Source organism: Rhinolophus sinicus, linkage group LG06 (assembly GCF_036562045.2).
Source record: "Rhinolophus sinicus isolate RSC01 linkage group LG06, ASM3656204v1, whole genome shotgun sequence".
NCBI classification, from domain to species: domain Eukaryota; kingdom Metazoa; phylum Chordata; class Mammalia; order Chiroptera; family Rhinolophidae; genus Rhinolophus; species Rhinolophus sinicus.
Window position 1 is genome coordinate 9,370,928 of NC_133756.1, and position 52,429 is coordinate 9,423,356.

The window sequence follows — 52,429 nt, forward strand, 5'->3', positions numbered from 1 at the left end:
ATGAGGGGAAGAGAGGCCTCACCACAGAATCACACCCCCCACACTCCCCATATATAGACACAGACACAAACATATTCCTGCCTCGGATCTGTCCTGGGCACAAAGCCTGCAGAGTTGCCCATTTCTGCTTCATCCACCACTCTAGCTGGTGGTTCCAGCCTCCGGAAGGTTCTTAGCTTGTCAGATTCCCCCTTCCCCCAAATCCCCCATCCACCCAGGCTGAGATAACTCAGACCTGAGCTCTACATCTGCCATGTGCCTTCTCAAACCCCCTCAAGTCTCCATGTACATTCCATGGGTTAATGGTATCACTTTTATTGCCCCTTCTCCTCGATCTCAATATTTTTACCTTTATGTTCTCATCTTCCACTTCACTAGAAAGAAGCCTAAGAAAAATCTAGTTTCCTCTACCCTACCCTACATTTTCGTTGTTGAAGTTGCAGAAACTGAGATCAGAGAGAAAAAGGGACTTACCAGGATCACAGGTCAGTTGAAGTCAGGACTAAATTCTAGGCACCTGAGTCTCAGGCAACACAGACTAGGAATTCTGAGCAGAGAGGGGCTAGAGCTGGACTACCCCAGCTCTGCCACTTGACTAGCTGCTTGATCTTGAGTAAGTCAGTTCACCTCTTTGCCTCATTTTCTTCACCTGAGAATGGGGGTGATCAGGGCATCTATCTCATAGGGCTGTTGAGAGGGTTAAATAACGCAATATTCACCAAGTACTTAGCACAGAGTCTGGCACACTCCGTAGTGTTTGCTGTGACTATTTCTACTATGCCATGGTCTGATCATCTTCTGACATTTTTAAACACCTTCCTTCTGCTTTCTTAATCTCATTCCCCTTAGCATGCTTCTCGTTTCCCTTTCTTTAACCCCTGTCGCTCTTTCTTAGGAGGGGAGGGTTGGGTTTGGGGAAAAAGAAAGACGAAGTGACTGCAGAGACTGGAACATGCTTGAGAGCCCGCCAGCCAGTGCCTGCCACGGAACATACAGCCTGTACGTGTTAGTGTCGCGATAACATAAGGTCCACACAGTGTCAGTTACACGCAGATGCACTCAACAGGCCCACACTCAATCAACCTGTGGCTTCAGAAACATCTTGAGCCCTTCTCAGGTGGAACTCATGCCTAACCTCATCCCAGGCAACTCTCTCTAGCCAGACTGTGTGTCCAACTTCCTCAGACCCCAGTTTGGCACTGGGAGTTACCAGCCTGGAGAAGCCTGAGTTAAGTGGGCACCCTCAGAGGTTCTTAGATCCAGAAACATTAAGAGAGATTGGGATGGCCCCTTACACACACACACACACACACACACACACACTGAGAAGTGTGCACATGAGCCAGGTGGCTTGAGTCTACAGCTCACAAACTTCTGCATCCATACTCCGTGAAGTGGTTAGAGAACGGACTAATATCCGTTTTACAGACAAGGAGCTGAGGCCAGGAAAGAGAGGTACTTTGCTCAAAGGCAAAGAAGCAATAGAGCCCAGACGCAAACCTAGGGCCCCTATGTCCCAGCCTCCAATCCTTTTCCGTTTCACCGCAGCTGGGATTCTTCGAGCCTAGAAGGCGGCTGAGACCTTCAGGAGTTGGATTCCCGCCCCCCACGCTGTTACACGCCCCCACCACCACCACAACCCACCCCATGGGGTCGCGCCAAAGCCACGCCTTTCCTTGAGCAGTCGCTGGGGAGAAGGGAGAAAGCAGCCACTGCGTGTCTCTTTAATGCGCGCCCGCGGAGGCCTGGCGCGCCCCCGCCACTATAACTGGAGTGCATGGAGCAGGCTGCGCTCAGAGGAAGAAGGGCGGGCGCTGGGTACCCGTTGACCGACTTTTCCAAGTGCGATCAGCGCCCATCCAGCCCACGTCCGGCCCCCATGGACTCTCCCGGGGGCGCCCACAGTTGAGGACCCGACGTCCACTGGGCTCCAGGCTGGGCTGAAGCCCGTCGCGGCCAAGTAACGCCCCTGCGGGCTGGGAAAGGTCCCGCGCCTCTTCCCGCAGCGCTGGCCGTCGGGCAAGGGCTCCGCTGTCGCCACGCCTCGCGTCCCGCGCTACACGCCCCATGCTGGTGCACACTTACTCCCCCATGGTGAGTAGTCCCGGGTCCGGGGACGCGGGGACATCAGGAATCCTGAGTGCTGGACCTTTTGAACCTCCTCCTCCAACGAAATCTCGGAGGGAGGGGGCCACAGGGACTCCGCCAGCTTAAAATTGTGTGCGCAGGAGACGGCTGTCCTCAGCCTGATGCTCAGGCGCCCGCGGGTCACTCCGAATTGACCTCGAGTCCCGGGAAGCGGGTAGGATGCCAGCTGAACCCTCGCGAGTTGTCCAAGAGGAATGTCCTTTCGGGCCGGGCTCTTTCAGCTGTCAGTGGGTCGCCTAACGCGTCCTTCTCCTTTCCCAGGAGCGCCCCGACGGGCTGGGCGCAGCGGCTGGTGGGGCCCGCCTGTCGTCTCTGCCCCAGGCGGCCTACGGACCGGCGCCGCCACTCTGCCACACGCCCGCCGCCGCGGCTGCCGCCGCCGACTTCCAGCCGCCCTACTTCCCGCCACCCTACCCGCAGCCGCCACTGCCCTACGGCCAGGCGCCCGACGCCACCGCCGCCTTTCCCCACCTGGCCGGCGACCCGTACGGCGGCCTGGCGCCTCTGGCACAACCGCAGCCTCCACAGGCTGCCTGGGCCGCGCCCCGCGCTGCCGCCCGCACCCACGATGAGCCGCCCGGCCTACTGGCACCGCCCGCCCGCGCTCTGGGCCTAGACCCGCGCCGCGACTACGCCGCCGCTGTGCCCAGGCTCCTGCACAGCCTGGCTGACGGCGCGCACGGCCTAGCCGACGCGCCCCTCGGCCTCCCGGGGTTGGCGGCACCGCCCGGCCTGGAGGACTTGCAGGTGAGGCCCCAATGATCCGGGATGGGCCAGACCAGCCACGGTGATTTAGGACTTTGGTTGGAGGCAGAACGACGAATGCGGGAACCTGACTTTTCTCCCAGCCTGTCACTTCTCACTCGTGACCCCGTGACCCCGAGGATGTGTCCCACGTCCTAGGTTAGACACTGTCTGGCTCTTAAGGCGGTCTGGCACTGAGTCCATGCGCGGTGCCTGGATGGCCGCAATCCTCAGTGGAGTAAATGAGCAGGTGCTGGTTCACGTAGGGCATCTATGCCCACTCCCGGTCTGCTGGTGCAGCCTGTGCCTAGAGCGAAGAGAGGCAGAGGAGTTGCTTGTCTAAGGTTCAAAATTCTCTTACGGCACGGTGAGGTACCCAGGGCCCGGATCAGCCACACAGATGGTGCAGAGCCTCGGTGAATCCTGGTCCCGCCCGCCGCCTCAGGCGACAGTGGTGCGCATTGGGGAGCAGACAGGACAGGGATAGCAGGGACTTGGGAAGCGACAGGAGCCTATGTCCACAGGCGCCCTTACCACCACCTCTCCTATTTGCAGGCCATGGATGAGCCAGGAATGAGCCTCCTGGACCAGTCAGTGATCAAGAAAGGTAAGGAATGGCGTGCATCTGCCAGGGCAGAAGCGGGCAAGATGGTGTAGGCCCTGGGCACACAGACCCTTTTTCTTCCCCTGGAAGCGTATCTCCTGCGCGTAACCAGGTTCGGTGACCCCGGGCACTCTCCCAATAGAGGGGCAGTGGAGGCTGGGGGGCCTGGCCCGAGCTTGGGCAGCTGCTCTGGTTGGTGAGTTGGCTCCAGAGGCTGCGCCCTGGGGTGTGCCCGAGTCCATCAGCGCTCTCTGGGCTGCCCAGGCCAGCCAGGCAACTCGGGGACCTGGCCTCTCCCTGTTAAGGGGAGGGCGCTCTTATGGATCTGGAGTTAATTTGCAGAACTAGTTAAACCACTTCCCTGTTACTAAGAGGTGGGAATGGGGGTGCTGTTCCCACGGATTTTGTTAAATAATTTCCACATTACAGAGTCTTACCATTTCCTAGCCTAGCAAGGACTTTCTGCCCCTTCCCTCCCAGAAAGGGGGGGGTGGTGGTTTGTGTTTCCCTGGGGAATTTTCTCTCCAAGCGGGGGGCTTCTTACCGCATTTAGGATTAGGGGAGCTGGTGTGTGAAGATCTTGTTAGGCTGTGTGCAGCAGTCAAGGCCCATTTGCTCCTGGGTGTCTATGTGAGTTTAGGGTCCTGTACATGTCTGTATGTTTCTTTCCTAGGTGTCTTTCTGGTATTTCTTGGTGTATGTGTTTCTGTTGCTGTGTGTGTTTCGTTTCTATTATGTCGGAGTACATTTCTGTGTGTTTGGGGGGGGGTCTGTGTGTGTCAGGGACTTTCTTGTGTTCTGGAACTTGTCCTTTGGTACTGAGCAGGCTCTCTAAGCATGTGAGGGTGGCACCCTGTGTTTTTTTGGGTATTTATGTCTCTGCACTAGTAAAAGCCAGGGATTTGAGACCTGCCCTCGAGTGGATTTTCCAGTCTGAGGACCGAGTTCTGGTCGTGCCAGGAAAAGGTGAGAATGACAGAGACTCTGAGGGGTCCAGGCGTTGGGCAACCTCTTAGATTTGGGGCGGGTGCCAGGGAGGAATTCGGAGGAGCAGACAAGCCCGCGGTGCCTGGGGCAGCCGCCGCTCCCTAGGGATTTGTCTCGAGTTGTTTTTCAATAGTGAATTCAAGCCGGGGCTCTGTTTGTGTTCCCGGTGTTCCCAGGAGAGGTTGTGGTGGGGGTGGGGGGATGGGGCTGGACTTCCAAGAGCTGGGGCTTCCTTACCAGCTGCTGAAAGTTAGCTGGACCGCCTGGAGTGTGTGGGGGGAAGGTGAGGGTACAAGCCTCCCGGAACTTGGGGGAAGAGGGCTCCAGGTATTAGGACTGTGTCATCTGAAACTGAGGTGTGGGAGGACTCTGGGAACCCAGTTGCCTGGAGTCGCCGCAGAGGTGTGCGCTCAGGCCCAGCTTTTTGGGGCCGGCGCTGCTTTGGCTTAGTGAACTTTTTTCAACCTGTGGGAAGGAAGAGCTCGGTCTGCAGTTAGTTGTCAAGTGCCTGCCGCGGGGCTGGGTCCACCTGGAGATACGATCATGGTCACGGCCCCCAGTTCCTGTCTGCTGCCCCGGCTGGAGAGTCTGGGGGGCTTAGGCTCACCAACTCCGTGACTCCTTGCGGCAAGCCAGCCCACTGCATTTTGGAAAGGGGTTTGGGGACCCCTGTCCTGGAAAGTGTAGAAAGATCAGCGGGAGCTCTGAATACCTTAAGCTCCAATCCTCAGCCAGAGCCAGGACGAGACTGGCTGCGAGCAGGGGCTGTAATGGCCCCGGAGTTGGCTTCTCTCAAGGGGACATCAGCTTCCATAAATCCCGGGTCCTAGGTGTGTGCTGGAATCTCCAGAGGAGGTCCCAAGAACACAACGAGTGCGGCGGGGACTGCCCAGAGTGCTGCACTCCGGCTCCTGCGGGCATCTGTGGGCAAGGGGGCGGTGCGTCGCTGGCGCGGGCTCGCACACCGGCTGGACCACAGTGTTAGTCTTTCGGTGGCCCAGTGCAACGAGGTGGAGCTCCGGCGACATGAGCTGGGGATTGTGCCCTGGGCACCACACCGTGGACGTCAACTAACCACAGCCCAGAGAGCTGTGGAAAAGGTGGGGGGTGAGAACCGGGGGCTCCCTCCCGAAGGAAGCGCCTGGTTCCCGAGCCACAAGCTTGGCCTTCTGCTGGCGCTGCAGACCTTTGGGGAGGAGAGAGGGGTAGTGCCGGCGCTTTCAAACTTTGCTAACACGGCAGAACTGGTCCCCCGAGGTTCCGACGTAGGGGATGTGTAGAAAGCGATCCAGCAGGGCCGCTGTAGCTAAGCAGGTGGAGGAACCCTGCGCGCGGAGGGCGGTTTTCGCTTGGGCTCTCTGCTGTCACTGCGGGACTCCGGCCGCGCCACCAGCCCCTTGAGGGCCGTGGATTAGCTCCCTTCTTCGTCCCCACGCCTTTCTGACAGCATCAGGAGCCTCTGTCGAGTCCTGAAGTCCTCTGGCACCGCCGGGGGCTGTAGGGCATCCCACTCCGGCCCGAGTCCTGGAATTATGGAAAGTCATTTTTGGCTATCTGGAGCATCCGATTCCTCCAGCTCCTCCTGGCCCTGGAAGGAGGAGCGGCTGTGTCGCGGGCGGTTGGAGTCCTGGGTGCGAAAGGGAAGCAGCCCCAGCCCTACCCCAGAAGCGGCTTTCCTACAGCGGAGTGCCGCCGGGGAAGGGAGACCGGAAGCTCTCGGGGCCCAGACCTTGGTTGTAAAATCTTTTCTACTCCAGGCACTTGTCCTGGAGGGGAGGGCATGTGAGGCACCTGCCCCACGGCGCTCTTCCAGGTCGGCCGCCCCTTGCAGCCTTGTGTGGGTCAGGGGACGGCAGATGGGGCCCATGCCAACCAGAGGGGAAGCGGGGGCCCTCCATTTTTTGCTCACATTTTTCACCTCCAGTTTTGCGACCTGTCCTAGGTGCATAGAAAGCAGGCGGAACGGGCAGGGGAGACAGACCTGGACAGGAATATTTGCCAGAGGAGAAAGGCAGTGAGTGGGTCTGTACACGTCTTGTGGGAGCTCAGTAGAGGAGAGGTGAGTGCTGAGGTTGGGAAGCTTCCGGGAGGAGAGAAATTAGGACGCAACTTCCTAGGTGCTCAAGGGGTGTTTGCTGAATGAATGATTGATGGTTTTTGAAGTCTGAGTGCATTGGGAGAGGGGGTGTAAAAAGGGCCCAGCTGCTTTCACCGCACTAGGTGCAGCATGTACAAATGCCCTCACGTGTGGAAAAGACCGAGCGGTTAAAAATGTCCCTGGGTTTCAGGTTAAACAATCATATCTGGAAGGAAGTGGTTTGGGGATGAGAACTGAGGTGTTCCTGGTCTCTGAGGAGAGTAGGTTGCCTGGGTGGGAGTAGGAAGTCCTTCTCTGCCGGGCTCTGTTGTCCAATCTCAGGGCTTCACCAGCGCAGGGGCTGATATAAATCGTCAGCTTCTCTGCTCTCTTTGTTGCTGGGGAGAAAAAAGGTAGATGGGGAAGGTCTGGGCTTCCAAGTGAATCTCCAAGCCGAGCCAGGCTTAGGGTGAGGTACTCACCTCTGAGGCAAGATTTGGATACATAATATATCTTAATGTGATATTTTAAAATGAAAAATAATGCAAAAAATCCATGATAAACAAAATATCAAAAATGTACATATAGACAGAATCTGGCCCTGCATCTCCGCAACCCTGCCTCATTTGCCTCCCAGGCAGGTCACTGTCTGCCCCAGGAGGAGACTGAAAGTGCCCATGCAGATAAGAGTTTGGAGGGTACCTGAGGGCAGTGGAGAGCAGGGGAGTAAAGGGTAGGAGCTATATGTAAAACAAACCTGCTGGTAGTTGGTGAGAAGGAAAGGTAACCAGCAGGGCCTGGGGGAGGTGAGGATACTCAAGTGAGCTGGGAGAAGGGTCCCTACCCCTCAGGTCTGCCTTCCTCCTGCTGCTTCCCCCACCCCCACCGCTTTGGACCAGTGCTAAGCTAAGTGTGGCCTAAGGAACCCTGTGCATCAGAAGCTGTTGGGGGTACCTGTTTAAAACTGCAGATTTCCCAGGTATCACCCCACACCTACTGAATGAGAATCCCTGGAACGCCCTGAAACTTGCATTTTTTACCAGATTTATTGAGGTAACATTTGCCTAAAATCTACCCAGTGTAAGACTATAATTTGATTTTTGGTAAATTTATAGTTAATCATAGCCACAATGAATTTTAAGACATTTCCGTCACCCCCCAAAACGTCTTCATTCCCATTTGTAGTTAACCCCCTTCCCACCCCAAACCTTAGGCAACCACTGATTTGCTTTCTGTCTATAAATTTGCCTGTTCTGGATATGTTATATCAATGGAATATATAAATATGTAGGATTTTGTATCTAGCTTTTTTTACGTAGCATGTTTTGAGGTTCCTCCGTGTTGTAGCATGTATCAGTAGTTTGTTTTTCTTATTCTGAGTAGTACTCCATTGTATGGATGTAACACATTTTGTTTATTCATTCATCAATTGATGGACACTTGGGTTGTTTCCACTTTTGGGCTTTTATAAATAATGCTGCTATGATCATTCACGTACATGTCTTTGTGTAGACACATGTTTTCATTGCTCTTAGGTAAATTCCTAGGAGTTTCATTTTTTAAGAAAATGCCGAGCTGTTTTCTAAAGTGCCTGTTGTACTTTACATCCCCACTGGCAATGTGTTGAGGGTTCCAGTTTCTCCACATTCTCACTTATACTTGATATTGGCTATCATTTTTGTTACAGCCATCCTAGCCATATCTCTGTACAGTTTTAATTTGCATTTCCCTAATGACGTTGAGCACTTCATCCTGTGCTTATTAGCTGTTCATATGTCATTTCTGGTGAAATGTCTATTAACATATTTTGACCATTTTCTAATTGGTTTACCTTATTATTGAGTTATGTGTTCTTTATATAGTCTGCATACACATCCTTGATCACATATGATTTGCCAATATTTTCTTCAATTTGTAGTTTGTCTTTTTATTTTCTTATAGTGTCTTTTGGAGTGCAAAAGTTTTTAATTTTGATGCAGTTCAATGTATCTTTATTTTCTTTTATGGATCATACTTTTGGTGTTGTATCTAGGAACTCTTTGCTCAAGCCAAGGTCACAAAGATTTTCCTCCCATGTTTTCCTCTTGAAGGAATTGCAATTTCACCAGCTTTCTGGGAGAGTCTGTTACATATTCCCCAGATTCAGCTTGTCAGACCATATATCTATCACCTGCTAATAGAGTATGTACACATGTATAAGAATCTTGCCTGTCAGGTTGAATAACTAGAAGCTTTTGTGTCTGTAGGAGTATGTAGTATATGAGGTCTGACAATTAAGTTCGCGAACTTGTTACAACAATGTTGCTAATCTTTTTCTATATCAGAGGGATTATTCATTATAAATTTGTATTTGTATCAACTGGACAGTTAACCAAGTTTACTATTTGGAAGAAGTGCTGAAAAGGCTGCATGAAAAAGTTAAACCTGAACTTTTTGCCAACAATTCATGGCTCTTGCATCACGACAATGCACCAGCTCACACAACACTGTCTGTGAGGGAGTTTTTAGCAGTAAACAAATAACTGTATTGGAACACCCTCCCTACTCACCTGATCTGGCCCCCAATGACTTCTTTCTTTACCCAAAGATAAAGGAAATATTGAAAGGAAGACATTTTGATGATATTCAGGACATCAAGAGTAATACAGTGACAGCTCTGATGGCCATTCCAGAAAGAGTTCCAAAATTGCTTTGAAGGGTGGACTAGGCGCTGGCGTCGGTGCATAGCTTGCCAAGGGGAGTACTTCGAAGGTGACTGTAGTGATATTCAGCACTTTTTCTAGGATAAGTTCACGAACTTAATTGTCCTACGTCGCATGTGAATAATTTCTTCCTGTGTGACCAGGGGGACACCATGAGTAGACCACTTCAGCTTCAGGAGTCACCGTGGTGGGGGAGACAAATACTAGTGTTCCTGCTTTGCAATCTAAGCTAGGTTAATTCCCACTTCCATGACTGTCCCTTCCCCAGGCTACCTGCTTCCCTCACCTTAGGTTCCATCCCTCTTGCCAATTTTGTTGTTGTTGTTGTTGTTGATTTGAGGGGGAAGAGGCTCTAAGGAAAAGGGGAAGGACACGTGGGGGAAGCAGCAAAGTCTCTCATTCATATACACAAGCACATGTCCACCTGTCACGCACCTACACTCAGCTGCACCTATGTTTGCATAAACCTGGGATACCCTATGCTTCAATATACCAACAGGAGCAAAAGCACTCGCAGATATCCATATGCATGCTGTCACATTCCTGCAACACTCAGAGCAGGGCAGAGACTGTCTGTGTGTACAGCTGGGGCTCAGTATTTGTTGAGTTAGTGGGCACATACACAATCTCCCCTTCATTGTTCTATGACAGGGCATATGATTTTTGTGTGTAATCATTTTTGTGACACACATATGCTCACCTTGTCCCTGTCTTCACCTTTAATTTTGCACCCAAGGTGATTGATTGCCTCACTTGCCTCACCCTAGTTTTGATCCTGTTCTGGGGACAGAGAAGTGGCCTAGGGTAGGGTGTGTGTGCTGCTCATTCTCTCTACATCCCCCACCTCACCACTTCTCTTATTCACCCCCATCCATGACCTTTTGGCTCCTCCTTGGTGCCTGAATGGGGACCCAGGGAGGAAGGGCAGGTTTACTATTAGGTGCTAACAAAGGAATGAGGCTCCCCCAGTGCGGCTACCCCCACCCCCAAATCTGGGTTGTGGGCCATCAGTCTTCCTAGTTCAGGTTTTTGTGTGTGTGTGTGTTTTTTTAAGGAAGGCGCAGCTCGGAGTGGCCCAGGTGGGGATCGAACCAGCTACCTTATTGTTAAGAGCACTGCTCTCTAACGGAGCTAACGGCCCACCCCTCTAGTTCAGGTTTTGCGGTCCCTTGTTTCATTCATTTATTCCACATTCACTGACACCCACTTGTGCCAAGACTCCACCCTCTAGGCCCTCCTAGGTGGTGGGGAAGATGGAGGTGGAAACAGATATGAAGTTTCAGTATGAAAGGACAGCAAGGGAGGGTGAGAGAGAACTGGGGTGGAACGCCCCGGAAGTTTTGCACTGGGGATGGTGCTTGAACTGAGGCTTGGGGAGGAGGGGCCCCTGCTCAGTAACATGGAGACGGTGCCTGAGACAGTGAGGAGTATTGTGGAACTTACAGAGCTTACACCCTGGTGGTCCCACGTCCCAAGTGGCACTTTACACATGTTCCATTTAGCCTGCACTGAATTTTTAAATGTTTGAATCAGTTGTCAATGTTTAAAAATGCAGAGATTTCACATAGAAATCCAAAACCCTGGTCTCACGAGAAAACAAACCAACAAACTAGGATTTCTGGCAATGTTGGTGTGTCCTGCATGGTAACACTCAGCGAGCAGCGTCTTTACACAGGGTAGCATCAGTGCCCGCTCTCCCACGTCTTCTTATACTGCCTGTGTGCTCTCCCCTCTTTGAAGTCTAGAGCCATGTTGTCCACTGTGGGAGCCACTAGCACACTTGGAATGTGGCTAGTCTGAATGAAGATGGGCTGTAAATGTAAAATACGCAATGAATTTTGAAGACTGAGTACAAGAAAAGAATGTAAAATAGCTCATTAGTAATTTTTAAAGTGTTGATTATGTTTCAGTGATATTTTTGATAATTGGGATAAATAAAATATATTAAAGTTGACCTTACATGTTTCTTTTTACTTTTTTTACATGGAACAATGAGAAAATGGAAATGTATATATGTGTCTCATGGTATATTTCTATTGGTCAGTGTGGGTCAAGGAGCGAAAGGATGAATGGGGAACCAGACAAGAGGCGTAGGCACAGCCAGACCACAAAGGAGGGTGAAGGAGGGCATAGTGATGGCTAAGGATGTGAACTTTGGAGTCCGTGGTCACACTTCAAGACCCTTTTCTGCTCCTTACTGCTGTGTCATCTTAACCTCTTTGAACTTTCAGTTTCTTAATTTAAAATGGGGATGGAGAATAGCACCCACTCCACAGAGCTGTTCATGTAAAGCACTTGGTGTAGAGTCGGCGCTCCCTGAAGGACAGGTGATACCATTTTGCCCAGCTAGGGAGCTGGGATGTGGTTCTCAGGCCACTGACCAGGCACTGACTGGGTTTAGGCTGGGGAGTGATGCATATTTCAGAAAGATCCCTCTGGAGCAGGGCAGGGAGACCAGAGCAGGGGCTGTGCTGAAATGCAGGCAGGAAGTGAGTGAGCATCTGTGTGTATGCAAGTGGAGAAATGGCTACATCCAGGGCACGTGGAGAAATGAAAGCCGTGGGACATGGTGATGGATGGGATGTGGTGGGAGAGGGCGGTGTGGAGGTTTCTGGCTGGGTGACTGGGTGGAGGGTGGGAATGCACATCCAGAGGGAAAAGCTGGGGGGCTCTGCTGGGCCAGGGAGCTGGTCGGCCTTGTCTGCCTCTGCATTCCCGAGGCCTAGCACAGCTCCTGGCACACTGGCACTCAGCAAATATTTGCCAAATGGCTGGAGGGCTACGAGTGCTGCCTTTGAGACCACAGTCCAGGGCTTGAGACTAGTTCTAAATGTATCAGCTGTACGTCAGGCACACTACTTCACCTCTCTGGGCTTCAGCTCCCTCATCTGTAAGATGGGAATGATAAACGAAGCCCCATCGTGGGTTGTCCTGAGGATTTAGTGAGGTTGTCTGTGTAAGCACATAGCAGAGTGAGTGCTCAGTAGCTGTTGGGCTCAGACTAGCCACTTGATCCCCTCCCAACCCCTCAACACATATACAAGGCCTGGCTTCTCTACCACTTCCTTGAAAGAAGAGAAGCCCTGGAGAAATGAGTCCCTCAATTATTCTCCCTTCCCCCTGAAGCTAAGCAGGAGGACGGAGGGTAGACTGCAGGAAGAACTTTTTACAGCCAAGAGCATCCAAATTGGTTTTAGAAAATCAACTTCTCAGATTCCCTTCCATGCCCTTCAAAGACATTAGTAGATAATTAGAGATGATTTGGGGTAGGGGGCTATCGGACATGCCTCCTTATTCCTGGTCTCCTTGAGCATCCCAGTGACTTGGAAGGAAGGGGCCAGGCTGGAGGCTCAGTGGGGTCATAACCTCCCTATCCCCAAGATGTGGGACTCCAAAGCCCCCAGGGCCCTCGCTGATCTGGGGGTGGGGAAAACGTGGGGATCACAAGTGGGCAGAGGGGAGTTGGGGAGCCCTTGTGATTGTGCAGATCTGGCTAAGCCCTGCGACCAGGACCGTGAGCCCTGTCTTCAGCTCAGACGCCATTTCCTCATTTCCAACTCCCTCTCTGATTCCACACGCCTACACTCCAAGACTGCGAAAGCAGTTTGAGTTTTAACAGGGAACCAGCCTGGCTCAGTGAAGGGAACATGGGTTCAAGAGCCAGACAGCTCTGGGTTCAATTTCTACCCTGGTAGCTGAGTGAACATGGGTGAGTCCTGTTAACCTCCACGTGCCTCTGTGTCTTCCTTTGTAAAGCAGGGCCAGCAGAACCTCTCTGTGAAAGGTGCTGGGACATTTAGATGCCGCTGTGTGTGTGCACAGCATGTAGCAGGGTGCCCAGCACACAGCTGGTGCTTCATCAACGCGCTCACTCCACTGCTGGCTAGTACCCTGTGGTCGCTGGCTCAGTGCTGTCTCTCTCTCCCCCGCTCTTGCTTCTGCTCCACAGTCCCCACCCCCTCCAAAGCCAGCAGCCTCTCAGCCCTCTCCCTGGCCACAGACAGCATGGTTGGCGGCATCACGAACCCCAGTGAGGTCTTCTGCTCCGTGCCAGGCCGGCTCTCACTGCTCAGCTCAACGTCCAAGTACAAGGTGACAGTGGGGGAGGTCCAGCGGCGCCTGTCACCCCCCGAGTGCCTCAACGCCTCACTTCTGGGTGGTGTCCTTCGCAGGTAGGGAGAAGGCCAGCCCGCAACGCCCTGCACAGTGCCGGGGCCAAACCCGTGGTCATTTCAGACCTTCTCAGGGGATCAGAGAGGGGCCAGCCTCACCCCAGGTCATAGGGCCAGCCACGCCTCAATTTCCCTGGGGGATTGTGCTGCTCTGGGGCAGGCCCAGGTCCCCAGCAGCAACCACAGGTCTGCGGGCTTGGGGGTGGGAGTGAAGGAAGAAGCCTGAGTACAAAGAAGGGTTGGAAGACTCACCCACATTGGCCGGACAGACAAGGCTGGGTCTGGGGAAGAGAGGGTGCCATCTTCATCTTCTCCCCCAGGACCCTGTGGAGCATAGGCCTCTCTGGTGTGTCTGTTTGGGGTCCATGGTGATCTTCACAGTTGTGTATTTGTCTCTCTTTGTGCATGTCCGTGTGCCTGGGGAGGGTATTTGTGCTTCAGGGCTGAGTTTTGATGTGTCTGAGGTGGTGCGTGCATGTGAATGCATGCATGCATGTTTGTGTGTGTGGTGTGGGGGACGGCCAGGAGGACGTTTCCATGAGTGAGTTTCGTGTTACTTTTGATGGGGTGTGTTGGCTAGAGTGTATCCTGCTCTGTGTGTACGTGTGATTGCATGTACATCTGGAGCTAGACATGTATGTTTACAAGTCGGTACCTGCGTGGGGGCTGCATTTGTGCAGGGGTGGGGGGTATATCTCCTTATTCCTGGCATCTTTGAGTGCCCCAGAGGGGCTTGCGTGAATCTGTAAGCGTCTATACATATGTCCCTGGGATCTTGACTTGATGTGAACATTTGTCTCTGTGTCCCTACGTGTCCCTGAGTATCTGAGTCTGCTTGTCTGGGCACGTCTGTCTCTGTTGGGGTGTGTTTGTTCTTGGCCCTCAGTGTGTGTTCGCATGTCTATGTGTACCTGTGTCTCCTGTGTGTGTCTGCCTGTCCCAGTGTATCACTGTATAAAGGTCTGTGTTTCCCTTGGTAACAGTGTATGGCCCAGCTGGTGTGCTAAGGTGGGGAAATGGCGCCAAGATGCGGCCTATCCTGCCCCATCCTGGACTGTCCCTGCTGTTGAGAGGATCAGGGAGAAACGAGGGGCCCCTGGAGCTGGATGCTAGGCCCCTGCCCCATCTTGGCTACAAAGCCAATAAAGTTAGGAAGAGGTTGGGAGCAGGCTGAAAGAGACCCCAGTATCCCCAGGGCCAGACCCAAGCCTCAGCAGGGGTTGGCAGAGGCAGCCAGGCCACTTTAGCCTACACGCTTCTCTCGTCTTCATAGTGTGTCTGTCTCTCTCTGTGCATGTGAAGGGCCAAATCCAAGAATGGAGGCCGGTGCCTGCGGGAACGGCTGGAGAAGATTGGGCTCAACCTTCCAGCTGGCCGTCGCAAGGCTGCCAACGTGACACTGCTGACTTCACTAGTGGAGGGTGAGTGAGGCCTGGGGGTGGGCATTAGCCTGAGCACCTGTGTCATCCAGTATGACTGTGCGTGACTGTCTCTGATGCAGGAGGGTGGGTTTAGTCACATGTGTATTCTCTGTGCATCATACGTAAGCATGTAGTGTGTGCGGTATGTGTGTATCATTTTATGTGCATACACATGTGTACATAGGCCCATATAGTAGAGAGGTGTGTGTGTGTGTGTGTGTGTGTGTGTGTGTGTGGCGGGGGGAGTGGCCAGTGTTTCGATGTGGTAAAGGGATGAGGGGGTGAGTCGCTTCCCTGAAGGTTGGTGACTCTGGGCTTGCTCATCTCAGGTCAGGCTCTGGGATACATGCGGGGGTTCAGCTCCCACCCCTGAGCTCAGAGCCCATCCTTGGTGCGCAGTGGGACTGGGGCTGGCGTGAGGCTGTGGAGGGAACTCAGAGGAAGGCATCTATGTAAGCCAGATGGGGGAGGATGGCTGCTGGCCTGGGGTCAGAAGTTCAAGGTGGGGCTCCAGGCTCAAAGGTACACCTAACCATAGCGACAGTTCATCTGGCTTCCTCTCCCCATGCCAGGGGAGGCCGTGCACCTGGCCCGAGACTTCGGCTATGTCTGTGAGACCGAGTTCCCAGCCAAGGCAGCTGCCGAGTACCTGTGCCGACAGCACGCTGACCCTGGGGAATTGCACAGCCGGAAGAACATGCTGCTGGCCGCCAAGTGAGTGAGCGTGCATGTGTGGGTGCTTTTGGACACCATGCTCAGGCTGTCATGGGTGCAATGCACTGACAGACACCAAACATGGGCACAAGCGGCACCACACATGGCGTATCTAGGCTCCATGCAGTGCATATCACAGGGCACACATGGACATGTGTGAACATATCTGGATTCTATGCATCAACAAAAACAGTGTCACAGACGGATTTACAGTCTGTGCCAGACCCCCATACACTGTCCCGTGGCAGCATCAGCCCTAGTTCCATCATGGGCCTGAGGTTCTATGATCTTTCTCCCCCTGCCTGAGCCTCACCCACCAGCCCTTCTGCTCTAGGGACTTCCATCAGGGCACCGACACCCACCCAAGCCCCAGACTGACCCTCTCGTGTCCTCACTTCACACGTAACCCCTCTGCCAAGTCCCACTGGTGCCTCCCTTCACTACCATTCACATGCTGCCACCTCAACTCTGGTCTCCTAATCGCACTCCTGGACCTTTACCCTCGTGCCCCACTGTTTCTCAGACTCCCTGCACATGCACTGCTCCGCTGCTCAAGAACCTTCAATGGCTCCCACTGCTACTGCATTGATTTTCAAACTGGATTCTGTGGGGATGCCTTGAGGTCTGTTTAATGAACTGGTATTTTATTAAAATTTCATTTTCAGAAAGGATCCCATTGCAAGAAGGGACAGAAAGGGACAGAGAAAGGGGAGAAGTTTAAAAACATTGAAAACCACTACATTTTAGCAATAGGGTAAAGTCCAGACTCCTTTGAGGTCTCCACAATCTGGCCTGTACAAACCCCACCCACTCCAACTGACCTACTCACTGTCTCCTGCACCCCCATCCTCGGGCTTACTCTTCTGCTTAGAATACTATCCAGTCCCCCATCTAATGCACATCACAATTCCACCTTCCCTCCTCTGAGGCTTCCTCAAGTCCCCTAGGCAGAAGTGGCAGCACAGACTCAAGGCACTTCAGGGGACCTTTGAGGCTGCTCAGATTCTAAGTGGAGAAACCTAGCTAGGGCACGGCTCATCTCATTAATCAGCTAACGCATCAAGTACTTCCTGGGTCCCAATCATGTCAAAGATGCTGACTGGGTTCCATGGGGGGACAAAGGTAAGACATGAGGGATGCTCCTGCTTGAGCCACACACAGGATGCACGAAGAAATGAGTGGCCGCAAACTGGAGCTGAATTCAAATCCCAGCTTAGCCGCTTGGGCAGGTCATCTAACCTATCTGAAACCAATTTCCTCATCATATGATGGGGATGATGATAACAGTATAGATTGGTTGTGAGGATTAAGTGAGACGATGCCTACAGTGTGCTTGGCACAGCATCTAGGCCTCAATTCATGTTTACTACTAGTTATTATTTCAGTTATTCAAGGCAGATGCTGGATTGTTCCCTAATAATTTTAAAGACAAAGCTCTGCGAGGCCCTGGGTGCTTGGGGTGGGAGTAGGAGTGGGAGAGGGGATCAAAGAAAGTTTCCTGGCTAATCAAGTAGAGCTGGTCTTTGAATGCAGGCAGGAAGGGAAATCATAGGGTATTGGCCTGTGCTGTTTACTAGCTGTGCGATATGGGGCAAATCAGTTAATGTCTCTGAACCTTAGTTTCCTTTTCTGTAAAATGGGTGTGATCATCATTTGCAGACTATTGGGCGGGGTCAGCAATGATAAATATAATACATACCAAGTGCCCAGCACATGGTGGGTCCTTCTCTGAGCTCATACCTTTGTCCTCTAACCTCTGACCCTCGTTCCCCCATCAGGCAGATCTGCAAGGAGTTTGCTGACTTGATGGCTCAGGACCGCTCACCACTGGGCAACAGTTGCCCCGCCCTCATCCTGGAGCCAGGAGTACAGAGTTGCCTGACACACTTCAGCCTCATCACCCATGGCTTTGGTGGGCCCGCCATCTGTGCTGCCCTCACTGCCTTCCAGAACTACTTGCTGGAGTCACTCAAGGGGCTGGACAAGATGTTCCTAAGCAGTGGGGGCAGTGGGCATGGTGATACCAAGGCTTCGGAGAAGGATGCCAAGCATCGGAAATAATCACTTCCCATACCCCATCCCTGAAGGGCTCCCAAGGCCTGAAATGCAGTCTTAGCTCCTGGGGTGGCCACGCCTGAGAGGATTAAAAGGTGGGGTTAGAGTCAGGCCAGAAAGAGAATATTAATCCAGAAACCCTGCAGTTAGGGGTCTGGGTTGGACAAGGCGGGTGGCCTCTCTGTGTGGTTTGTTGATAAGGGCCCAGTTGTCTGCCTCACATGTGCAATTTTCTGACCCTGGATTGCTAAGAAGTGCTCGACAGGAGATTGGCATGCAAGAGCCTAGTTCTTGGGGCTGCTCCCTGCCCACGAAGGTGCCTGGGCAGTGCTGGGTGCCCTAGCGTCCAAGGCCTTTCTGTTTTCACTGATGGCAGGAGGGAAACTGTTAACAAACAGAGGTTCTACTGAGAAGCTGGCACCCTTTATCCCAGAATCTCCTACCCCCAGAAGAAGGGTGTAGGTAGGAAACCAGAGTGGGCTCTTTGGGCCCCTCCCACTCTTGGAAAGACATGGGCGGGAGGCGCCCTCAAGGAACAAAGAAGACAAAGCACAAATGGTGGAACTTGAATCCAGACTGCACTGCACAGTCCTGTTACTGTCTGTCCTATTTATTTACGTGTTGTAATTAAATTTGAAAGTTTCAAAATGTCCAGTGCAACTTATTTATCCCAACGAGTGTTGGACTCTTATTTTGCTGTTTTCTGCTCATGCACCAGGCTATCTAGCTGGACCAGGATGGAGAGGGTGTTTTTGCTCACAAAGGGCTGTGGGGAAGGGCAGGGAGGCTGGGAGGGAAGAAAGACGTCAGGGACCCTGAAGTTGTCGCTGGGATTTCGTATGTGCTGTTTCTCTGGACCCTGCAGTTGACGTACCTCCCCAACTCTCAGACTGCTGTCTCATTCTCTTAATAAATCCTTTTCACTGGATGTGAAGCCCTCCTTGTCCTTTAGCCCAGGCCTGTATTTGCCTCCCAAGAGGCCCTGGGAATTAGGAAGCGGGGTTGGGAAGGGGCCTCCAAGGGTGAATCAGAGGAGGGGGCTGTGGGCACCTGTGTGAGAGAAGGTACAGATGGTAGGTCTATCTGGCTTGTCACTGTGGCTTTTAGTTGTGTGTGTGTGTGTGTGTGTGTGTAAGTGACCCCTGGGTCTGTCTGTATGTTGTTGTCACTTGGTGGGCCTGTGTGTGAATGTGTCAGTCTGGCTGTTAGGTCTATGTGATGTGTTACCATTGGTGATAGGTCTGTATGTGTGTCAGTATGAATGCTGTTGACTGTGTGTGTGTGTGTGTGTGTGTGTGTCTTAAGCCAACACTAATCCAGCACTCTTGTCTTCTTGAAGATTTCATTCTTCAGGTATCTTTTCTTTCCTGCATAATCAGTGTCTCTCTTACTGAATAGTCTACTAGATCATTCCCCAAAGCACACATTCTAGGATCTCTTACCTTAGAAAACTTAAGTCCTTTCCCCATTTATTTCCTTTGCAGTTCAAGTTTTTGAAAGATTGCTATACCCCTAACTCCACTTCCTCACACCTCAGTTCACTCTTCGACCCACTTCAATCTGGCTCCTATCCCCACCAGTCTATAGAGAGCCACTCGGCAAGGTCATCAGTGGCCACTAAGTCAAATCACAGGCCTTTCCTCTGAACTTAGCAGCATGTGACATACTTGACCACTTGCTCTTTCCTGAAACACTCTTCTCTGTGGTTCCCAACTTCTCCTGGTTTCCTGATCTCACTGGTTCCAACCCTGGCTCCTTCTCTACTTGGCCTCCAACAGTTGGCCTCCCTGAACTCCAGGTATAGATGTACAAGTGTCTGCCTGATGTCTCCACTGGATTGTCTAACAGGCATCTCAAACTTATGTCCAAAATGGAGCACTTGACTGAAGTACTCAACTTTTAATCTCCAATACATTTCCCCTCAATAAATGGCACCACCCTCTACCCAGCTGCTCAAGCCAAAAACTGGAGCTCTATTTGCTTCTTTCCCTACACCCAATCCATCAGAAAGCCTATCCTGTTCTATCCCTTCTGCCACCACCTTAGCCCTCCGGACCACTGCAAGGCCCTGCAGGGAGGTATCTGGACTTTGCCTACCTCTTCAACCTTATCTCAAGCTACTCTCTTCCTTTGCTCCAGTCATACTGGTTTCCTTTCTGTTCCTCAAATTACCATTTTTTTATGCCTCAGGGCCATTGCACTCACTGTTCTGTCTGCCTGGAAGGTTCTTTCCCTGGTTCTTTGCAGGTGTGCTGTCAGAGAGCGATGTTGAATGTTCTGCAGAAGTGAAAGGAACATGGGGTCTGGGCATCATCTCCCAGGTAAAGGTCTGAAGATGTGATTTCCTAAGAAGTTTCATTACCTCAACCCACCCTTATGAAAGGAGGAATGGAGGAAAGGCTGGAAGTATGCTGTGCTTTAACCAAAGCCCTGGGCCTGGCAAGAGGCATTCAACTACTAAAATTATCTTAAGACTATGGGAAGTTGAGGGGGATTAAATAACACTTAATGCCCACCACATGGTAACAAATCAGCGAAAGGTTGTAAGTACCTCTACAGTGAACAAGGAAGAAACTAGTTTACTACAAACTTTTTCAGTGCCTGACAACTTTCCCTAAGTTAACCAGGTCCTCAGCAAGTCCTATATTAGAGATAAGAAAATTACAGCTCAGAGTAACTTGCCCAGGTCAGGGTGAGTGGGACTCACAGATCTGTCCGATCCGCCCATCCCTTCATTTCCACTGCACCCCATGGCCCCCCGGAGAGGCTTGCAGGCCTGAGCTGAGCAAGGGGAAGCAGGTCCTCCCATCCCTTCAGGACCCAAGGCTCTGCTCCTCTAGCAGATCAAGATCATAACAGTGCAGAGGCAACAGTACAGTGTGGAGACTGCAAGTGGCATACGAAGCTTCTAAGGTCTCACTGTGATTCTTCCCAGTAAGGTTTCCTCCCCCGACAGCAAAATAGGGTTTTTGCCTCTATCTGGGTTTAGTCCTAACAAAAAGTCAATGACGATTAAAGAAAAAGTACACAGGAATGGTTTACATGGCTTCCTTCTTGCAAAGCAAGTAGCTGCAAGTTAAATGGGGAGTTGACTAGGTAAGCATCACAATTTCAGGTGTTTATATTCATTTATGGAAAAGACTTTCCTGTTTTCTTCTAAATGACCACAATGCTCCAGGAGGAATGAGGGCAGCCTTTGAAAATCTTCCTTCCCTCAAACCTCATCAACAGCCCTCTGGGAAACGTATGATTTGGACCATTTTACAGATGGGAAAATCACAAAGCAGGACTGCCTGTGCTTTAGTAGTGGCACTCAGCTGGGGCAGGTATCACAGTCACCTTTGGGGCTTTAAACAACAGGTGTCTTAGAAAGAGACTCGGGAATCTAGCCAAAAGCCCAAACCTACGCATACTGGCAGTGGCACTGGAGGTTGAGCCAGCCATATGCATCATCTTTCCCCCATTTATCCAATGAGTAACTTTCTTATGGTATAAAGCTTTTACCATTGGTGTGTTAAAAAGTGTATGACATTCAAATCTGATGTTAACGCAATACTGTTAATACTAATGTTCTGATCTGTAAGTAGTGTCTTAGATATTTCACTTCATATACACCAAAAACCTATCTTTATGTGGTAGTAAGAGTAGCACGAAATTGGATAAAGTAGGGCTAATCTTACTCGTACGACTGGAAATGTTAGAAATGCAAAATCTCAGGCCACACCCCAAACATGCAGAAACTACAGGGGTAGGACCCGGCACAGTTTCAATAAGCCCTGCAGGGGACTGGATGCAAGCTAAAATTTGAGGACCAGTGCTGCAAAGCAGCTTCAGTAAGGTGGTTCTATCATGACTGAAGAATTACTGGGAAGCTTTAAAAAATATTCCTATGTTCCAAACCTACTTAGTTGGAATCTGGGGGTGAGTGCAATCTTATTTTTAAAAGGGTACGTTTGTGTGTGTGTGTGTGTGTGTGTGTGTACACACAACTGCACGTTTTATACAGGAACAGTGAGTGCAATCTTATTTTTAAAAGGGTACGTGTGTGTGTGTGTGTGTGTGTGTGTACACACACTGCATGTTTTATACAGGAACAGTATACCTCCTAAAGGACAGATGAGAAATCAGTAGCTGAAGTTTCCTCGGGAAAGAAAAGCAGGTTATCAAATTATAGGGGCAGGAGAAACATTTCTTACTATGTCTTTGTACTGTTTGCATTTTTTAAAAGTGCATGTATGACCTATTCGTGTCAATTAATTAAAAATTTTTAAGCTTAGGGGCAAAAAGAACCAGTGCTTCAGAGGGAACAAGACATTAGCAAGCAAGCTGGGCAGTGAAATAGAATGTGGGGTTGTCAGCTGCCCAAGGGCAGTGAGAGTATGAAGGGAAAGGGACAGGAAGAAAGACAGTCCTGACAAAAAGTCCAATGCAAATAATCCTCCATCCATTTCCTTCCTGGGGTGATGTCAGGTGAACTGAGACTCAAACCAGAGAACTCAATTTATCCATACTTAGCTTTATTCTGAATTAGCCATATATCAAGAGTGCACATCCAAAGAGTAGAAAAAAATAAAGGAGCCCATCAAAAAAAGTTCCCTGGCATGTGGGACACAGGGCATGACGTTAGGAGCCCTGTTTAGGGAAGGAAATGTTGGCCAGGTCATGGATGCCATTTTTGTCAATGATTCGAACACTGAAGGCTGGCAGATTCAGGATGAAGCGTTTCTGGAGCTGCAGAGAGACATGAAGGAAATTAGTTAATAAATATTTATTGAGCACTAACTATGGGCCAGGCTCTGTTTGAGGCACTGGGCATACAGGCAAATAAGAATCCCTGCTTTTGTGGAGCTTACATTCTATTGGGGGCCATCGGTACCAGGACACTGAGGAAAGCCCCCACTGCAGTGGGAGGCTGGCAGGATGGTAGTAAGCAAGAACTGGGAGATGGAGCCAGGAGCTTGTCTCTGGTCAGTCAGCTGACGAAAGAATGAGACAATCCAATGCTCTATTCCCACACTCGGCTACCAATCAGCCTGGTAAACACAGACTTCTCTTTTAAAATGTCTCAAGGTAGTAAGCCAACAAAGGATGACTGCCCTAGGAACAAGCTTTGGACCAAAGCAAGGTATTCCTAGGTACCTCCCGTTTGTTCCAGTCACCCTCCCACACTGTAAGGACTGGGTGTGTGTACGTTTGCATGTGTAGCTGGAGGGGTGTTGGGAAGGATGTCAGCAGAACTGCTCTTGGAACAACCCCTGCTTCGGTCTTCTCCAGTACAAGCTGACCTGTCATTGAAGTAACATCTCTGCATTCTCGTAAGACTCAGCTTCAGCTTGAGGCTGTTCCAAAGGAACTCTGGTCTACATGCCTCGAAGCAGGCAGCCCCACTGACCTGGCTGGAGATTACCGAGGAACACCGCTGGAGGAAATCTCTGCTTCTGTGGCTACCCTTTCTGGATGCCTCACTTAGTCTCCAGAGAGAAGGCACAAAGATCTCTACCTGCTCCCTTAGGAGACTATTCCAGAAATGTCCACCTCCCCAGGCCTAAGCCCTCCCTTCCTTGATGTTTCCTAACTCCTTTACTGCTGAGGACTGGGCAGCAACAACCCACTCACTTCCAGAGTCCTCTCTGGCTGATGACGCCTAGGTCCAGAAACAAGCTCCAAGATCAAGAAAAGGTGACCATAAGGCAATATGGGTTTCTAAAATGATCGTCTTTAGGCTCTATGAGGAATAAAGTCTCAAAGCACTTGATATTCCTGGCTTCTTCCTGGCAGCCCCTTGCAACGCTTGGGACTGCCAGACTAATCGGGCCTTTCAGCTGAATGGTTAAGAAAAGCACATGAGTTTATTCTCAGCTTCTGCTTTGGAAAGGGGATTTACAAACGAGGAAGAAGTACTGTGGACAGGAAATGACGGACACGTGTAAGAGGCAAACTGACATTTCGTCCAAGGCTCCTCCTGCTCTCATCCTCTTACTCTCTCACCATGAATTCAAGTTAATCCTTAGGCCACAAGAAGAGTAGAAGAATGGAAAAGCCTAAGGGAGCTGCTTTCTTTTCCTCCTCACCCTCCATTCATACCCAAAAGCCTCTGACTCTCAGGAGTAGTACTAGAATGAGTGGGATCCATGTTTCTGGCCTCATAAACTAAAGGCTTCTCTCCTCTTCTGCCTGCAGCTTCCTAGTTGCTTTCCATGGTGTCCTGAATTCTCAGGGAAAGCTTTCTCTCCAGGACTCATGCACTGTTAAGGGAGCAGGTAGTATGGCAATTCCAGGTGGCACAAGAATTGAGCAGGTATAAAATCTAGGGCAGCCGTTCTTAAAATATGGCCCAGTTACCACCTGCAGCAAAATCACCTGGGACTGCTGGTTAAAATATTCTCAGGCTCTACACCAGGACAACTGAATCAGGAGGGGGTTGGGGGTGGGGTGGGGTGTTGAATCTGTTTTTTTTAAACAAGTTCCTCAGATGATTCTTATACATGCTAAAATTTGAGAACCACTAGTCTGGATGAACCAAAAAGAAAAGTAATTAAGCTGTAAAATTGACATTGATGAAGAGGTAACCCGTGAGAGGAAAAAATAAGCTTGTTATCCACCAAACTCTATCACTGGTAGCAACTTCACATCTGGTTAGTGGGTATTTATTACATCTCTGGCAAGGATCAGAAAAAATGCAAGTGAGGAGCTAGAACAATATTGGCAAACAGGGGAGACAAAACTTTTTCAGTCCTTTCAGGATCTCATGGGAGCTACTCACCTCCTCTAGACATTTCCTAAGAAGCTCCACTGCCTTCTCCCGTGAGATAGCTGAAAGAGAACACAGAGGCCAAGCATTCAAGGTGCTGCCATTAAATCCAACTCTCCACCGCAATTTGTGATTAGTTTCAAACTTCTTGCGTGTCACACAAACGGCAAAGACAAAATAAAATTTGAGAAATAAAATAAAAATGCCTAGCCTTCTAGCTTACAACAAACTTATTCCATATGCAGTTGAGGGTGCTCCCCCCAATGCTCTGGCAGCCACAGCCATTGCAAATTGATTTGCTACAGAGAAGGGTAAGCATGACGGAATTCTGCCTCCCATGGCCAGGGCCTGCCTCTAGAGAAGTCCAGAGGCCTGCCTCTTTTTTATAGCCCAACCCCCCACCTCACCTCCCCTACCCCCCTTTTAGACCAGGGCTTAAACCAGTTCCATCTGCCCTAGCCAGCTGCAAATCAGGGAAAGGGAGGACAGGGCCAGAGTTTCAGCCTCACTTTCCCAGCTGGGTCTCAGTTTAACAATGGAAAGAGAATTCATAGGATGGGGCAAAGACTCATAAAAGAGGAGCCAAAGGAACTGTCCATAGGCATGGCAAACTGGGATGACATATTATGTAGTTAGGCTTCAGGGGTGGTTGGTGGTTATTTTGGTGGGCAAATCAGCTGTATTACTGACAGATGCCAAATCAAGAAACAGTCACTGGGAGGCCATGCTAATTCTTTTCAGGATGTGGCTTGGGGCTCTGGCAAGGCTGAGGTTGAGAGAGAGGGCAGCACCAAAAAAAAAAAAGGAATAAACAAGCCAGATTTTTACTATACTGACAGGGAAGAATGGAATGTAAGAAGTGGTTATCTGTGCTGCATCGATATCCTGAAAAAGCTGACTCCCAAACCCCTATTGCTCACAGTGGCTAAAGTCGAGGGTGGGATTGGGGTCAGAAGATAGAACTTAGCATAAAAACATCCCTCTGTCGGAAGCTTTGCCAAGCTGACAGTTTACTGACAAGTAGAGGGCCACCTTTATCTTGCAGGAGCAGGGAGCCATTAGGTGTAAGAACCAAGGGCCCCGAATAGTGGCCTTCAAAAGCTCTGACATTTAAGCAAAGAAATCCTCAGTTGTCACACTGGGAACCTGTTCATCCTCACAAGCTCAAAACAAACACACCAACCACTTGGTTTACTTCTTCATTCTCAGCAGTTGAGATACTAATAAGCATCCAGGTAGGGCAAAATGAATGAAAAACAAAAACAAACAAAAAACCGAACTGAAGAATTATTTTTACTCACTACTCCAACCCCCTTTAAAACAAAACAAAACCCAGCTCTGGACCCATGCAGTATCTCATTTTGTTTGGCAAAAAAGGGACTTTTGCGAGCTTTTCAATAACCCTACTGACAGGAGAGGACACCAGCATGTGCTTCTTAGAATCCATCCTTTATTTAAGCCCTGGCCACCCAACTCCAAGGGGTGGTGCACAAACGGAAGCAGCAGAGGTGGGGTTCTCCTACCACTCCCCACTCAGACTGCGGGAACTTACTTGGTGTGTAGTATCGGTCCAGGATACTGAGAGTCAGGAAGGCACCATAGCCGTGGGCGGCAAAAGGGGCCTTGGCCAAGGCTGCCAGGTAGTCCATGTAGTAAAGCGCTGGACCCTCATGCTCGTCGTAGCCAGCCAGGAGCAGGTTGACATGATACGGGGTCTGCCAAAGAAAGACATGGCGGAGCGATCGTCAAAGTAGTATCACCAGCATCTCTTCCCACGGCAAATGGGAACATTCCAACTCTTAATGAATAAGAACATAGCAGCGCTAAGTAAATCATGATGAAAGTAAAAATTTAGAGAAACCTAAAGGACCTAGAGTGTGGTAAGAAGTAAAGGGAGGTCAGCTTGTTCTCTTTGAACAGAAGAGCACTTGGAGCACTTTAAGGTACATGAAAAAGCTTTCTTCTTAAAGCCTATGGAGCAGAACCTGTTACAAAAGCATTTCAAAGGCAAAGGATGGGCGCTCTTGTCTCTCCTAATTGCTGAAACCAACAAACAATTCTGACAGTGTCAAGCCACAGACTTAGAGAAAGCAGCAGCTCCCACCACATCCTCCAAAATAAACAGGCTCAGTCTGAGCACCTCCAGCAAAATCTTAAGCGGTTAGCTGTATGTCCCACTATTAAAGAAGTAACTCTTAGGGTGGTGAAGGATAGTAGGTCTCAAGCATTTAAGTCAAATCACTGAACTTTTAATGCAGACAATAATACTGGAAGTTCATGAATACAAAAAAACCCAGAACTATAGATTTAGGTGAAATGCTAACATTTTCCTAACATGACAAGGTTCCCCTAAAATAACTAAGAAGTAATTTTTATCAATGAAACAAATAAAAAGTAACTGTAACGTGGATTTATAGGTGTCTTTTCTTTGTTTTACCTGTAAGTCTGAGAACACGAGCTCCTACAGAGAACCCTGACTAAGCCTGCCTTGTTCTTCATCTCCAAATGGATGATTTTTTTTTTTTTTTTTAAACCAGCTGGGCCATTTTCCATGTTAAATTCAGTCTGTCTATGCCCCCAGGCATCAGCAGTGAGACTCCCATTTTGCATGGCTTCCTTTTTTTCTGCAAAACGTGGTTTTCCTCTTCCATTTGCCTCAGTGAGCAGGTAGTGAGCAGGCCTTGCCCAAGGTTATGTGTCCATCCCTAAACTTATGTATTCCATTGAGTGCACATTAAATGAAACTGAGTACCTTTATGCCCCCTATTATAAAGCATAGACTAATAACAGCTAATGGCCCTAAAAGTGACATCTTACATTCTTGGAACATTGATTAACATGGGCACTTGGCAGCCTGAAGAAATTCATGTTAGAAGAATACATGAAAATATTATATACTTACTTGGAATTCTAAGCCAGCTGTGCTAAAGATTACAGAGTAGCTCTAACCTGCAAACAAATTTCTGCCTTGGGGATAAGACGGTGGATAGTCTCAGAGGAGTAAGAACTGACCAGCAGTAGTCCAGTCTTCTGAGAAAATAATTACCTGCCTATCACATTTCCCAGTGGGTAGTGTGCTACACTCTGCCAGGCTCTGGAATTCACTGCTGCATCCTGTGACCTCAGGCAAGACACTTAACCCCTGTGAGCTTCTGTTTCCTTATGTGTAAAACTGGGTTAATTAATCCTTCCCCTTTCTATCTTCTAGGGAGTATAGTGAGAAAAAATAATAGAGGTAAGGCATCTCAAACTCTGGAAGAAAAGATGCTCCCTAAATTCCTAGAATATTAGCTACACTCCAGTCTCCTTTTGACAGCTTCCACTTTAAACAACAGTGAAACTGTTTAAATTTGCTAAAGATAAAAAAATATACAGCATAACTAATAACATTTTTTGAAGTGTGAAAACAGTACTGTAAAATCAGGCAAACATAAAATACCTTGTGTTCTTACAGCTAAAATTAGAATAGCAAAAGGGGTGAAGGTGGGGTGGGGGTGTGTGTGTGAGAGAGAGGATTCTAACTGGTTTCCCTCCCCAAGAGATTTAATAATATAGTCTCTTACCTATCACAAAAATAAGTTCATCTTTTTGCTAAGAAGATAACTGTACTTGTCTTCATTCACGAGCCAAACACCCACTATATATTTAAGCAAAACAATTTTATCAAGTTGCAATGGTATATTAAGAATCCACCCAGATATCCAAAGAGATCTACCCAGCAGAACACAGGTATATTCTGCTCCAATGAAGATCTTGCCCATAATATAAGATTACACTGTATTTAAAACAATTAATGTGATCTTAAAAGCCACCACCAAAAGATTTTACATGCAACTATGTCAACAGAATTCCAAAAGCAAAGTGTATTGCTTAATTGGTCTATATAATATCATTTATTTATGCTTAGGCATCTGACACACACACTTGTCAAAGTTGGTATTCAGAAGCTACAACACGTGGTATAGAAGATAACTCACAAATTATTGTGTGACTTCAAATTACCAACTTTTGCATGTGTGAGATGCTTAAGCATAAATAAATGGTGTTATCTAGACTAATTAAATCAATACATCTGTGTAACAACTTGTAGTTTCTGAAATTCTTCTGACAATGCTCCATCAAAGATCTCTGGCTCACACTAGTTCTTTAAAATTTTAAATAGTCTTGTGTACTGTCACTCTCATGCTCTTCTACAAATCATGGCATTCAAAGTGACAAAGCCATAGTTATAGGTTTCTTGACTGTTACATTTCTTCATTCTACATATTCTTGATTCATTAGTGTTTTCTTGGAATGAGACAAATCCCAAGCCATTCAATTCCGTGCTAATCTTACAGCATATACATGTGTGACTGCTTGTGGTGTAGTTAGGGAAATACTTGGAATGTGTAAGACACAACCCATCTATTCAAATATTTATACCAATTATAAGTTCCATGAAGGCAGGACTATGTCTGGGATATTTAATGATATACAAGCATATAGTATATGCTCAATAAAAATCTGTTGAATAATAATCACACTAGAATGCATTACATATGTTTTAATACATGTGGCTAATACCTAGTATCACAAGAAGAAAGATTCAGAAAATCACTAAACAAATGTCCTACTTTTGAGAACTGGCTCAAGTTCAAATCCACTGGAAGCCTCTGTCTGAATGCACACATGTTTTTTCCTAGACTCCTGGGTCCTTCTCTTTCTACCTTCCTTAAGACACTGGTTGCTAAGTAAGGAAAAAGTTAGGATACAGGTCAGGCGTTTAGAATTAAATAAAGGGGAGAACAAGAACATAAATAAACAAACATCTCAGGAAGAAACAGCTGGGTTACACTGCAGAGTTAGACCCGAGCTTGAAATTTGGCTCTATTACCAGATGTGTGGCTTTAGAAAAGTTAGTCACCTAACCTCTCTCAATTTCAGTGTTCTCATTGAAAACATGGAATAATACCTACTACAAAAGGGCTTCAGTGAAGATTCACAGAGATAATGCATATAAATAATAAGCAGGGTGCCTAAGACAGTAAAGTTTCAAAAAATACTAAAATTATTACTAGGAAAACACAATCATCTATGAAAGTCAGTGTCTATGAAGTAAACAGGGCAAGTACTCAAAAGAAGCCCATTTATTCCTGGCACTGAAATACAAGTGAAATTTTTCATATGTCTTCATAAAGGGACATAGAGAGATGTTTATAAAAAGTGCCCACCGTGCTGCCTGACACATGGTAAAATGCAGTAAACAAGTTTCCTCCTCTGTCCTTCCCACATTCTTTTCAGGGGCCCTAAGGTGACCATGTTTATTGTCAAAAACATTCACAAACATTAATACTTAGAGCATATCTGGTTTATAGTCAACCTACTTTAACCCATCTTGAGATTGACATAGGCATAGAGTCAGAGATTTCCAGAAGCCTGAAAAAACAAAATGAAAAACAAATCCTACATCCAGATTTGGAGAGCAAATGACCATTTATTAAGTACTTTCATGCTGTTTCCGCCCTTACAGATATGTCCATCCTGAGTGCTAAGCCTCACTTTCTAGCTACTTTTTCATTGGTTCCCTTCTTCCCCACGATCAGTATCACATGTGAGCATTTTCCAATTATTCTAATAGGAACACTAATCAATCGTGACTGAATTTCCAGGAATCCTCTAGCTTTTACAAAGTCATCCTTATTCTGTGCATGATGTAATTGATTCTTTGCCGGTGTCCACTATTCTAATTGTTTAGGTAGCAAATCTAGATAATAAAACAAAGTCATGAGGTCCCCATGGGGAGGAATTGTATCTTATATGCCTCAGTATCTTCTACAGCAGAGGCCAGGACTGAATATTATTTATCATTTTGAACGAACCTAAACATCCAAATAACCAGTAAATGAATGCAAACATTTAGTTGAGACACTCAGCCCAAATGGCCTTGAGGATCGCCATCAATGGTTTGCACTGCAAATACCAACATGCTTAGTTTTAAAGTTGTAGCTAAGTGATATACAAAGAAAAAAATTTAAAGGACCCATCCTGGAAACTCAAAAAGAATTTTAACTTCTAAAATAAGATACCATCAAAATTTTGCCTCTTTACAAGGGGAGGGGAACCTTAGACAAATGTATTATCTTTTCCTTCCTTAAAAAATGCATGACATAGGCTTCTTTTTAAAGTGGAGAGCTTTAAGTCATTTTGACATTTCCTTATCTATACAACAGAGATAATAACAGTGCACATCATTATAGGGTTGTGGCAAGGTTTAAATAAATAAATGTGAAGTCCTCGATGTAATTCCTGTTACACAGTAATAATACAGATTAGTTATTACCACCATCATTACCACCACCACCATCATTTTTAGGATCTTACATTATTTAACAGATCTGACTAGATAATAAGATGATCCAGAAGATGAACCACAGGCAGCCGATAAAATGATCCACCTTTTTGATTGCTAAAAGGGACAAGAGTTAAGCCAGGGGAATTAGCCAGTAAGCACATCTTTTACGTACTTCTCCCTGGGATTGAAATGGATTTCCTAAGTACCTCTGAGCCCTGCAGAACTGAACTCCGTTCTACTTTGTGCATTTGAGCTCAGTTCCCGTGTACGTTCGGGGGTGGGAGGTGTACATGGCACACAGATGCAAACTTCCCTTGAGTCAGATGGAATGGTTCCCTCCCCTCCAACTCTTTCGCTTACAACTCTTTGTATATTTCCTCTCATGAAAACGAAACACTGTAGTGATTAAGAAGAGTGCGAAATTCCATAAATTTTACAGCTAAAGAGAACAGTTGTGATAAATACATTGAAACAACAAAATCAGTGCCGAGTGTCTGGGCGGTGACAAGCAGCGGTGTGACATCTGGCGGAAGCCAAAGTCACAGCAAGGGGGAGAGAGGTGAGCGTGAGGAAGCATCCTGCAGAGCATGGACACAGAAAAAGAGGAATTGACAGTCTTCCTTTGGAGCCAGGCCAGCCTTTGCCACCTCTAATTGAATAGGACGATGTTGCTCTGAGAGAGAGGCCTTGGAGAACGGTGCAGTGTCTGTCGCGATGTGCTGCACCACAGAACATAAGCAGTGTGTGAAGCATACTTCTGTTCCTGGAGGGGTAGTCATTTGGAAGGAGATGCAGAACCACCAGTGGGACAAAGGAGTTTGTCTAGTGATGACAGCGTTTTAATAAACTTCTAATACACTAAACAGAGCCTGGGCTTTGAAGGGAACAGTGTTTGCTCTTTCTTTTAGTCCAGCCAATTGTAAAAGTTGCCTAAAATTCCATTTTTAGCATTGAGTATTTCAGAAAAATGCAATTTATAGAGTTAGGAGGGATCTAAAAGCTCAATTAATTTATCCAACATCCCTTTTCCAAATGTGGGGACTCAAGTTCAAAGAGGAGACAGTGAGTGATTTGCCCTAAACCACACAGTTAATTAGCATTTAGAGTCAGGACCAGAATCCAGGCTTCCTGATTCCAAGTCTTGTGTGCTTTTCTAAGAAACCATGCTGCCTCCACAAAATGGAAATTAGTGTGAAAATATGATTCAGTATGCAAATGTCAGTTTCACACTCAAATATTTCAGAATGTACTACTTTGCATACCAGCATCTATTGTTCTCTATTTCATGTATCACATCTTATATGACCAATAATATTTTAAGTTTTTAAAGGGCAGGTTTAACATCAGACCATCATGACTCCTCTAAAGGGTCTAAAACTATGTAAGATGTATAGTAGGTGCTCAATAAATACATATGATAAATTGATACCAACACCTTAATTACTTTGCCAATGCCCAACTTTTCAACTTTATTAACAAATAAAATGGGTCAAATATTACTTTCTTACACTGGTGCTCTGAACTTTGAATCAAGAGCTTGTTCACAGAAAATGAAATTCAGAAACCAAGTGGAAAACATTCACTAAAAAGAAAAAAAAAGAGCTTGCTTCCAATAACCAACAGACTTTACTAGCTATCTGCTTTGGGTGGGTTTGGTGTTCTAACTTGCAATGCTCACTATTTCAAACAAAAAATATCTCAAAGATTTCAGCAATTCATGATCTGAGTACGTTTCCCTGCTCTAAAAGATTATGGTTCTATGGATGGGGCGGGGGAAGAACTACCTATGCCTAATGCATAAGCAATATAAAATCATTTATATCCTGACTTTCTCTTTGACACAGTCCTTTTTAAGGAAATCCATCAATTGCTTTTTTTTTATTAACAATGGTGACTATGCCTTAAGTATAAATGTACAAAGTTTATAAAAGGTTTCAACTAAGTCCTATGAGAGTTCTCTGAGACTACAACACAGACAATTATGAAATGGGCAGATGCCCCAATCAATTTCACTTTTGCATGTAGAATGTGAATATATTATAAATTCAATAATTGTTACTTAGCATTTACTCTATGAAATGCATTATGTCAGGTAACGAAGATGGAAGCCTGAATTTGGAAGGCGCTCACAAAGTTGATGGGTAGGAAGGATTCTGGATAAAAGAAACAGCATATGTGAAGGCAAATAAACACAGAGAAACATAGAATGTCTGGGTACTGGTGATAACAGGATATGTACATCTCGTGAATAAGGTGATTTCAGCAGGAAGGAGAAAGGAGGAAGTGGGGTGATCGAAACTAGGACAATATTGTCATTGGCTTCCTCAAGAATATGAACTTCAGTATATAAATCACGGAGAAACCAGTGAAAACCACCCCCATTCTCCTGCCAATCCAAGCCGTTTTCATGTCTCAGAACATTGCAGAAGCAGTAGGAATAGAGGGGAAGATATGGAACAAGAGATGTATTTTGAAGGTCGAGCTGACAGGAATTAATAACTAGCAGACTAGAAGATGAGGGAGAAAGAGTTGTTAAGAGGAATCTCAATGAGGGGAAAGGTGGTAGAGCAAATGTAAAAGACTCAATGGGGACTCCATGAGCTTAAGTTAAGCTGTCCAGAGGCAACTGGAAAGAAAAAATGGTATACAACCGAGATCATGAATGAAGAGCCAGCCACTTAGGAGGCTTTATTTACACAAACACACATTCCTATGCTTACATGTGGAAGACAGTGAAGAAAATTCCAATGGGACACTATGGCAGAGGTATTACTGGGTTGCCATAAGAGCACAAAGAAGTTCAGGGTGACAGGGGTGGCCGGATGGCTCAATTGGTTAGAGCGCGAGCTCTCAACAAGGTTGCCGGTTCAATTCCCACATGGGATGGTGGGCTGAACCCCCTGCAACTAAAGATTGAAAACGGTGACTGGACTTGGAGCTGAGCTGCACCCTCCACAACTAGATTGAAAGACAACGACTTGACTTGGAGCTGATGGGTCCTGGAAGAACACACTGTTCCCCCATTCTAATAAAAAAAAGAGAGGAAAAGTAACCTACTCTAAGGCACAGAGCTAATAAATGGTGGAGGCATAATTAGATTGAAAGCACTACTAGATTGAAGGACAACTTGGAGCTGATGGGCGCTGGAGAAACACACTGTTCCCCAATATTCCCAATAAAATTTATGAAAAAAAAAAAGTTGAGGGTGACATATGTGTATGGGGAAGTAGAGAAAGTTTCCCTGAGAATGCTGAACTGAGTCTTAACTGGCAATTAAAAAGAGTTAGCTAATTGGAGACGTGGAAGTACATCAGGGGAGAATAAACAGCAAAGTGGTGGAGTGTGTACAGGCAGAGATACAAGAGAGAACCACAGCAAGTTAGGAAAAGTGCAGGTGATTTGGTATGAAGAGGAGAATGTGAGTGAGAAAAGGGTAAGAGACAGAGCAGGGGAAGAAGTGAAAGAAAAGAGATGAAGCAGAGAGTCTAATCTCTAAGGCTGTGAACTTAGAAGTTTAAGAGCAATTCTGGAGAGCTAAGAAAAAATGGACGTTTTTTTCTTTTGTGATCACAAGCAGGGACCAGTCCTGTTATCTACTGTTGCCATACAGACGGGAAAAGGAGCTGTGAAGTTGAAAGGTAAAGTTTCCTCTTAATCCTGTGACTAAAAAAAGTTTGAGTTTACACTAATCAGAATGAGAATACTACACTGAGCTTCACCGACAAGGAGGCTAAACTGACTGCCTGATTTTTCTTGGTCTCTCCTGTTTCAGACGCATTTATCTTTTGTGGTAATAAAAACCAAACTGACCCGCATTTATAAATTCTCGTACTAAACTAAGAAATAAGGAAACAAGTGTGGCTCAAATGAAGCAAACCTTTGATTTTCAGACGCCCAAGACAAAATAAAAGAAACATTACTCTGAAAATGAGACTGTCTAAACAAGATTTCCCTTTTCTTTTCTCTGTCTTAGGCCATTCTCTGAAAGTGTGTGTGGTATACCTGTTTGATGTTGGCGGACACAAAATCGTAATATAAAAATTGTCTTCATTTTTCTTTAATAATGATTAGCTCATGTCCAAATGTTTTTGCTTAACACACGGGTAAAAAGTCTTATAATGGCTGAGTTCTTGAACTTAAGCTCAGGAATGTTACTGCTAAATTTACAACCAACATTTTAAACTTTAAAATCAAAACACTTAAAAATTATTTGGGTAAAAAAGATAAAGGGATTAAGAAGTACAGCTTAGTAGTTACAGTTACAAAATTGTCACTGGGATGTACAGTATAGGGAATATAGTCAACAGTATTGTAATAAGCATGTATCGTGCCAGATGGGTACTAGATTTATGGGGAGGATCATGTCATAAATTATATAAATGTGTAACCACTACGCTGTACACCTGAAACTAATATAAAATAATACTGAATGTCAACTATAATTGAAAAGAAAATTATTTGAATAAACTGATTTTAAGTGCTGTAAGTCTTAAGACAGGCATGTGTTTTAGTGGAAAAAAGCAATAAAGACCTGTGATCAAGTGTGGCTTTATCACTTTATATTTGTTACCTGAGACAGTCACTTGGTCTTGGAGCCTCAAGTACCCCATTTGAATGTAAGGGACAGTACCGCTTGCCTGACAGCTGTGAGGAATGAAAAGTGCTCACTGTGTTCAAGTTCCTGGAAGAAGGCCTAGTAAGTAGTAGATGCCCAATAAATGTCAACTGAATCTGAATTTTAGGAGGAAACAATTTAAATATTATGTGTATTTCAATTTTTAGCAAAGCTAAATTTTAAAGTTCCCCTTCAGTAATCCCAAAATTTTTGTAAATTTTACTTCTCTAAAGTCATCACTAATCCCAAGTTTGAACAGTTCTCCTATTAAAGTTGTAATCTTATCGTAATTAGAAGTTTAGAAATTTAATGAGTTGAAATGCAACATGGCACAGATGCCTTATTATACCGACTAGTTAACACAGTATTTGTTTTCTACATTAATTTTACTTGCTAATCAAAAATACTGCTTTCTCTCAAATAACATCAAAATAAAATTGCTGATTGTGCAATGGTAAAACCAACAACACCATGTCTGCAACAAGGCCACTTGAATTCTTTTTTTAATTAGCTGGCAGTTTCTAGGGAAAATTTTAAGACTCCATGTACCTTTAAGTCAATTTTCAAAAACTCGAGTGCAGAAGCCATGCTCTGCACACAAGGCACATATGAAGTTGTACATCCTAAGCATGCCCATGAGTATCTATTAATGTTGAACACCATAGCTGATTCATCTCCCTGAGTTAATAAAGAAGGCTGCTGGAAAAGACTATTTAGGACCACATATGATTGTATATGTTTTCAGACGTCCATAGCAACTACAGAAACTGTACTAAGGAAACCCTGGGGAGACGACTATTTAGGAGCCCTTCTATTAGAACACAAGCTCCCGACTGGCAGCCTAGGTCCAACACAAGTTACTCCTAATTCTTCAATGGACACGGAAGCTCCTCATTGGTCTCCCTGCTCCTTTCCCCAAATGCTCCATCCATGAGCAGCCAATGGTCTGACCAAATCTCATCTAATCATTTATATCCCCTCTTAGCCAACAGGCAGCCAGAGAGCCCCAATGCTTTTAACACCAAGTTTTTTCATTAAAGTGTTCATAATGTGGACTACCTCTCTAGTTTCAATCTCTTACTATTCTTGTAAAAACCTCACCTGTATTTAACAAACTAGTTTAGATTGTGGGTTTTTTTACATGTAGTAAAAACTATATAAAGATATTTATATTTGTTTTTCAATCAATAGAGCCCTAATTTGTATACAGTACCCTGCTAGTTAAAACAGACAAAAAATCAGGAATAGGAGGCTCAGAGGACTATCTGTCCCTGCCCCGAACATCATTAGAAAACCACTGTGCCTAACCTAACATACTGTCTCACACACCTCCTTGGTCTGCACTTCCAGCTCTCCCTTTTGTTTCATCTTTGCCTTAATGGTCCTACAAGGCTCAGATTAGGCTCTGTTCCCAGAGCACCTACTACCTATCTGTATGACGACTGCAGCACTTGCCACTCTGCAGTGCATTTGACCGTTTACTTCTCTACTTCTCCATGTGAAGTCACACACTGAGCTTTGCACCTGTTTTCTCGGCCCCACGTACAATGCAGGTTGTAGATTTCCTGAATGAATATGAGCACCTCTGGAACATCTCAGCTACAGGAAACACACACATTAGGAGACATTAGAAAGGGAAATGTGGAATTCTGGTGGGTTATTTCAGTTTATAAAGATTCAGAGATTATTATTTCCTCTCCCTTCCTTTTTTCTTTCCAATCTAGTTAATCCTACTTGGTCTACTGTCTATACTCAAAAGTGATAGTAAATCTGAACTTATTTTTTTCATTTTTACCTTTTCAAAACAAACATGTTGTCTTTCCTGCCTTCTTACCCTTCCTTTTTATTTTCCTAATTTTTATGTGTGAAATTAACACATACATATAAAAGTGCATAAAATATACACATGTAGCTTAATGAATACACATGTAACTACTTCCCAGGTCAAGAAATAGAACAGTCAACTACTTCTCCACCTAATGTCCTCCATTTTAGATAACTGATTTTTAGGAGAGAATAAAGAACATCTCATGGAGGTTTTGGAATCAGCCCCTGGATTCATATTCCTGCACGATCCTGTGCCAGGGCAGACAGAGGGGCACCAAAATGCCAGGGTATAAGTGTATTTGTACCTGTGAGTGTGTGTGAGGGTATGCCCACACAGGCCAGGGCACTGGTTTAAAGCTATCGTAAAACCTGGGGCAAACTGGCACTTCTAATGGTAACATTTTCAAAATAAAAGCATGTTTTTACTGAGCAGACATAGAACTCTGCTGCTCCTGGCTTAAACTAAACCTTGATAGGAAACCACATTATTTTCAAGACAGAAGTTTCAAACGAATACAAATTTAGACCAATTACCTATATTGCTTCACCCGATTGTGGGTAGGAAAGACGCTTTAAGTGAAAAGTTGGCATTATGAGGTTGCACAGTCTCAGCCACCCAAGAGGCTCATTCCATTCAACCAGAACAGGGGTTCTCTCTGCTCGCAGCAGGCATCCAGCAGAGTAGCACATATATGCTCTCTGAGTGAGAAAGCAACACCTTCTCACATACAACCCCCTGGAGAGAGATGGGGAAGGGGAGGGGGGAGGACTTTACACCTGCAAACTCCTAACTCTATCAGCACTAGGGCTGGGAAAAACAGCACATATTTTTTAAAAAGAAGGAAATAAAAGGTTTCCTGATAAAGCCGGTAACTTTCAAAGAAGAATCTTCTTAAGCCATTTTTTCTTAGGAGACTAGTAAGTATAATGATTCAACATAGAAGTCTTTGTCTTCCTAATGGACTTAGTCAAGCTCTAATGACTGTATAAGCAAACTGGTTAAATAGGAAGCTGTCAGAATTCTTACTCTTCTGGGTAGAAAAACATTATAAGCACAAAGTATTGTCATATTAATTAAGGCATCTCAATTTCAAGGCACATCTGTCCCTGGGCCTTTGGATAATCAAAATCACCACTAAAAATAAAACAGCAGTATCTCCAGTGGGACAGACATGGCCCACCCCCAATCCTAAGAGACTCCTGTGAGATGTGACCTGGGATGCACAATGGTTTTGCAATACCATTGAATATCCATTTAAGTGTAGCCATGTGTTTTCAGTTTTCACTTTATGTCCTATTAAGGCTGGTAGACAAAAATAATTGACAGACATATTAACTCTTGGTCCATTGTGAAAATCCAGTTAGCTGACTAGCTAACTCGGGTCTGGTGGGAAAGAAAACTGTTCTCCAGGTCTAAAAGAACTGCTGCTTGACTAAGTTCCCTGAGTTTTATGATGAATATCTTGATTTTTTTTTTTTTTTTCCAATTTCCCCATTACCAAAGTAAGCCAGCTCTGTCAAGATGCCCAGGCTGTGTGGCAGCGGAGTCAAAGGCTGTCACTTGCTCCAAGGCATTGCCATCTGCGGCAGCATATTTTGTCTCCGGAAAATAAACACATCTGCCTTTGCCAGTGTCCTCCCACTGTGCCGCCCATCTGGAGCAGGTGAGCTGGAAGGCAAGCCTGGGCATGGGTGAGACAGGGGCGAGCAGGGGAGATGAGGCCTCAAGGGAGATGGCACATGGAGGAAGAAGGCAGTGCTGTGTCATGTCACATCCTGCTAACCACATTTGCCAAAAAGCATGTGAAATTACCCTTGTTAGTGATATTTTAATCACATGTAACAAATGGTTGGTTGTGTTTAGGGGACAAGACCTGCAAAGTCAAGGTTTCACCTGGGCCATCTGTTCATAAAGTCACATGACCTCATTAATACCAATAAACAGATGACGTCTTTGTGCCAGCCATCAAGGCAAGAGGACAGTAACTCTAGTGGTCAGAGTGGAAGGCTCAAAGTAACAGGATTCTTCCAGGACAGGCGCATACTATACGTGCTCAAACATGTGCTGGAACAGGTCCTGGTCACTTCTGGAAATTCTTTCATACATATTCCTTCCCTTTCACTGAAACAAATAAATTCAAGTCTGATTATGGTCTCGACATCAGATTTTTAAATCATACTCTTTGGGGAGGGGGAAGAAACCATAAAAAATTAGTCAAATTCTCTTTTTCTCCCAAGATTTCTCAACTAGCCCACAGGAGAGCTAGTGCTAACCTCCAGGAACAGGGCTTTTTCAACTACACCACTGATTTTCAAACTTGGGTAAAACAGGACAGTGAAGCCACTTTTTCAAATGAAATCGTACATGGAATCCCAATACATAAAGTAGATAAAAGCTGAGTTGATCTATATGAAGCAGATCTAAAGTTTTGCCACACTGCCCTTCCTCATTGAGTTTCCTGAGGCAGCTTTATGGACTAAAATTTGAAAACCACTATACCAGGCTGGATTATATTTTCCCAACTCATTATTTTTATTGTTTATTTGCTAAGCATTTACAAGTATAGCCCTATAGAAAAACTACCAAAGGCTCACCAAGCACTTCAGAAAAGGTTCTGTGAAAACACTTTGGCCAGTGTGGAGTAGTAGTTAAGCCCTGAAGGTTACACACCATGGAGGCCAGCCTTCTGCTCTAAGTCTTGCTACAAACTCCACACCCGCAAGGGTATCAGATTAGGCTCAGTCTCCACATATAGAAATAGAGATCTTGGCAGATAATAACAGAAAATTTAGGGCATTCAGATGAGATACACCAAATGTGCCACATAATTCATTTCAAGCAAGAAATAGCCCTCATTGTATATCGCTTTCCCTTCTATAGCCCAGTAATCAAATCATAAGGAGAATTTAAACAACCATCATGTAAACTATGCCTATAAGTCATCACAAAATTTTCAAAATAATCCTGTTAAAAATCCAAATAATAGTTCTTAAATGAGGGAGTCACTTATTAAATACATTTTCCAGGGAAGTATCATTCACTCATTTAAAATATATTTTATTAAACCAATGGTTAATTCTCAGTTCTCATAATTTGCCACATTTGATCACTGCTTCTCTCTTAACAGATGAAGAAATTGAGGCTCAGTAAACATAAGTAACTTATTCAAGATCATACAAACTAGTACATATCAGAGAAGAGATTGAAACTCTAGTATATTTGACTCCAAAACCCATGCTCAAAAAAGCCTCATAAATATTCAAAATTGCGGCGTCAAATTCATAGCAAAAGCCTAATAAGCCCCTTTTCTGCCTTGGGATCTAACCAGGAGCAGACCAACTTAAAGGTACACATGCATTTAAATAAAAACTCAAATGAAGGCTCTTGCTCCCCCACCCCCCCGTGTCTTTTTTCATCTCTTCCCGCTGATCTCATACATTTTTCACGTGGAGAAGTAACATTCATTAAGAATACTTTAATAAAATTTCCTTCTAGTGTATAAATGCACAATAACATTGTCAGTGGTCTATGTGGGCCTAACTGGATGACATTTATTCAGCAAATATTTATTGAACACTTACAATGGGTACATATACTTTATATAATCCTATGTGGATAGCTTAGCATTTTAATAGAACTGAACATTTCATGCTTTCCCAAATGCACAAACATATGTGTACATTAGTCCAGTAACTAATAAAGGAGAAAGTATGAAAGAGAATGGTTTTTGAAGTTAGAATCTTACCTCAGCCTTTTACAAGCTCTATGTGTGCTTTTGGAATACTTGGACAAGAGAAATACTTACGCTCTCTATTAACCAGCCTTTGTATCCTTGTAAGTAAAATGGGGATAACACTCATTTTACGGTGTCATAATAAGCATTATATGACACCGTATATCACTACCTAGCATAGCACTATCCAAGAGAGCTCTCTATGATGATAAAAATGTTCTGTATCTTCAATGTCCAATATGGTACCCATTAGCCACATGTGGCTATTAAGCACTTGAAAAGTGGCTAACGTAACTGAGGAACCAAAATGTTTTATAGAAACAAAAGTTTACTTCTCATTCAAAGTCCGGCAGACTTTCACCCAGGAACTGAATTTTAAATTTTATTTCATTTTAATTATTTTAAATTTAAATAGCCACATATGACTAGTGACTACTATACTAAACTGTGCTGATCTAGAACAAAGCCTAGCACATAACAGATGATTGATATTGGTTTACTTCTATTTTCCCTATCAATATCAGTAATTTTTTTATATCCCGTTCTTTACTAGCAGATTAAACTAAAATAGCACAACAAAGCATCTCCCATAGGAAACTAACTTACAGCTGTTAAACTGCTTCTTCATCCAAACAGCAATAGCAGCATAAAAACAAAAGTGATTTATTAATTAGTTGTATGTGCCATACACTGTGCTAACAGCTTTGCACGATTAGCTCATTTAATCTTTAGAGTAAGTCAGTGAAGTAGGTGCTATTACTTTATAAGTAGGGAAATTAAGCTTAGAATTTGTCCAAAGACACCCAGCTAGCAAGTCCGTGGGCAGATTTAAGTCCAGACAGTCTAATTCCAGAGACTGCTTAACCACCATGCTAAGTAAGCTGCCTGCATCTTAAAGAATCAGTTTACGCAGTAAGATTGTGTGCTCTATACTAAATGTCCTCCCAACCAAATACCACTGCCAAACACACACACACACACACACACACGCGCGCGCGCGCGCGCGCGCGGCCAGTTGGAAATCAAACTATTTGAGCTACACACACAACGTTATGCAAGCTAACCCCAAATAAGTCTCATGTCCTAACTGGTGTGACTGTGTAAGTGTACCAAATCTAGTGACTGCACCTATTAGGAAGACTGAAAAAACGATCACCTTTCTCCCCAGAATAAAAGGACTAAAATATAAACTAGTATTTTAGCACAAATAACCTGTTTTGATAAAAGGGCGGGGGAGCAGGGATTGGACCAGGCATCGGTGGTCAGTATTTATTGGAGCCCCATATCACTATCTATATGGGATATTTATTTGTTAAGACATCAAACATTTCTGCTAGAAGATTAACTGGATTCACTACATTTGCATGAAGCACGCTGTCACTCTTAATTCTAAAAGGAGCTTAATTCATTTAATGTGCAGCTTTTATGACAAAATGTTTGTTGTGCCCAAAGCTGAAATTCTTATTCCAGTTCTGCCTGACAAGTCCAGAGACACATTTTACACAGCAAGCTATAGCATACTCTTTTTTATTGAATTCGACAGGAACTTCTGGGTAGCAGGAAAGGTTACATCTGACCCATTTTCCTCTCTCCCAGAGAGAAAGGAAAGAAAAGGCCATTGACCTTTACCTGATCAAAACAAAGTATGTAAATTTGACTCCTCCCAATCCATCATGTCTCTGGCTTCTGTTCAAACTTCATGATCCTTCCTATTGCACAAGCCCCTTGGTCAAAGCCAGCTCTGAGAAAGAGAGTCTATTTATTAAGTTCTCAATCCAATATTATTAGGCACTAAAAAATAAACTGCTTTAAAGGTCTGTAACAAGTAACTTTTTAAAAACCACCTATACTTGTTTAAATTTCTGTCTTAACTCAGCTTAAGCAAGTGCAGATGAAGGTAAAATCATAATAAAAAATACAAACAGCACCAATATTCTAGAAGCACTACTGAAAAACCAAGGAGCTGATGTAAGGCAGAAGAGTCAAGTAATTATGGCACCATTAATGTAGCTTTGCCTGACCTGCTATGTGACCTGGGGTTAGTCTTTTTGTTACTTTATGCCAGTCATTCCATATCAGTGACATAGAATCAACTACTAGGTATCTCAGTGGAATAGTGAATAGATTAAATTATTAGGCTAAATGCTCTGGGCAAAAGTCATAAGAATGTTAAATATTATGATTTACAAGCATTCATTTTCCTAGCACTCCTGTGGGGTTAAGAAGTTATCCCGATTTCATAGATGAGTAAACAGGTTTAAGGTCACATGGTAAGGCTCCATTTACTTAGTCCCCATGGGAAGGGAATTAATACACAACTTTAGCAATCATATGAACTTTCTTGGCACATCCTACACAATCTTTACTACTCAATCCTTAACTTAATGTTGCAACTTTTAACATGCTATCAATAGAACAAAGAGAGCTCTAAAATAGCAACAAGTCCAGAAGAAGTGAGGGGGAACAATTCTGTACGCTTTGGCAAGAACAGTCATAGAAAGACACAGATAATCTCAAGATGAAATGTGCATTATTACTATTTTCAAGATTTTACCTCCAGTAACATGTAGCGACCTTCAACCACATGAATTAAGAAACATGGTTTGCTTTGAATATAATTTTAAAAGGCTGTCACTGGCCTTTATGATGGTGTACCCCAACCAAATTCTCTGGGAACGTATACTTGCCCTCTGGGCTTTAATTAGCAACTATGCAGAAAGAGAAAACAAATCCAAAGAAACTGAAGAATGTATGAGTAGCAAGAGGAAGGGCTCAGAAAGGCCACAAAAAGGGTAAAAATACTATTCATGTGTAAGGGAATATAAAAGAAGCATAGAAGATTTTTTTGCTCTTATCTAAGGCTGCCTGTTATATTGCTTACCCGGCTCCGAAGACAGTCAGCCAGGTTTCGGCGTGTGAAATTAGCTGCTGCTGTGGGAGACAATTCATAACCTGGCACAAGAGATGAACAGTCATACTTAAGTGAAGCAGAAGAAATAACAGTACCCCGAATCATTCCACTACTCCTGTTCGTACAGCATACCACCCTCTGTACACTCAGGAGTATTTAAAATACACAGAACAAGGAGTACAATCTTACTTCTTGTCCCTTTCCCCATATAACAGTTGTGAAATAGTTGGTTAGTACTGACAGTAATTCCTGGCCACAAAACAGAACCAAGGTGGATCTAACTATTTTTGTGGTGAGATTAAATTCACAGCCTTGCATAAGCCATTCATTCATCAACAGGCTGGTTTCCTCCATATAAGGAAAGGGGTACAAATACTCAGGTGTTGAAAAAAAAAGAAAGAGGTCTTGAAATGCCAATCTTTCAAGTTTATTCTAAAAGATACTGAGAAACGAGGCTGGCGGTTAGGATAGCCTCAGAGTTATACTGTATAAGGTTTTCTTTAAAAAAAAAAGAGAGACTTTATTAAGAAGCATAATTTTCAAAAGGACAAGCTACCAAAAAAATTGTTTCCATCACTATCTACATTTTTAAAAAGATTATTTCAAGCATAAAACCTCTAAAAAAGGTTGTAATGCCAGCAAAAGTACAGCCCAAAGGCATGGCATCAGGTGTGCATGTAACAGTGCACACACTTGGGAACATAACCCCAATAAAATGGTGGGAGACAGGACCAGGACCAAAAGACACAAGAATGACCCACAACTCAGCAGACCCACACAGAAAATGCCAGTATGGAAAGACAGCACGTGGTTAAGTTATTCCCTACAACATTTTAAACACCAGTGTGTATCAGACAAGATGTAGATTAAAATTCTAACAAATACTTACCAAACAGCTACTATGTTTCAGGGCCTATGCTACGTACTTTCATATATATTAATGAATTTCATCCCACAACAAGTCTACGAGCACATATTAAATCATAATGGAAGCAATTCTGGACAAGCAGGAATACTTTCCAATTCTCCACCTAAGCCCCCAAACACAATTAAGGATTTGAAGTTATCTTAAAAGCAGAAAAGTCTGATGCCATCGGCAAGTAGATTTTTCTTTCTTTCCCTTATTTTAGCTCAGTTCCTAAACTGTAACACGCATAAGAATTACTGTATAAGGTTACATACACAAAACTATACTTAACAAGTGATTTAAGGGGTTTTAAGGGCAATTTTAACCACACATGGTTTTTGTTTTATGCACGGACTTTAGACCCTAACACCCATGTAACAAGCAACTCTCTCCACTCTTAGTTACTCTTCCTCCCTCTCCCAGAACAAGACAGTGAAGTACTGCTGTACCTACTACTATACTGCAGAAGCATGACTGGTACCCTTCACCTGTCATGCAGGCAAAAAGAAGAACCACTCAAAAATAATTCTTGAAATATTCTAAGCTTGCTTAAACCTAAGTACATGTGCTTTAGGTTCCTGACTGGTGGCAACTGAGCTGTGTTCACCTTTGACCTCTCTATGGTATGAGGCAGAGTGCTTAACACAGAGGAAGCCCTCAAAAATATTTATGGAATTAAATGCATGATGCTAAAAAACTATACAAATGGATCATACCTAGTCATGTTTCATATATAATTATGTTCAAATTAGTTCCTTCACAGCTCCACATTATGCCAGTGCTATGCATAACAGTGTTATTAAACTGGAAGTAACTAAAAGTAAGATTCTTTCTGCTAGAGAATCACTATAAATGTTTCTGGATCAGAGGACTAGTGGCTACTATTATTTGATTGGGGGGGGGGCTTTCCCAGTGGATAAAAGTTCATTAGCCCCAGAGAGAACTCATAAAATACCTCACAAAAACATAATTATCTTCCTAGACAAAAGCCTACCAGAGAGGCATGGCAGAACCCTTTTATGATACAGTAAATCTCCTACAATTACACAGAGCTTTAAATTTACAAAGCAGTTTCATATATATTATTCGTTAATACTATTATAATTCCATTTTAGAGATAAGGAAAATAAAAGGCCCAGAGAGGATAAGTGACTTGTCAAATAAAAAGGAGTAAAACCAAGTTTAACTTCGGTCTTTTAGCTCCTAAATTCAGATACACTTTAGCTCAAATCACATCCTCTGAAATACCTGACACTTAAAAAGCCTGATACTACCATGCACATCTCGAAGATGGTGTTAGTTTCCCCCCCCAAGTATCCGTGTTATGATGGTTGTCTTTTCTGCTCTGGGATTTTTGTAAAAAATCTTTAGGATCAGAAGGGTCTAGATAAAGTTTCAAAAATAGGAAGACTCAAATAAAAAAATATGACCACACTGGCTTGTTCACGTGTAGAACTACTAAGTAGAGAATCTCTCCTTCAGTTCAAAGTTAAAGACAAACCAACCAAAGCTACTATATTCTAAGTATTACCCACCATTTCTCATCTTATAAAGTTGCACATTTTTCTGAATATATTCTGCAAACTGTACAGTGTCTCCAGCCTCTCCAACACACAGGAGTAAGATTTTTTCACTCATCTTGAACATCTTGTCATGATCTGCTCAAAGAAAAAAAGTGTTAGAAATTACCTTATCAGACATATCCTATAACATAGGCAACCATAAACAGATTTATCAATTACTACATTGAATAATTTGACAAATCACTGTTTTTAAAAGACTTTAATAGGCAACTGTATTAATTACTCTCTTTACTCTCCATGTTAAACCCATCAGCATATTTTATTAATGTCACCTTCAGCTGGAGAATAGATATGAAAGTTGACAATTGAAAATACAGCTAAAAACATTTAAAGGCATTTGAAACACAAAGAAGGAATCAAGCCAAGGGCCATTATCTTTAGGCTCACAATTACAAAGCCATGAAATGTCTCTACAAATACAAATATTAATAATTATTATATTTCTACACATACAAAAGGACTAGTGCTACAATTAGGAGCCATCTCAAGAAAGAAATCAACTGAGAATATAAATCACCTTTAAAAAATAAACTACCTCCATTTCCAGAGCAAAGAGAAAATTAAAGTAAATGCCAAAGCAAAAATTCTAACAAATATTTTAACACTAAGCTATTTAAAAACACCTCAAAAATCCTAATACTCTAATCTTATCTAGCTGAACCAGACTCATTCAGATTAGATAGATAAATAAATATTCAGATAGCAATTAGTGCCTAAGGAAGAAAACTCTACATTCAGGCTGTCTAACTTCAGAAAAAGCCTAAATCTTTCTCTTACTCTCACTTTCACTTTTCATTTTTCAAATAGTGCTGAATAATCTTCCCTGGGAGACATGTTTCCTGTTGGAAAGCTTCTGAAATATCAAAATCCCTTAATAGGATTTAAAGAACAAAATACTACAGTCAAATACTTTACAAATGTTTGAGAGTTGTAGATACCAGTAATATGGCTTACTTTGAAAACACACACACACACACAATGTGTATAGAATCAAATTGCCTTGAAACTCCTAAACAACTTTTATTTCTTAAAGACTAAAGGAGATTTAAAGACTGTTAGCTTGCAAATTTGTTTAAAAAAGAAACAAATTGACTTATGGCTATATTATCTATGCCAAGAAAAAGGACCAGAAGAGTATTAGATGCCACTGGCACCTGTATTCTTGCCAGTGGCAAGAGTAGAGGCAATTTTCTTTCCTTCTTTTTTCTTATCAGTAATTCCTAAAATATCTATAGTTAATATGCATCATTTTTTGTAAGAAAACATTACTTAATAAGTCTGCACTATTTTCATAATGAGAAAAAAGCTGTTGACCTTAATACAAGGCCAAAAGTGTTTTTAAAACATCTACTGCATATCCAGTGAGTAGTAAAGGGGGATATAAAAACCAAAAGTGATAGATGTTAACAACTCCCTGGGTTATGTAGGAAAGAGCCTATGTAGCTCTAGGGAATTTCTGATCCTGGCAAAGAACTTAAAAGATCCACGTACATGAAACAAATGGACAAGAAAATGAACATCAGTGTACCATTCTGTGGAGTCAACTGGGCTAGAACTCAAAAGACCTTAGTTATAATCTGTGCTCAGCACTGAATTTGGTTAAACTGTTTGCCCTCTCCAAGCCCCAGTGTAAAATGGTACTACTATGACTTACTGCTTCCTAATTCATAGGTGGGGAAAACTGTGCATGTACAATATCATTAGACTCAGTGTTAGACAATGTAGTTCAGACTATACATGCTACAGGAATTCAGGGGGAAAAAGCATTCTGCGTGGGTTGGAGTACTCTGAACAATTCTATGTAGGCCAGGAAACAAGAGATATGAAATGTGTCATATAACCAAATTGAAGAGTTGTGCCACTTTAATAAGCAAGCAATCTCTGGGAAATATCTTCTCTATAGTATTGAAATATCTTACAAAGTGACAAGCCAAAAACATTGATTGGAAGTATCATTCTCATTTTATACTTGGAGAAAATGAATCCCAAATAGTTACTCATTTTCAGCATCCTTGCCTACTCTACACAAGTTCCTTCACGAAATGACAGGTAGGAAAAAGTTCTCATACAATTCCAAAGCTCCTATTACAAAACTTTTTATACCAGAAAAGATTATAAGATAAATTAGAGACTAAGTTGAGTGCAATTATTTCCAATCATTTTCAAGACTAAGTCAAATTCATCTTTCTTCCACACCACAGTGATCTTTCTTTTCTCTGAATACCCTGAGGACTTACTCCTGAAATCGTCAATTTAAAAACTAACCTGTTTACTATTGATACTTCTTTTATCATATAAAATCATCTTGCAGCATTTATTGCCTTGTTTTCTTAATTTCTTAACCCACTCTACGGATTATACCTAATAAGTCACATCCCTTATAACACCTAGAAGTACTGTGTACATAAACAGGTTTAAAGTACATTCTACTTTTTGAAATGATTTAACATACATCATATATGGTGACACAGAACACCTGTAAAGGTACTGACTTGGTTATTGCTCTACTTAGAAACTGCTTCATGCTAAAATCACTTGCATGTCAAAGGTCTTAGTATTCAAAATAACGGACAGATTTATTCTAAAAACAAATTTAATCCTTTGGAAAGCATGGTTTATAAACAGAACTTCTACAAACTAATCATGGAATTTCATACAGTAAGTTGACTTACAGAACAATCCATACCACATAAATGTTTAACAAACCACTTTCAGTTCTCTTTTTCTTCTTCAGAAACAACTCAAGCAAAGTCCCTCAGAGTTCTTTCCATCTCCCCAAGTGATGAAAACCTGAGAGGTGAATGTCACACAACCAGTGGTGGACACTTTTTCCCTTTGTTCACATACCTCAAGAAACCCCAGATTTAATCATTTTTCTTTCCTTAAACCCAAGATGAACTATTACCTGCCCCTCAAAGCTTTCCCTAATCTCTAAAACCAGAAAGAATCTCTTCTTCTTCTGGATTACCTAAAAACAGTCTCTTCTTCCTCTGAACTACCTGAGAAGTTTGACTGTACTTTTCACATGCAGTGTAATTTTTCAGCTTGTGCTATAATGATTTGTATACACATCTGGGTCCCTTATTAAGCTGTAACTTCTTTTAAGATACAGGCCACATCTTACTCTTCTTTGCATCCCATCAGCACCTAGCACTGTAAAGGGCACACCGGTGCCCAAAACCTATTTGTCAAGTGAACATGAAGTCATCTGAGCCAAAGCATAATAATTTCTCAACAGTAACAAGTCTATGGTCAATCATGAAAACACACTCTTAGATTCCACAGATCAACAACCAAAAATCTTTAAACAATTATTTATTGAATACTGACTACAGGGAGACAGTATGTATAGTAGTTATGGGAAAAAGATATGGAGTCAAACTGCATAGGTTTGAACCTGGGTTCTGCTACTTGTGACATTGGGCAAATTTCTTAACTTCTACACCTCAAAACTAACACCTGTAAAGTGGCGATATTATAACGTGTTTCCCCTAAAATGAGACCTAGCCGGACAATCAGCTCTAATGCGTCTTTTGGAGCAACAATTAATATAAACCTGGTCTTACTATACTATAATATTACTATACAATATTTTACTATGATATCATTTTATTATAACATCATAGTAAAATAAGACAGGGTCTTATATTAATTTTTGCTCCAAAAGGCACATTAGAACTGATTGTCCGGCTAGGTCTCATTTTGGGGGAAACACGGTAGTGCCTATCTCAAAAGGTTAAATGAATTAATGTAAATCGCTTAAAACAGCACTTGATATCTAAGCATTTAGTATTATTACTATTAAGTATCTGCCACTGTGCTAAGCATTTGCACAAAACTTTTTCATTCAATCCTCCCAACAAGCTTGTGAGGTTAGTATTACTCACCTGATTTAACAGATGAGGAAATTGGGGCACTGCAAAATAGTTTGTACAAAGTCATAAAGCAAATAAGTGACAGGGCTGTGGTCTCAGAACTCCCCTAACTACATTAGTATAATAAAAAACGTGATAGCCAGTGCCCTGGAAAACTGGAAAAGGAGGATCAGAATTGAGACACGGGAGGATACAGGCAGTGGAAGAGAAATGACAAGTTTCTAGTCACACAGTCTCACTCTCCCCAGAATTTCACCTTATGCTGCCAACAATCTAACCTCATTAGTAGCAACAAGAAATTCATCAGAGATTCTGAGATTTAAGGAGCCTGGTACCGGTAGACGCTTAAACACTTAACAACTGAATTCCCTTAGGCAACTGTCGCCTAGCAAGCTTTTAGCGAAGGCCAGAGGAGAGCGCTGACCTGGAAGTGCGGGGAGGAGCAAATGTTAAGGCCCTGAGCTTGTGTGCCTGTCTCCTAATTTTAGAAAAATAAGCAAGTACAAATCAGGGCAGGCCGGGTTCCACCTCCCAGACCTCCCTGGTATTCATTCCCCCCCTTCCCCGAACTTCTTCCCGGCTGCCCCTATACCCCGGCCTGGCCGGGCCTCGCCGGCTTCCTCTCACCATCCTTCATCTGGACAATATTGCTAGCGGCCACCCGGTCGGAGGCAACAAGGACATAGTCGGGGCCCTGGATGCCGATGAGGTACTCCATGATGGCCGGACGCCGGGGACTGCAGGTTCGACAGAAAAACGGGACTCCCGGCTTCTCGGCCTCACCAGTGAGACAGCACCACGGACCGCAGTTTCGCTCGACGCAAGCCGCGCGACTCCCCGGGCCACCGGCGCTCTCGGATGACGTACAACTGTCGCGAGACGTTGGAAAGTGGGCGTGGCGTCGGGCTATTAATCTGCGTTCGTTTCTTGGCCTGTCAAGTCTGCTGCGATGTCCGCGTTACAGGTCACTTACGTTATGTAACGCCCAGTTTCTTTAGTTATAAATTAAGAGTTTAAAACTCCTTTGAGGATGAAATCACGCACTATATGTAAAGTGCCTAGCACATATGAGTATTTAAAAGGCGTGTGTTCATAGGTGGGTGTTGTTCCATAAAATAGCTCCATGAACTCCGCCCCAACAAGCCACATTGGAGAAAAATAAACTAGACAGGAGCCGTATTTACATGTTTCACAAAAATAAAATATGGTTGGGTTAAAGATAAAAGCATGAAGACTAAAATCACAAAAACAATGGGAGAAAAAATAATAATTTGATAATCTTTGGAAGGGATATGTGTTTTCTTCTAAGCATGAACAGGGAACCCAGAAACAGTGTAGGAAAAGATTGACAATTTGGCTACATGAACTCTCTATCTGGTGAAAGTCATCATAATGTTCAAACATAAATACCAGGGGTGCCAAAAAAAATGTATACACTCGTCATGCAGGGTGTCATACGGTGTCTCTGGTCCCACTCCCTGCATAAGAACGCAGGACATGGTGAGGCCAAAAAGGAACACCCATGGAGCCATAGGTAGGAGAGTCACACCACTATAGTCTCGCTGGCGGCTGGTTGGAGACACAGGAGGCAGGAGCCACATGATGAACAATCCACCGTCCACTTCTCTGCCAGCCAACCAACCCACCAACCCCTTGCTAACTGCAATCGGAATATCCTGGACACAGCCGGGCTCTCTGGGCACAGCCAAGGTTTCTCAGGGCAACACCAGTCCTTCTGGGCACAGCCAGACTTCCTGGGCTTCAATCTGCCATGCTAATTGCCACGGCAGTTATATTAGTGGCCAAGGTCTCACTGGTTACAGCTGACAGCTGACTAACCACAGCTGATGGCCATCTGACCACAGTTCATGACCATTTACTACCCGAGCCAACACCTTTCCATGTGAGGGCGAGAGCCTGGAAACTGCACTCCTGGTTCTGTTCCCACAACACATGATGTGTGTTCATCTTTTGTTGTTGGTATATATGGAGTATTACAATTTTAATACGGTTTTCTCCTTTCTTAAAATGTGTATACATTTTGGGGGTCACCCTCTGTATAAATTGAGAATGTGTTTCAATATATGAAATAGTTAATATCTGTAACTTAAAAGGCATTTATTTTTACAAATCAATGGGGGAAAGACAACATGATTTTTAAATGGCCAAAGGTTAAGAACATGCGATTCAGAAAAGAACCAACACAAATAGCCAATAAACATGAAAAGATCCACAACCTCAACAGTACTTAGAAAAATGAGAAATAAGAAA

General features: G+C 44.5%; 2 protein-coding genes across 2 annotated transcripts; one reads left to right on the forward strand and one right to left on the reverse strand.

Annotated features, from left to right (window-relative positions):
* The first annotated feature begins 1,663 nt into the window (after positions 1–1,663).
* Positions 1,664–18,220, forward strand: TFAP2E (transcription factor AP-2 epsilon). Its single transcript, XM_019726604.2, has 7 exons — positions 1,664–2,094; positions 2,410–2,895; positions 3,448–3,499; positions 13,212–13,434; positions 14,737–14,855; positions 15,428–15,569; positions 17,348–18,220. Exons 1-7 carry the CDS (start codon positions 2,068–2,070, stop codon positions 17,628–17,630), a joined length of 1,332 nt encoding a protein of 443 aa, XP_019582163.2. The 5' UTR covers positions 1,664–2,067; the 3' UTR covers positions 17,631–18,220.
* Positions 18,221–22,120: 3,900 nt separating this feature from the next.
* PSMB2 (proteasome 20S subunit beta 2) lies at positions 22,121–51,007 on the reverse strand. Its single transcript, XM_019726503.2, has 6 exons — positions 50,786–51,007; positions 46,236–46,358; positions 43,764–43,834; positions 25,928–26,090; positions 24,388–24,437; positions 22,121–22,355 (listed from the first exon to the last, which is right to left on the reverse strand). Exons 1-6 carry the CDS (start codon positions 50,874–50,876, stop codon positions 22,248–22,250), a joined length of 606 nt encoding a protein of 201 aa, XP_019582062.2. The 5' UTR covers positions 50,877–51,007; the 3' UTR covers positions 22,121–22,247.
* Between the last annotated feature and the right edge of the window lie 1,422 nt (positions 51,008–52,429).

Coding starts and splice junctions, on each gene's coding strand:
- PSMB2 (XM_019726503.2), bottom strand. CDS start 50,876: ATGGAGTACCTCATCGGCATCCAGGGCCCCGACTATGTCCTTGTTGCC. Junction 24,438..25,927: donor GGACCGATACTACACACCAA/GTAAGTTCCCGC, acceptor GTTCTCTTTCAG/CTATCTCACGGGAGAAGGCA. Junction 22,356..24,387: donor TTAGGAAATGTCTAGAGGAG/GTGAGTAGCTCC, acceptor GTCTCTCTGCAG/CTCCAGAAACGCTTCATCCT.
- TFAP2E (XM_019726604.2), top strand. CDS start 2,068: ATGCTGGTGCACACTTACTCCCCCATG. Junction 13,435..14,736: donor CTGGGTGGTGTCCTTCGCAG/GTAGGGAGAAGG, acceptor GTGCATGTGAAG/GGCCAAATCCAAGAATGGAG. Junction 14,856..15,427: donor GCTGACTTCACTAGTGGAGG/GTGAGTGAGGCC, acceptor TCCCCATGCCAG/GGGAGGCCGTGCACCTGGCC.